The sequence below is a fragment of the Neophocaena asiaeorientalis genome, unplaced genomic scaffold (genome assembly GCF_003031525.2).
Source record: "Neophocaena asiaeorientalis asiaeorientalis breed wild unplaced genomic scaffold, Neophocaena_asiaeorientalis_V1.1 scaffold92, whole genome shotgun sequence".
Classification (NCBI taxonomy): domain Eukaryota; kingdom Metazoa; phylum Chordata; class Mammalia; order Artiodactyla; family Phocoenidae; genus Neophocaena; species Neophocaena asiaeorientalis.
Genome location: NW_020174057.1, coordinates 2220529 through 2292617, shown reverse-complemented (window position 1 = coordinate 2292617; position 72089 = coordinate 2220529). Strand labels below are relative to the sequence as shown.

Here is a 72089-nt window from a genome sequence, read left to right as displayed (position 1 = left end):
CAAGATAAGCCACCGCAATGAGAAGCCCGCACACCGCAACGAAGAGTAGCCCCCGCTCGCCACAACTAGAGAAAGCCCGCGCACAGAAACGAGGACCCAACACAGCCAAAAATAAATAAATAAATAATAAATTTTAAAAGATAAACAAATAAAAATTTTAAAAGTGAAAAGACCTAAGAATCCATACCTGCCACAAAAATGAGGAAGCAAGTTTAGATTGCAACTCAGAATGTCCCCAGACCTACCAAAGGCGCCAACTTGAATTTCCTGGGCTAAGTACTTTAGGCCAACTTTCCAATGTCATATGAGGATGACACCTTGGAACCAGCCAGGAACTAGGTCCTACAGCCCAAAGACAATAACAGCAAGTGCTTTCTGCAACCCTGCACAAGCCCTGTGTTTGTAATTTTGCTGCCCTGGATATTTCCCCAAAGTGCACAGCAACAAATTCCTGAGGTCTGAACATCCCAAGTGCTTGCCTCCTATAAAAGGAAAGAAGAAGGAAACTGGGGGATTGTGTCCTATTTCTTTGTCACTCCTGGAAACAGAAAATCTCCCAGGGCTGGAGAAGGGGTTGTGGCAGCTTTGAAAAGAAAGGGAGTTTGAGATATTTGGGATGCATGGAAAAGAGGAAAGGTGCAGAAAGGCAGTGATGAGAAGCAGATTGTGGGTTCAATGGGCAGAAAACCCAGGGGTTACAGAAGAAGAAGAATTTGTAAATAAGAAGAAGACCATCAATGGAAAGAAAGCTATAAGTTTGCTGCAGTTTCTTTACAAATGGCATCAGTTATGGTAGGTATCTTTCAGGTATAAGCATTAGAAAACCTTCCCCAAACTGGCTTAGAAAGAAAAATAACTTATTAGTTCATGTATTTGAAAGGGACAAATGTAGAAGGGATTTTGGGCAAGATTTGATCCAGCAACTCAAAGGATTCTGTTTCTTCCTGTCTCTACTCTCTTCATCCTAAGGCTGGCTCTTCTCATTGTTGCCAGATGTCTACCAGTAGCTCCTGGGGGAAAGGGGACATGCTTCCTCATTAACATCAAACAGAAGAGAAAGGACTCTGTGCCCCAGAATCCCTATCAAAGGACCACTGATTGGACTTGCTTAAGTCCTGTGACTGTCTTTGAACCAATCGCTTTGTCTAGGAAGAGAGAAATCAGGTTGTAATCAGAGGTGGCTGTAGGGCCCCTCACATCAGTTCTGCATGGCTGAGAATGGTGCAAGAGACCGTTTCCTAAAGTAAACAGGTTACTGTCATCATGAAGGAAGGGGAATAGAGGCTGGACAGCCAACAGCCAGTCTCCTCTTACCACACTTACAGAGAAAGGAGGAATGTATTTAGAATAAAATCAAAGATAAAGGCAAATAGCAAAAATTTCAACCCCTGCGCCCCCAGGGAAGGCCCCTAGAATTGCTTTTTTTTTTAAAAAAAAAAAAAAAAAAGCTGATGACTGGAAGAGAAGGTATGATTGTGGCCATGCTCAGCGGGCTAGCAGCTGCTCCATCAAATGAAATGGGACACAGAATAACAACTCACATGAATAATCTCCGAAGATGGATCTTGATATATATATACTTAACCCCCCGTTCTTAGAAGGACTCAGGGGGCACACCCCAAAGAGGGAGTTAGTGCTCTGTTAAATTCTTGCTTTATTTAGTTACAAAGATGGTTTCTCCCTGAAACCTAGCACTGTATTGACATTCTGCATGTTCATTCTGGTGAAGGAAGATGGATCACTATTCAGTCACTGACGTACTTCCCAAGCTAAAAAGGACATATAATTAATAATGGTAGAGCAGCCCAGTTAGAAACTCTAACAAGATACATAACATGGAAGCTAGAGAATGAGAACAGTCATTCCTTTGTGCCTAGAGGACAAAAGTGAAATAGATTCGGTAGCATGATGACTGTTCAATAGACCTTTTTTTCCTCTTTGGTTCATGCCAAGGGTCCACGAGCCTGAGAGAGACAACTTATTTATCTGAAACAGAATTCTCCAACCACTACGTCAGAATACAGCAACAGTTTTCAAAGTCTTGATTGGTAACGAGGTGACTGTTTAAATTAATTATGTTCACAACACTTAAAATGATGCTGTAGGTAGAAATGTATTAACGTTTTTGGGTTTTTTTTTTTTGCGGTACGTGGGCCTTCTCACTGTTGTAGCTTCTCCGTTGCGGAGCACAGGCTCCGGACGCGCAGGCTCAGCGGCCATGGCTTACCGGCGCAGCCGCTCCGCGGTATGTGGGATCTTCCCGGACCGGGGCACGAACCCGTGTCCCCTGCATCGGCAGGCGGACTCTCAACCACTGCGCCACCAGGGAAGCCCAGAAATGTATTAACTTTAAATGAGGTTCAAAATATATGATTTGGTAAAAAAAGCAGGTTAGAAAACAACATGGAGGTTATAACCATACCTTTTATTTTCAAAAATATTAAAACATTATATTTTGGCACAGAAAGAATGAGAAGATATACTTTAAGGTGTTTCCAGTGGTTTTCTCTAGGTGTTGGATCATGAATATTCTTTTTAAATCTTTTTTTTCTTGTTTATATTCTCTAAATTTTCTATAATGTTTATTTATGGCTTTTGCAATAAAAATACAGCAGAGATATTTTGAACTAAAAAATTATACCCACTACATCTGTAACTCTTTCATTGTACTTATATTTTACTCTTTAAAAGTGTGATATTCTTCTCATAAGCAGCCAGAAGTCCTCTGTGGCATGAGGTAGGGGAAGAAATGCATGCACGCATATATAAATGAGTGAATGAATAAATACAGCACCAATTAGAGCAGTAAAGGAAACTCTGGGGAATCCCAAGGCCGACCCTCTGTTCCCTCACTTCGATTTCATTAACATCTAAACGAGATCCAATTTCAGGCAAATAGTCCCAGTCCCAGCCACATGGGACATTTTAGTGCTTCTGGGTCTGGAGATGGAGTTTTCTTGCTCCCAGAGAGGCACCTCAAGAGTATAGATTCTCAAACTCTAGTAGGGGGTCCGTCACCTCCCACTCTGGGCCCCAAGTGGACTTTCTCTTCCCATAATCTCTAGATCCCGCCAGCCTCCCGAGGTGGGGCCACATTTGGTCTTGCCATCACTCTGAATCTTAGGGGCTCCTGGACCTTCACACTCACGCCAAGGTTTCTGGCACTGTCCACTGCTTCAGACTCGTTCTCTAGTACTGCCACCCTACACAGCCAGCATTGCTGCAGCCACCATGCTCCAGATTGAAATCCTTCCCCTTCTCTTTAGTCCTGAGCAAAGATGCAAACTCCCTCTAAACAACCTCCAGCGTCTAGAAACACAAAGGTCCCATCACAGAGCTATTCCCAGGTAGGAAGAAGGTGGACACGTCAAGGCCCATCTCAGTCTCACGGTACCCCTCCCTCTTTCGGCTCACTGGCCTGCTAGACTTGGGGAACACGAAGTGACAAAAATGGAGGTGAAAGAAACTCAAAAGCCTGCAAGTAACATAAACATGTTATCTACAAGTTGCTGAGATGCAGTGGATTGTTGCCAAGGGTAATACAGGCCCAGTGTTGAGAGGTTTGTTTTTCAAGAGAAAGCAGAAATCTAGATTATTATGTGTAATCTCCCAATTTTTAAACATGGGCCACACGTTCTATATTTTTAGCCCCAAAATAAGCCTGTCCTGGTTAGGAATTCTGTTCAGCTGCTAGTAACACAGACGAGAGATAATACGGCTGATGGTAAAGCCTTAGTTCTGTCTCACCTGAAAGAAGTTCAGAGGTCAGCAGTCCAGGGCTGTGGGAAACTCCATAAGGTCATCGTGTTTGAATCACTTGGCTTGGGTTTCTTTCTAACAGTTGCTAGAATACACTGGAACTTGAATTCGAGGTTAACTAGCTGAAGATCCCTGGGCACAGCCGTTTATCTTTCTATGCCTGTTTCCTCATTTATAAGATGGACAAGAACAGTACCTACCTCACAAGGTGGTTGTGAGAATCAAAAGAGATAATACATGAAAAGAGCCTGGAGCACAGTGAGCCCCATAAATGTGTAAGACACAATGAGCCCCATCCCCACTCTTTGACAACCTGGGCTCTTCTACACTGTAATGACAAAGCAGTCCTTAGATATGCAAAGAGAGCGGGGCATAGGATAGAAAAGAGCTGAATTGTTCTGTATTTTAAAATAAGAAGAACTCAGTTTCCTATTTTTTTCCCCATCTTAGAGCAGGAAATGACAGGAAAGAGAAGGAAGAGGGGAGAAGCAAGCAACATAGCAGAGTGCAGAAGGACATTTACGAATAGCTGATATTAATTTTGACATTGATAATCTTTTTGAAACGTAAGACCATCTGTCACCCCAAATCTTTAAAGTCTGTTAGGCACTAAAATATCTATCATGAGTAACTTTTAAAGGAAATATAAGAAGGGGGTGAGTTCTACGGTGTGTTGATGTAGGATACAAATGGACAGCATGTATAGGACTGTATATTCGTTTTTTTTGGTTTTTTTTTTTTGTGGTACATGGGCCTCTCCCTGCTGTGGCCTCTCCCCTTGCAGAGCACAGGCTCCAGATGCGCAGGCCCAGTGGCCATGGCTCACGGGCCCAGCCGCTCCCGGCATGTGGGATCCTCCCGGACCGGGGCACGAACCCGTGTCCCCTGCATCGGCAGGCAGACTCCCAAACACTGCGCCACCAGGGAGGCCCAGGACTGTATATTCTAATGAATGAACTAATTCAACAGAAATGGGAAGGACTGGAAGTTTGGGGTTAGCAGATGCAAACTATTATATATAGGATGGATAAACAATAAGGTCCTAATGTATAGCACAGGGAGCTATATTCAATATCCTATGATAAACCATAATGGAAAAATATATGAAAAAGAATATATATATATATATATATATATATGTATAACTGAATCACTTTGCTGTACAGCAGAAATTAACACAACACTGTAAATCAACTATACTTCAATTAAAATTTAAAAAAAGAAAGAAATGGGAATCTGAGGCCAGAGGTTAACCTGCAAGAACATAAACTCCGCCCTTCCCCAAATCCTTGGATAGACTATCGGACTTTCTTCAAATGTAAGAGGAGGGGTGAGAGTTTTAAGTCCATTTCATCTAGATCTAAAGGAGCAGGAATACCCTAACAGCCATTTGACTTGCACAGCTATTACCTACCCTCTCCCGGTCAACCACACTCCTGATGACCCTAACAAAATTGAACGGGAATCTTCTGACATTGCCTCTACATTCGCCATAATCTTCTTCAAGTCAGGAAGAGCTTGAGTTGACTGTAATTCTAAAGGATGAATGGATGCTGATGGTGTTTCCTAGCAACAGCTGAAAAGAGATCAATATTATGTGATATCAGCGCCATGAGTAGAAGCAAAAGATCCACTGGAACACAGTCGGAAGTAACATGGATCAGGTACTGACTGTCAGACCAGAACTGGCACTTGTACGCTGATCTGATGTTAGGATGCTGCACAGATGAAGCAGGAGCAGGAGCTGAGTTAGGCTAAAGGAGGCCTCATAAACGTGACCCCCAACTCACAATGCCCCGTCAAAGCGCAGGTCTGGCGTGACAGCCTTCGCCAGAGAAAACCAGTTCATCTGTCGAAAACTGAAGGTCAGAGAAGGCTATCAAATAAATCTCTTTGATCTAGTTACAATGACATTTATTCCTATAAAGCCACATAGTATTAAGTCAGACACTAATAATCATATCTCAGAAGAATAAAAACGACTCTCAAATGCTACTCTGTTCGTAAATGTGGAAAGCACTGATTGTTAACCAAGTACCAGCTGAAGAATACTAATGCTCTATTGCATCTGTCGGGGGTACTTCTTACTGTCAACACAAGAAATTCAGCTTGAACTTCACAAGCAAAAAGGGGATTGGGGGGAAGGAGTAAGTGATGGAATCAAAGAAGGTATCTAGGAATTACAGCAGCTCTGAGGAGCTAGAAACCAGGGATTAACACGCCTGGGACTCTTTCTCTTTCTGCTTTTATGGGTTCTTTATTTCCTTGGGCTTTTCTCTGAGGCTAAATCATGTTTGGTAACAACCCTGGAGCTCTGTATAGTTTTGTGGCCCCAGGAGGAAAGAGAACTTACTAGCTTCACTTAGAAAAAAATCCCAGGGGAGGATCTGTTACCCTAGGCTGGGCTGCATGCCTTCTCGTAGGCTACTAGCTGGGGCCAGGACGATGGTGCTAGCACTGGTCAGGCCTGGGCCACATGCTTACCCCTGGTGTAAGGACAGGAGGTAGGGTACTCTGGTTAGCAGGGCTGGGGTGGGAAGAAGTCCCTCAAAGAAAGGGGATGCTATATTCTCCAAAAGAGAAAAAACTGGCACCGAGCAGACAATCACACAGGTCCACCACGTTTATTGAACTGGCGATGAGAGTGATTTTCATAACCCGCTAGTATCCTTAGCTTGTCTAAGTTGTCTTGGCACAGGCAAAACATTACAGGATCCACAGCTGTCTGGGATGTACTATGGATTCGGTTTAACCTTCCTAAATCATTTATAATTAGCCACCACAGGAAGTGGGACTTCAGCTGTACATCTCTGAAAATATCAAGTCCCATTTTTCCCATAAATAAAAGGAAGGTATGATAAAGATAAAATCTAATATAATAGCTACATTTTGAACTTTGTTTCCAAATAGAATATTTACATTTATTAGGGATTTTTTTTTAATCAGTAAAATAATTCAAAATTGAGTTATTAAAATTTAAAGGAATGTTACATAACTTTAAAAAGTATCTCTCATTCTTGTACAGTGATCAGTATTGATGTTTAGTATTAGTTGAACTAGTTAATATTTATGATTCTATTTATTTAAAATGAGTAATAGTAAAAAGGCCTAAAATTGATCATGCTTTCGAGAGTTGTAAATCAGTAAACTAAATTATTACTATGTAAAAATTTTTGTTAGGTTTTTGGATCTTTTGCCTATGGTTCTGAACACCAAGATAATTAAGGTAGGTTGATAATAATACTAATGGCTACTATGTGTCAGTTGCTTTACCTGACAACTCTGTTAGGAGGGTTTGATTATCCCTGTTACAGATGAGGAAACTGAGGTCCTAGAAGCTGTTAGTTGCCCAAAGCTAAAGTTAGTTGGCTAAAGGTCAACACTAGAGTCAATTCTCTCTCCAGTCTTACCAGGCTGCTTCCCTGATTCAGCAGTGCTGGAAAGAACAAAACTGTGTGGGATATTTGTTAATAAAATAGGAGTCTAACAATTGAGTGTCTGAAACAATTCTTGAATCATAAATTGTATAAATGTGTCTTATAGTTGGGCAAAAAAGTTAATTTCTAAGATTTCAAAGTGTTCTCCAAAAACCAGAGTAGACACATTTGTGGTGTGCAAAATGAGACAGTTGCTAATTCTAGGACCCTAAGAGAAATCTCAACATCAAACTTGATACGAGAAAACACTGATCAACAAGAAAAGAAGGCAAGGAAGCCGTTACTCAGTCAAAAGTCAGGGAACGACTGTGCCCCAAAAGACCACGAAAGAAAATGTGAGAATAAGATCTTAGCTCTTCTTCACTGATGGGAAACTAGTTAAGGGGGGTTTTAATTTAGGGTGTGGGGACTGTAAGGGAGCTTGGGCGAGCACAGCTATATGACAAATATTAATGTCCATCGCAATTCTCAAACTGAAAAATTCAGGTCAGCCTGGAGGTGAAGCTACCTCCAAAGGCAGCAGCCTTGTTTGGGACTTGCTGGTAAAGCCCTGCCTCAGCAAGGGAAGTCATCTGAGGTTACAGAGACATCCACAGTCCAAAACAAAGAGACGTTTGTCAATAGAGAACAGACTTGTGGTTGCCAACGGGGAGGGTGGGGGAGGGAAGGATTGGGAGTTGGGGATTAATAGATGCAAACTAGTATATATAGGATAAATAAACAACAAGGTCCTATGGAAGAGCACAGGAAGCTATATTCAAGATCTTGTGATAAACCATAATAGAAAAGAATATGAAAAAGAATATATATATGTATAACTGAGTCACTTTGCCATACAGCAGAAATTAACACAACATTGTAAATCAACTGTGATTCAGTAAAATTAAGGGAAAAAAAAGAGGTGTTTGTCAAAGTTTCTCTATATTTTAGGACAAAGCCCCAGTAGATTTTTCTGAGATTCTACCAAGCCAGAGATTCTTCCAGCCTCTTCTATTTGCTAACCAACTTTTGTGTGGCCTCATAATGCTCAAAAACGTGGCATCTCTATCCTCTTTTTCCTCCCCCGCTCTTCCTTTCCACCCCCCAACTGCCCACCAGACCTTTACTCCAAACCTCATCCACCCTCAAGCCACACTGCACTTACCTTCAGGTAATGGAATTTGTAGAAAGAGACTCAGCTTGATCTCCATTAAGCACAATTGCAAAAAGGTGGAATAATCATATAGTGCTTGCCCAGGGACAAGGTAGTTTTTAGGAGGATCTACAGTGGGGTGAATGTCACTTTCTTTTATGCTGAGGACACAGGATTACTGTCAATAACCTATTAGAATTGAGTTTTTAAAAAATTGAGATAACAGTCAAATAGCATAAAATTCACCCTATAAACCATTTTAAAGTGTATAATTCAGTAGTTTTCAGTATATTTACAATGTTGTGCAAACACCATCACTATCTCATCCTAGAACACTATCTCATTCCATCATTCTCCCTCCCTTCCCGAAAAAAATCCCAGGCCTGTTAGTAGTCGATCCCAATTCTCAATCCTTTTTTAATTCACATGTCCTAACAGATTTTTACTGAGTTTTGTTTCTTGTAGTTTATATTATGAAAATAATAGGGTGAATTGTTTTATTCATTTTTCCAGCGCAAAATTATGTTTTATTATTGTTTGTGCTTTTTCAAACTATAGGTGCCTCCCAGATTCTGTTGAGCAAATCTGTCTCCTGTGGGCATCCTCTCTTAGCAATCGGATTTGGCTCTATTAGATTCAGTGATATTTGTGAGAGGTATATATTTTGTGTGGATGGCTTTTGTATGGTCAACTGCTTCTTCCATGAGTAAGTTTTTGTTTTTCCACCTAGCTCAAGTTAATGTTTCTAGTGATTTAGACGAAACTCTTAACATTAAAAATGTATGGATCCTACTTGCAAAAAGCTGCTTTTCATAAGTGAAATATTTTTTCATGATAACAATATGTAAATTTCAAATTAGGACACAGATTTTTCTGTCACATATCTTTTTCATCCTCTTTCTATTGCTTTGAAAGGAGTATCGTAAATCCCTTAAAATCTTGGGGTTGATGCTTAGCCTCATTTATTGAGGTAAAAATGACTGTCCACTTTTTAGCAATTTTATTGTGGCTTAACATTCCAAGTCCAGGCTACGTGAAGTCAGATCTGCAGACCTTTCTAACCGGAATCATCCAGTAGAACCATAACATACACGAATTTTAAAGACCTGGATATATCCTCAAATGCACATGCAGACACTTCATGGAAAGTGGGCATTCACTTCAACACAAACTTTAAGTTTTTAAAATAAAGTTTTTTATTAGTTTATAGTACTAAATCCCAACAAACACTACTGGCCTATAAAATACCCATATTTATGAATCAAAAATTCCTAATCAGGGTCAAATCTAATAAGAAAGACGAAGCACACCAATAACAAATTTCATTACTACAGAGAAGGAGTCATAAAGTCCTAAGGATGTTATAACCATGAGGACATTCAGCTGCAAGGGAAAGAAGCCTAAATCAATCTAGGTTCAGGGAAAAACCAAAACCAAAACCGAAACTCCCCCCAAAACACCAGGGAAATTTAGTGGTTCACGTAACTGAAAAGTCTAAGTGAATTCCAGCTTCAGGCACGTCTGGAGCCAGGCGTTAAACACTGTAGTAAATCTGTCTTGTGCCTTATCTTGGCTCCACTTTCCTTTTCATTGACTTCACTTTCAGGCTCCCTTCCTTGGTGCAGGGCTCCCCAGCCACATCTGGCGTCTATCCTCCAAGCTTCAAGTGTTACAGAATGAGGAGTTCTATTTTCCAGTGTTTCCAACTAAAGTCCTGTAGTTGAGCTTCACTGGTCTGTCTTCAGGCACTTATTCATTCCTGAACCAGTCACTAAAGCCAGTGGGATACAATACTCTGAGAATTATTAGAGAGTGGGTACATATCCACTGACCCATATGGACTGAAAGCAGGGGAAGGATGGTCCTCAAGATAAGTCAGGATTCTATGCCAGAAGAAAGGAAAAGGGACACGGGGCAAGCACAAACAGATGCCCAGACATATGCTTTCCAGGAACTGGATTAACTCCCCCATACATCCTGGTGGGTAAACCAGAACTGACGTGTGGCACAACTCCAGGGGACACCATTCATGCTGTACTCACGTAGGTGAAATGCGCGACACAGTAGCGGTTGTGTGTCCCCTTGGCCCTGGGACAGGAGGGCTAGATCAACACCAGACATCAACCTGGGAAACTTTTCTAAGGCCAGTACTGTCCCAAAGAATTCGTTAGACAATCTACCACTACATGTCCACTTCTGTAATTCCATTATTTCCCTAAGTCTTAGACAGACATTACTTTCCTGGAGCCAGTGCTAACAAATGTGGCTAGATTACGGTGTGCTAATGATGCAACCGCATTTCATATTTGTGGACCTTGGTACCAGTGGCTAAATTAACTCATATTTGAGAAGAATGTCATAAACAGGTTTTTTCTGTGGAAGCATGATTTAAAACAGGGATGCAGGCCTAGAGGTCTTTGCAAACCGATCACACAAGTGATTACAAACCCTTGATATAATCACCAGCCTTTTTGGAAACACAGCACGACATCATGGCAATTACTGTACTTTTTTCTTTCTCCTATAAAAATCGCTCAATGGGGCTTCCCTGGTGGCGCAGTGGTTGAGAGTCCGCCTGCTGATGCAGGGGACACGGGTTCGTGCCCCGGTCTGGGAAGATCCCGCTGGGCCCGTAAGCCATGGCCGCTGGGCCTGCGCGTCCAGAGCCTGTGCTCCGCAATGGGAGGGGCCGCAACAGTGAGAGGCCCGCGTACCGCAAAAAAAAAAAAAAAATCGCTCAGTGAAACATTTTCAGTTCTCTATTTATAATTACTTGCATGCTTTAATGTTATTCCCAAGTACTTTTACTTCCTAAAATTTTAGAATTTGCTATTCAGGGCTGCTGCTGTTTCACTTCAGTCATCTCACCTCTAGCAACAATATTAAATCTGATCAATACTGTTTTACTTCAGGTGATAGTAGGCGTTCAGTAAATGCCAAATACATAGATTATTTCCTGGAATAAGTTTGTTTATGTCATTTCTCAAAAAGGAACGATAAATACTATGAAGAAAATAAAATAAGCAAATTTATATAAATAGAATTTTTAAATAATAGGAAGTTTCAAGGGAGCTACTTTAGATTAGATGGACACAGAACATCTTGCTGTGGAGGTGATATTGGTAAAGTGAGACATCAGTGATACAAAAGAGGAAGTAACACAAAGGTGTTACTATTCCAGGCAGAAGGAAGAGTAAGTGCAAAGGCCCCAGCACAAGAATGAATCTGGTTCTTTAAAGAAAAGAAAGAAGGCTGGTGTGACTGACATGTGGTGTGTGATAGAGGGAGCAAACAAGAAAGATGATGTCTGAGAAATAGGGGCACGTCAGGAACACAAGCAGGGGCTCCCACAGACATTGGTTCATTGCTTCTTTTCTGTGAAGTTTTCTGCGTTTCTTGACCAGGGGGACTCTTCTGTGTATGACAAAGCAGAAGGCATTCTAAGCCCATAAATGTTAAGTGTTGGCCAAGGTATGATAGGATCCACACTGAGAATAACTGCCTATTTCCATGGAAACAGATCATAGCTCTCTCCAAAATGGAAGAAGTCCAATGAAATGAACTTGTCACCAAGAGGCTGCTGGACTTACACGTGTTTTACGTTGGGTTCCCCCAGAGGCTGACACTAAGACAAGGATTTGTGCTCAGGAGGTGATCCCTGGAAGTACTTGGATGTTTTGTTCTAAATATTCTTAAATTCTAGGTTCCATCCTCAAGGTTCATTGGCAAAGCCCTTCCCAAAACTTTCACACCAATTTTCAATGTTGTTTTTTTTAAGCCTCTGACCATATAGCCAGTGATTGTTTTAGAGCCTGACTCAGGTCATGCTTTCTTCAAGCCGAAGTACATGATAAAAGGCATTGCTTGAAATCCTGCCTGATGAGATTTGCTCTGTGCTGTCCTTCAAGGTAACCGCGAACAGGGGCTGCGGTATACAATAGTACACTTCCAGCTGGTAGTTCATACTGTTCAACAACATCTATAAGCCAGGCTTGACTTTCTCCATTCTCAATTAATTGGCCAACAACTCTCCACAAGGGCAAAGGGACAGACTGGTAGGGGCAAAGAGTGGGAATAGGGTAGTTAAAGGCACAGAGTGGGGAGAAATCTGCTTACACAAAGTTAAAACGCCTTCATGACCTGCTCTGGTCCCATCTAATGGAGTGCTACTGGAAATGGCAACTTTATGAGTAGGTGGACTAGATAGCACCTTATGTCTCAGGGTCTCCAACGTACCAGTAGCAAATGGGAGCTGTTTTGCAAAAGGAAAATGGTAATCTTCCTGATGGGGGTATGGCCTTGTTCCAAAATCCTGCGGGCTTCCATTGTGATTCTCCTGGAGAGACTTGTTTCTGACTTCAGTATAGTATTCCAATCTTCCAGACACTTTGAGAGGGCTGAGGAGCAGAGCTTCTTGGACTACAGCCTGGGCCACCTAGAGACTGGTTTTGCACTGCCAACTTTTTAGGTCACCTGGTAAAAAAATACGTGCAGAACACCTGTATGCTATATGCTGTCTCTAAAATCCAGGGCACCTCGGGTACCATGCCTTTCTTCATTGTAGAACAGGCAAGGTATAGCAATTTGTCCTTAACACTGAAGGGGCTATCTCAACATGTGCTAGACCACTGAATCCCTGAGAAATTCACTAGGGAGTCAAGTCCCTATATTTCTATGAGATTCAGATTCTATACTTGGCATATTTGTGTCTTACCAAGGCATTTGGGTATCTGATATTTCCTGCTCTGCATCAACGTAGTGGACTAATGTGACATCCTATGGTTTGGTGAGGCATTAAATGTCCTTGTGTAGCAAATGGCTAGAATTGACATCCATTGGACAGATGTCAAGCTATTTCTGTCCCTGCCAGGTAAAAGCAAACAACTGCTGATGGACTCTACAAACCAAGATGGGTAGAAATGCAGCGGTTAGACCAATAGTTAACATATCAAATGCCAGATACTGTATCAAGTTGCTCTAAGAAAGAGAACATTGAACAGCATCTACAATTCAGATCATCTCAAGATTAAGTTTTATCTTATAGGCTGCTGTCATCCTCCAAGACCTATCAATCTTTCTCACTGGTCAAATGGAAGAACACTGTATACTTGGGGATGACAGGAATGACCACATTTGTATCTTTCTACCCTTTGATGGTTGTATTTAGCTCTGTAATTACCCCCAAAGATACATTGCTTTTTCACTTATTATTTTGGTAAGGAAGGAATGCTCCAGTGGCTTCCCCTTGGCCTCCTACCAGAAGAACACTTACTCTCCTCAGGGCAAGGAGCCAATGTTGAGATTCTGCAAAGAGTGTCCAACCATCTACACTTAGGAACCGAAGAAATAAAACAAGGGGTGGGGGAAAGGGAAGTTCAGTTGTTCCCATGGGCTTATGGTGAAATGGGGTCCAATCTGCTGTCCATAGCCTGTATTTTGATCAGTGGGCCATGGTGTTCTCGATCCCCCCAAAGTTGGTGCTAATTTGGAACAAGTATCCGCTGAAACTTTGGATATTTCTTTTTCTAAGTACACATATCTATTAATATCACACAGCCCTTAAGTCAAGAGTTCTAGCCCTGAGAATTAACTCAGGTGTGAGAATTAAGAGAGAAGCTGTGATCTAGCTCGATTCAAGTGACTATAACCTAGACCTGCAAAGTTGGCTTTAAAAAAAAAAACTGGATTAAGAACTAAGGTAGCTGACTGTTGCTTTCATTCCTAGAGGCCCTACAATAACTTTACCATAGCCAGAGATTGTTGCAGATCAGACCATTTCCTAATTACCACCTCTGTCCACCTTCTCCCTCCCCATGAGAACCACACCCATTTTTTTTTCTCTAATAGGTGAACCTCCAGCATACCCGACCCAGAAAGAACTGCAGCCAGGACAGAACTTCTAAGTGCTCACAAGTTTCCCTTGCCAATCTATTCCTAACAGCATTAGAAAGCAATGTTTTAGGCCCTGACTTAAAAGTCAGTGAAGTGGTAGACAGAGCATACGAAACCTCAGCCTATCTAGCACAGGCCAGCTTTTAGCGTGTGGTGCTGCTATATGGCCAATCAGCAAACTGCAGACAGCTCCCCAGAATGACACACTGAACACAGTTATCTCCTGAGGGCACCAAATTCCACCTGAATTCAACCCTAAGTAAGGGATGCTCAGCAGTGAGGCTGTGGGAAAACTTTAATTTCTCATGATTAAGTTTCAGAACTCTTTTTCTTCAGAACTAGTTTGGTGTGTTTTTCTCTTTAGCTCAGTGGTTTCAGAACCTTGGCTGCAATGGAATTATTGAGGGGTGGGGAGGGTAGAAGGGGAGACTTTAACAAATATCGATGCCTGGATCCCACCCTCAGAGATGCTGGTTTAATATCTTGGGCCACTAGAGCTTAAAAAACGCCCCCAAGTGACTGATGTGCAGCCAAAAGACATTCTAATTCCTTCCAGATATCCCTGTACCAACAGTTAGCTCCCCATTCTATCCCTTAATTTTCACATAAGAAACCTGAGTAGTTAGCCAGGTCATATACACTGCCCTGGGTTTCACAATGCTTTGAGTCGAGATTTGGGGATTAAGGTTCACTCTCTCCCTTAAGTTATCCAGCACCCTTGAAAGCAACCATCTGACTCCAAAATCCTTGCATTCTTTTTCCATCTCTGCTAAATTGTTCTATGGTGGCTGCTAACCAGTATCCAAGGACCTTATCCTCAGGGGCCTCGTGGATCCTGGCGACTAAGGACAAGAGCTTGATAAGCTGATTACTGCAGCTGCTAGCTTTCCATCCAGAATACAGAGAGGGGTGGCACTGCCTTTTCATCCTACCCAACATAACCAGTTCAAAGATTCCTTATTTCCCTGAAGGTCTTGTGCCTACAACCCATTCTTTGGAACCGATCTGGACATTAGTTAAAGCTCTTTTGTTTGCAAGCAAAAATAATAATAATAAAGTCAGTGATCTTACTTAGCTTAAAGAAATAAAAATATATTAGAATAGATGGATCCTGGGATAGTTCACAGATGCAAATAAACTATGAAAGAACCAAAACTCAGGAAATGGGACACCTCTGATAAACTTCTCCTTGCACTGCTACCATAAAAGTCATCCAACTCTGATGTCTCAGCCCCTCTGTCTCTCCATTCAAGTTTCAAATTCCCACGGAAAAATCGGTTTGGCTCAGCTCAGCGTTAGGTCTTCCCCCATCAATCAGCTGTGGCAGCGCAGCAGGGCTGACGCACAGACGCAACCAGGCAAGCAAGAGGGAAATGTAAATGACGTGGCCGCCCCAACGGAAGTCTACTTCAATTTCCCACGTTTGTGAGCTTCAATTTTGCAGCTGACAAATGACAAAGTTAAGGGCAAAAAAGCACAACAGACATTGCTTAATCAAATAACTTTAATCAAGTTAACAGTAAGCAGCAGAAGTACAATTACAGGAAAAGCCCCGTATTTCACATGTAAATTGTTTTTCCTTGTCTTTACTTGTAAGGTGTTGAAGGTGGGACCCACTCCTGAATTTTCTTTCTAGTGGTGGAATAAGGTACGTATTGCTGTGGAGTGCCACTCACGTTGAATTTATGGTTTGTCCAAATGAATTTACGAGCAGTAGGTGGTTTCGTTGTTGGAGGATCATCAGTCATAGAGTGAAGCCAACGATGCCTTAAAGAGGGAAGAAAAGACAGTTATGAAGAGGCAGCATAGTGTAGTGGGAGGAGGGTTAAGAGAGCAGTTCTCGAGCTACTGTGTTGCTTGAGCTCAAATCTCAGCTCCATCACTGAACTTTTCTACACCTGGGTTTTTTCATCTGAACATTCTTACTAAGAATGGTGTAAGGATTAAATGAGACAACACACATAAAGCACCTAGAAAAATTCTTGCGCATAGTAGGTGCTCAACAAATGTCAGCTATTGCTGTTATAATTACTGTATTTCATCAAATCTAGGACATCATCCATTTTAAGATACACCATTATTTTATGTATCTCTAAGGAAGAAAAAATCCTGCTAACTAAACTATGACACTATTGATTATAACACATATCCTAATTTTACGCATAAAAATGTATTTTAGGGCTTCCCCGGTGGCGCAGTGGCTGAGAGTCCACCTGCCAATGCAGGGGACACGGGTTCATGCCCCGATCCGGGAAGATCCCACATGCCGCGGAGTGGCTGGGCCCGTGAGCCATGGCCGCTGAGCCTGCGCGTCCAGAGCCTGTGCTCCGCAACGGGAGAGGCCACAACAGTGAGAGGCCCGCGTAGAGCAAAAAACAAAAACAAAAAAAACAAATGTATTTTAGAACTGATGACGTACAGGATTACTGTTAGATGCTAGAGGCTGATTCCGGAGTTTCAGTATGCTCAGGGTACTCTGGTTCATGAAGCTCTAGCTTGAAACCTATGAGGCTCCTGCTGAAGAAGAGGGTCTCTGCATGCATCTTAAATCCAAGCTTAAGTCCGAGCACTGGAGGACATACAGTTTGTTATAATAAAATTATTAAATCACAGCCCAAAGTTTACGAGTGTTTCAGCTTCAAGTGTTCATCAAAAGATGTTTGCTTGGAGGTGCCAGAAATCTGGCCTAAAGAAGAAAGCAAGGCGTTTCCTTGGAGTATAGAGAACTTTCTCTCTAATAACAGAGAAAAGAAAGAATCAAAGTCCAAGGGACAAAGAGTAGAACTGAGCAGAAAGCCAAGCTGAATTTATATGGGAAAGGAAGGGGAGAGAGAATTCATAACAAGACTCAGAGCTCACAAGACAAAGATGACCCTATGGGAAAAGGGAATGAGGTGACAGGCACAGAATTGCAGTTCCAAGAAAAAAAAAGGGGGGGTGGAGGATCACCCAGCTACAGAGGAAGGGGCAAGTGGAGGAAGTTTCAGTAAAATAACTATGACTAAAGCTAATGAGCAAAATTTATGATACTATGTAAGTTTAAGAATATTTGCTAACAGGGCTTCCCTGGTGGCGTAGTGGTTGAGAGTCCGCCTGCCAATGCAGGCGACACGGGTTCGTGCCCTGGTCCGGGAAGATCCCACATGCCGTGCAGCGGCTGGGCCCATAAGCCATGGCCGCTGAGCCTGTGCGTCCGGAGCCTGTGCTCCGCAGCGGGAGAGGCCACAGCAGTGAGAAGCCCACGTACTGGAAAAAAAATAAAAAATAAAAAAATAAAGAATATTTGCTAACAGTAATTGATAGATATAGCTAGGTAATTGGCTAAGACCTATGAGAGTAGAGATAAAATATTATTACTGTTGCTATATTTGTGTCTAAAGATAATTATATCATGATCAGCTAACACAATAAAGAATGAAGAAGTCTGTACACACTGGGCTGGTTTCTCTCTTACATCCTCCAAAGGAAACTGGATTAGTGAAAAGTAACCTGGACCAATAAATAACTACTAACATGAGCTCTGAAACCTAGTGAGGCAGTGGTGGCGAGACAGGCTCCACGAGCTACTCGAAGGCGGGATTAGCTGTCAAAACCAAGGCTCTTATTTATCAAGGGGCTTTGTGTAAGTTCAGGCATAGAAGAAATATTTAACTTTTGCCATTTGAGTCAGCTTAAGTAACTAAAGAAGATTTGTATTCAAATAATTGCCATCAAGATTCCTGAAAGTTAAAATATTTAAGGAACCACAGTCCAAAGCTTTTATAAGCCTATTTAGTTACTTAACTGAGAGCTCATGGAGAAATAGAAAATGTTCAAGAAAACTAAAAGAGGGGAAATTCTCTGGTGGTCCAGTAGTTAGGACTCAGTGCTTTCATTGCCTGGGTTCAATACCTGGTTGGGGAACTAAGATCCTGCAAGCTGCATGGCATGGCAAGAAAGAAAGGAAAGAAAGGAAATAAAGGAAACAAAGGAAAGAAAGGAAAGAAAGAAAGAAAGAAAACTAAAAGAAATTTTTTACCACCAACACATAAAATCTGAAAATATTCATCCAGTAAGGCTAGTGGCTAGAGTTAGGGAATGACTAAACAGCAATTTATTCTCATTATGTTAGAATAAGAAACTATAAAATAAGAAAATGTTTATAGTATGCTAGGCTAATATAACCCTTCTGTTATATTATTAAATAAAGCCTAAAGAAATAATACCTTTTAGATTTCCACACCAGAGTTTTTGTAAAACAGGTTTTCATCTGGGTCATTTTTCTTCCAGTTAATTAAAGATGCTAATGGACTAAGAGTATTGTCTAGAAAACTGTGTTGAGCTGGCATCAGACCCACTTCAATTTTATATCACTGTTATTATCTTACAGGACAAAATATAAAATTATTTAAACTTGATGATAAAGTCAGCGTGACTACAAATAAGGAGACTGGCGGAAAGGCAAAAAGTTATAAATACTAAAGAGATAAATATAATGAAAATAGATTACACTTTGGAAAAAACTCAGTACTCAAATATATTCAAGTGTGTCAAAATATCTTTTTTTTAAATTAATTTATTTATTTTTGGCTGTGTTGGGTATTTGTTGCAGTATGAGGGCTTCTCATTGCAGTGGCTTCTCTTGTTGAGGAGCACGGGCTCTAGGCACATGGGCTTCAGTAGATGCGGCATGCAGGCTTCAGTAGTTGTGGCTCATGGGCTCTAGAACGCAGGCTCAGTAGTTGTGGCACATGGGCCTACTTGTTCTGTGACATGTGGGATCTTCCCGGACCGGGGCTCAAACCCGTGTCCCCTGCATTGGCAGGAGGATTCTTAACCACTGCACCACCAGGGAAGTCCTCAAAATAATATCTTTTTTTTTTTTTTTTTAGAGAGAAGGCTTGAATTTTTTTTTTAAAGAAGATGTTGGGGATAGGAGTTTATTAATTAATTAATTTATTTTTGCTGTGTTGGGTCTTCGTTTCTGTGCAAGGGCTTTCTCTAGTGGTGGCAAGCGGGGGCCACTCTTCATTGCGGTGCGCAGGCCTCTCGCTGTCGAGGGCTCTCTTGTTGCAGAGCACAAGCTCCAGACGTGCAGTCTCAGTAGTTGTGGCTCACAGGCCTAGTTGCTCCGCGGCATGTGGGATCCTCCCAGACCAGGGCTCCAACCCGTGTCCCCTGCATCAGCAGGCAGATTCTCAACCACTGCGCCACCAGGAAAGCCCTCAAAATATCTTTAATAACAAAAATATTAAATCACAATTACAACACAACTCAAATGGAAATAAATCCCGTAAGTGGCTGATCTAATTCTCAGTTATATATGAGGAAAAATTGTGGAAAGGAAGAGGAAAAGAACACTTTCCCCTTCTTTGAAAATATACTACTTCACTTAAGTTTGAGGTTGTTAGCCATTCAAAGTACAAAATGGAGCGATTTATTTGTGAAGAAAGAATTAAACAGCCTAATAGGAAATTTAAGAAATAAAAATATATACCATATAAAATATATTCTAAAAAATCACTGTAGGGACTTCCCTGGTGGCAGTGGTTAAGAATCCGCCTGCCAATGCAGGGGACATGGGTTGGATCCCTGGTCCAGGAAGATCCCACATGCCGTGGAGCAACTAAGCCCATACGCCACAACTACTGAGCCTGTGCTCTAGAGCCCACGAGCCACAACTACTGAGCCTGCGTGCCACAACTACTGAAGCCCACGCACCTAGAGCCCATGCTCTGCAACAAGAGAAGCCACGACAATGAGAAGCTCACACACTACGATGAAGAGCAGCCCCCCACTCACCACAACTAGAGAAAGCCTGCTCGCAGCAACAAAGACCTAACACAGCCAAAAATAAATAAATAAAAATTTAAGAATAAAAAATCACCACAAATGAAAACAGTCTTTAAGATGGATATTAATAACAAAGATAAAAGTTTAATTTTCCCTTTCAGAAAATTTCCAGAAATAAAATATTAACAAATAACAACCAACAACAACAAAAATATAGGCAGTTTTGAATCTTTTCCTTGGATAGTATACAGTATTAATTTTGGGAATCAAGGCTGGCGCCTATGTTCATGTTTCAGGTGGTTTCACTTAACATTACTGAGCCAAGAAATACTAAAGATTTTTCAATTTTTCAAAAAATATAATAGACTAAAAAAAAAAACCCCGCTCCAGATTTTTTGAGGTAAAAATATTCATTATACTAAAACTATTATTACTCCATCCCACTTTAGTTTACGAAACATTCTCATGCATATCACTCAGTCACTTATTTAATACTAAGTATTTCATATTTTAAAATTGTGGAAACAGAATTGAAATGACTTTCCCAAGGTCCCACAGCATGTATGTTACACACTGAGGCTTGAACACAGTTTCCCAAGGGCTGAAGAGAACATTTTGATCAGGACCTTAATTACAATTAATAGATGAAAACTGGTTGGGATTACGATAGCACTTAAATATCTGTCAAAATCCTGAGATCCATCTAACCACAGGATAAGACTGATACACCTAATGCAATAAAAACCAAAGACAGTTCATTACAAGATAGCCAACTCAAACTTTGTTAGCTCAGTAATTATTCTTTTTAATTAAATGCAATCTGAATCAAAATCTCAATAGGGTTTGACAATTATAATTCTAAGGATCAGCTGCACGTCTATCTTAAGAACATTCTGAAAACTCACAACAATCAGGAAGGCCAGTATTACCAGACATTAAAGTCACAAACATTAGAACGGTATAAAAATTGGCACAAAAATTTTGTACCAAGATTTTGGTACAAAAGTACAATAATAAAACAGAAAAAAATCCCCCAGACTAAAGGATATATAAGGTAAGTTTGGCATTTCAAATCATTGGGGAAAGTAAACATTTCTCAACAAATTATGCTAGGATAATTAATTTTGTTGAAAAAAATTATTAGGTTTCCCCAGCCATGTATCAGGATAGCTTGCAGACAGATTAATAGTGCACTGATACAAATGTGTGAATATTTATATTCATAAGATATATTGATATTTATAGAATATGAAGGACCATTTCTAAGCTTAATATCAAAGGCCAAAGCCATAAAGAAAAAAATGGTAATTTTACTACATAAAAATTGAAGTGTTTATGTACTAAAACTCTGAAAACACGATTAAAAAATAAAAGAAACAGGGAAATATTTGTAACATACAGAAAAGTAGTTCATCTATCATTACAAATCAGAAAGAAAAAGTCAAACATCCAATAGAAAAATAGATAAAAGATGTTAAAAGATAAGTCATAAAAAGAAAAAGTAAAAATGGCAAACAACAAAAAAGAAGTTTAATCAAGAAAATACAACTGAAAACAAGATATAACTTTTTACTTGCTAAACTGGCAAAGATTTTAACAAATAATAATAATACCCAGTATTTGTGAAGTTACAGAGAAATCAAACTCATATACAGGTGAATGTATTTACCCTGAGAATGTAAATTGAATGTATTTATACTGAGAATGTAAATTGAAGGTAATTTGGCAGTAGGTACCAAACACTTATACAACACGTACACTTCTGGATGCAGCAATTTTACTTGTAGGAATCTGCCATACGGAAATAAGGATGTGTGGGAACAGGCTTACATACAAGGATGCTGACCAAAGCTTTATATATAACAGTGAAAACATGGAAAGAACAAAACCAAGAATAATATAGGGAATACTTAAATAACTCAGGGCACATCCACATGACAGAATATTAAAGCCTCATTAAATATTATGTTACAGAGAATATTTTATGACTTGAGAAAATGCTCACCATATGTTAAGCTTAAAAAGCAGGTTATTTAGTTAATTTACTTAATGATACTAAATAGCATTTATAAGCCATGGGCACTGTTCTAAACACTTTACAAATACTAGCTCATTTAATTCTTAACTCTATGAGACAGATGTTATTATCCCAATTTAATAAATGAGGAAACTAGAGCACCGAGAGTCTAAATAACTTGCCCATGATAGTGATGCTAGGATTCAAAACTGGGCTACTTCTTCAAAAAGTAACCCACTTACATGAAAAACAAAAACAAGGGATACATATGCATAGGAAAAGAGGAGATGGAAAGAATATGTATCAAAATATTAACAGTATTTTATCTTGGTGTGGTAGGATAATAGGTTACTTTTATTTGCTTTGTTATTTTCTGAATTTTCTGTAATAAACATGTACTACTTTGTAAGATAAAACAAAGCTATTAGAAAGAAAAGTCCTTCTAATTCAAAACAACTAGAGATGGTTTTAAAATCCTGCTCAATTCATCTGTCATTTATTTGAGACTCTAAGTAGGTTCTTCTACTTCTAACCTCATTTCATCCCACTTTAAGCCATCACTTAAAAAAAAAAAAAAATCACTCTCTTTAAAGTACTAAATGTTTTAGTAGCAGGTAGACTGTTTCTCTCAGTCTACCTTAATGGAAATTTTTCCTACGTCAATTCCACCGCACAAACGTCATTCACTACAGTTACATAGAAAAGGTTCAAACTGTTTTTTTTAAATCTAGAAACCTCAAATTTTTCTATATGACTATCTCTAGCATATATTATATATATAACATCTTATGGAAAAACCCAAACGAACTTTTTGGCCAATCCACTGGATGGCAAAAAATAAATTGCTAACCTGTGAACACAATACAGATTTATTCTGGAAATTGGAATCAAGAGTAGTTCATTGTTCACCAAAAGTAATACATAGTCTATTTCCACACTCCAGGTATAAAATTTTCCAACAACTCATCTTTGTAAAATGTTAGAATCAGAAGCACTGAATAGTAAGGTGTTAAACAAAAGCTCAAAACAATCTTGTCTTCTGCTTATAATTAGCACATTTTAAAATTAGCACATTTTAAAAGAGAAAGGTTATAAAGTAACATTCTGTAACACAGGAATATCTACTTAAACATGCAGTTTATAGTTTCTTAGAACATAGCCTCTTATATTCTGATTTTCCGGAGCAGAAAATAAATATTAGGAAGGATCTATTTTGAAAAGAAGCTTGCAACACATTGTACTGAATAACACTCATTTTAATTCAGCTCAGAGTATTTTACACAACACCTACTACCTGAAAAAGGATAGATTAAGCAGATACATCAAGGGGAAGAAGACAATATTCTCTGGCATTGAGAGATGGCCATTTATTTAGGAAAATAATATTTTAAAAGACTATGAGATACAATTCAGTGGGACAAGGTATTAAAAAGGACGGATTGAAGTTAGAGTGGAATTTAAAGGTAAATATGAGCTTCAAATTCATACAAAAGCTACAAAAGAAGTGACAAGACATACCATTTTTGGATCAGCTACCAGAAGCAAATAAAATGACTGTATCCCAAAAGCAAAATAACAGTTGTTTCAAGTAGAACAGTATGTCCCCTTTTATTCAACAAATATTTACTGAGCAACTACCATGTGCTAGACACTGGTTTAGGCATTAGCAACACAACAGTGAACAAAGCTCTTACCATCAAGAAGTATGGTAGTTGGAGAAACAATAAGTTAAATACTATGCAATAAAATGCCAGGCAGAGATAAGTGCTACCAAGGAAAAAACGAGAGCAGGGGACGGGGACACAGTGTGAGAGAAGGACAGGGCTCTTTTAGCTAGGCAGTCTGAGCGTGAGCCATGCCACACCTGGGGAAATAGCTAGTGCAAAGTGACTGAGGTGGGAGTGTGCTCACCGCTCGAGGAAAAGCCAGCAGACCAATGTGGCTAATAAGTCAAAAGTTAGCAGGGCAGTGAACAGGGCAGTGTACGCAGACCTGGAAGGGCCAGGATCACATTCCAACTCCTTGCAGACCATGTAAGGAGTTGGAATTTTAACTCTCACCATGATGGAAAGCCAGTGGAGAGTTCTGAGCAGAGGTTTGATGTGATGTGAGTTACATTTTAAAATAATCACCCTAATCACTTAGTATGTTGGGAATACTGGTGTATTTTAAGAATGTAAGCAAACCAGTTGGGCAGTTGTAGAAGTCCAGGCAAGAGATTACTGTGGTTTGGACTGGGGTAACGGCCACAGGTATATCAGGCATGGGATATATTCAGAAAGTAAAGCAGAAAGAACATGCTGATAGGCTGGTTATTAGAGAAAGAGTTGAGGAGGACCCTTAAATTTTTGGCTTGCATAAACAAGAGTCACTTAAGGGCTTAGGGACATTTTGCTTGATAGGTTCATTAATCTACCTACACTGGGCATTTGAAGATATTTAAAAAATCAAATATATTACATTTATAAATGTGCCCTAAAATGTTTAAAAAGATGTAATTAACTAAACTTGCAAATGGAGATAACTCTTTAGGAGAATTTAATCCTTTCCATTAAAGTTTATCAAACATTCACCAAAGAACAAGAGACTATGATTGCTCTTTATCTTTCTGCAAAAATATTCAATTTACTAATCTTGTTATCCTATTTATAAATAGAACCTCAAAGCTTAAGAACAACTGTGTTTTAAAATTTGCAGCTACAGTAAATAGAATATTCATTTTAAATCCAAACTGCCATTAATCCTGTCTATATACAAAGCCCCTATGATACTAAAACACTCAAACTGACAAGTAGAATATTAAGTGAAATGGGGAAAACATCTGTGATATATTAAGTGAGGGGAGGGGGAAGAGAAACAAAATATTGTGTATAATAAAGAAATACGTATGTATACACATATATATCTATATATAGTTATTTCTAATCACAAACCTTCTTCTAAAGAAGGTGTGACCAATAAACTATAACCTGTTCTCCACACTGTGAACCTTTAAAAACATTCCTTCTCTACTCAAAAGCAGACACTCAGGTATTTGTTGAATCAGTGAACAAATGTTAACAGTGCTTATTTCTTGGCCAAGAAATTAGAGTTTATTTTTGTTTGTACCTTGTATTTCTCTGGATTTTCCAAGTTTTCTATAACAACTGTACATTTTTATAATCAGAAAACATATTTTAATGATGATTATAAGGACTGTTTTAATAGCACGGAAGATCGTTTATATTATCTACAGAAAAAGCAGAAAATAAAACTGATTATGAACACAACAACTACACAAAAATTTATTTAAAAGGACTAAAGGAAATATGCCGAATGTTGACAGTGGTTGCCTCTTAGGGATGTATATGGATTATCCCTGCCCCCTGACAGATTCTTTGAAACTTTTCTGATCTCTCCACATTTTTTTCAAGAACAGATTCCATTTAGATTTGATGAAGTTCATATTGCCAAATCCATGTGGACACTTCTCTGTCCTTATCTTACTTAACCTCTCAGCAAACATCAATAGTTAGACTTCCCATGTTTGTTGAAACGCTAACCTCTCCTGCCTTCCTTCTTACTTTGCTAGTAGCTACTATTCTTCTTTGCTGGCTTGACCTCTGTCCTGAGCTCCAGATTAATCTATCCTGCTGTTTACTTAACACAACCATTCATTTGGATTTCCGACAGGTATCTCAAACTTAGTACACCAAAAAAAGAAGCTTCTGATTCCTACCCTCCACCCTCACAACCTACCCTTCTCCCAGTCTTCCCATCTGAATGAATGGTACCACCATCTACCCAACCTCTCAAGCCCCAAACCTAAGAATCATCCTTGATTCTTCTCTGTCACCTCCAAGTAATCCTCCTCATCTGCCACCTTACTCCTCTACAAGGCTTCTAGAACATATTGTCAACTAAAAAAAAGCTGACCACAACGATGTTAAGTATCCTAAACAAATTAACCCTACAAGAGAAAAACCATTATCAATGTCACCATGGCACTGGAAAAATCTTCAAGGGCAAAATTAAGTTCTGTTAAAAAAAAAGCAAAAACTTTTTAACATATGCTGTAATTTTTTACAACAAGTACTTATGTATTACTTGAGTAATTTAAACATTAGTTTTAATAAGAAAAATTAATATATGAGGAGAGACTAGTGCACTACACGGAGGAAGGAAAGACATATTACTTAAAATGAACAGAAGGTGCCACCAAGTGGGGAAAGTACATACACAGTAAAGGAAAATCCAGGCGAGCCATGGTTTTTTTTAACTTGGTTCAAAGGATTTCAGAGTTCCAATACTCCAAACCACACACACAAAAAACTTTGTTTCGGGCTTCCCTGGTGGCGCAGTGGTTGAGAGTCCGCCTGCCGATGCAGGGGGCACGGGTTCGTGCCCCGGTCCGAGAAGATCCCACATGCCGCGGAGCGGCTGGGCCCGTGAGCCATGGCCGCTGAGCCTGCGCGTCCGGAGCCTGTGCTCCGCAACGGGAGAGGCCACAACAGTGAGAGGCCCGTACCGCAAAAAAAAAAAAAAAAAAAAAAAAAAAAAAAGTGGTATAAAATAGTACTTGTAATCTACTGAAATACTTTGAGTATTCTGTTCAATCAAGTTAAATAAGAAGAAATTAAAATCTCATTGCTGACCCCATAAATGAAGAAATTGAAGGGACTATAACAAAGAAAAATAACAGACACTAAGTTATAGCATAGTATTAGTCTACCAGTTAGTATTCATTAAAGTGACTATGAACTCCAAGAGAGGATCATATATTTTGTTCACTACTATGAATATATAAACCCATCAATGCCTGACACATAGTGGGGTGCTCAATAAATATTCATTTAATGGAATGAACTATATGTAAGCTGGGTGCTGTGCTACGTTCTAGGCAATAATTTTAAAAAATTTTTTATTTTCAAGGTTTGTGTAGCTCCCCTGCCCATCCCAGACATTTGCACCATGAATACTTTTTGTTTATCTATTGGTAGACCTAACAGCCTTACCGACTGCTGACACATTCAAAGAAAATGAAAGCCTTGAGACAAAACAGACAAACCCACAAGATTTCTAATGTTCCCACAAGATCAGGGAATGTTACGTGAGCCACAGAAGTTCATTAAAGATATTCCCTTGTTCTACCAAAAACACTGATGGCTCTGAAGAGAAAGCCTTCCCCAGGTGAGACTATGTAGCTACTGAACAGACTCAAAGACCATCATAGGCCACACTGGGCACCAGAAAACTCAGAAGGACAGAGGACAGGAACCACAGCTTGCCAGCTGGGAAGCATCAGGTGTTCCTCTCACTGGGAGACTCTGCAGTAGTTCATGCAGGTGACAGCCCACCTAGCCATCCAGGAGCTATTTTCTTTGACTCCCTAGATGACACAGCACAGGCTCAAGGGAGATGAGAGCCACATCAGGCAGGTGCAGGAGCTGCCCTGACTTAAAAGCTTCATGTCCACAAAAGCTAACATCTCTACTAACAACAACTCTATGGGCATGGCTTCAGGATTGCTATTGCCACAAGGGCCAAGCTAGTTCTAAGAGCAGCAAGACAGGGAAGCCCAAACATAGCTAACTCATCAGGCATTTATAAATCCTCTCAATCTAGATGCAGTTTACCAGTCAGGAATCAGTTTTATCCAGCAATGATTGATACAATCTCATCTGGTTTCCAGGGTAACACTTAACTGAAGATCAGATTCTCTCAAACCTTTTACAGATGATTTACGAACACTGCACACTACACTAGGTGAAATCTCATTTCAAGTCCCATCTCTAGCACCAACCTCTATTCTGACCTCTGGACTAGTGTTTTCAACTGTCTACCCACCACGTTCACTTGGTTGTCTAACAGGCATCTTGGAGAGAACTCTTGATTACCCCTTCCATTCTGCTTCCCCCATACTGCCTGCTCTTCCTCTTCTCAGTAAATGTGCCACAAATAGTTCAGGCCAAAAACATTGAAGTTACCCTCTTCTCTCAAAATCCAAACCATCAGCAAATCCTGTTGAGTCCATCTTACTTCAAAATATGTCTCTGCGGTAGGCAGCCTCTAAGATAGCCTCCAATGACGACATCCTCCTGGTGTTCACACCCTTGTGTAATCCCCTCTCGAGTATGGGCTAGACTTACTGACTCATTTCTAACAAACAGAATACAGCAGCAGCGTGGGATGTCGCTTCTGAGATTAGGTTTAAAAAGACTGTGGCTTCCATCCAGGGTGCTCTCTGTCATTTACTTTCAGATTGTAACTCTGGGAAAGCCAGCTGTCATGTCATGAGGTGGCCTTGTGGAGAGGCCCACATGAGTGTTCTCGGAAGCAAGTTTCCTGAGGTCTGTCTGCAGACATGTGAATGAGTTTGGCAGTGGATCCTTCCAAATTCAAACCTCGAGATGACTGCAGCCCCAGATGATATCTTCTTTGTAGGCTTGTGAGATTCTAATCCAGAGGCATCCAGCTAAGCTGTACTCAAATTCCTTACCCACAGAAATGGTGAGATAATGTTTATTGTTTTAAACTAAATTTTAAAAATCTATTACACAGTAGTGGACAACTGATACAATTTCAAATCTCACAACCTACATTACTGACACCTTATCCAACTTCCATCATCTCTGGATGCAGCTGGCCCAGACAACTACATAAATAGTTCCCTAAGTAATCAGCCTACTTCCACAAGGCTCCCTTCCTCTATTCACAGCAATCACAGAGATGCTTTAAACATTTAAATCAGAGTCCAAGAGCCATTAGGTGGGGCCAATCAAGGTAGGCATCTGTCTTTGCTTGGCATGGGGGGTGCCATGAGGTGTGTGGCAACAGCCCAGTAAGGTGACAGAGCCTGAATGGGGAGAGAAGGGCAGCCACATGGGGGAAGGGGTGTGGCAAGCTGACTTGGGGTGCTGGAGGCAAAGTGAGGTGAGAAGGGAGGCCAGTGGTGGGGAGGTGGGAAGGCAGCAATGGGAACTCTGTTACCTACAGTGGAATTCATCAAATAAGTAACTCCATTAAATAAAAGAGAAACAGATACATATACAGAAAAGGAGAAAACAAGAACATAACCTGCAGTGTTGGACTGGATTCAGTGGCATTGCTGTCAACTTATGGTTTTCAATATATAAGGTGAAAAAGAGAGATACAGAAATAGAAATGTACACACACAATCATTACAGCCATCTGAGCTTGTCCACTGAGATGTCCCAACAGAAATGAACATACCTTGCACTCAGATATTAGTTTCTAAATACTATTCTCTACTGAAAAATAGCAAGTAAGAAAATAAAACAAACACAGGGCTCCTCAGAGAAATGGCTGTTTTTATGGGTGGGGCAGGGAAAATATAAGATGAACCTGGAATACCTTTTGTCAGAAAGCAAGAAAGTGCTCCAAGAATGAGGGGGATATTTCAAAAGGACCCCAAATGCAGACTGAAAGAGTTCCCACTGGTCAAACTGAGTTCAATTTGAGCAATAAAATAACAAATTATAGTAATGGATTACAACACATTGATTAAAATGACAGTTCATATTGATATAAATAAAGTTTGACGAGTAACTGGATAGTTGCATAACCTCAAAGTATCTCCCCACAAAATGCCAATTAACTGTAAAGGGAAAATGAATAACTTTAGAATGGAGAAATCTGGCACACACACCCTAATCAAGTGATAGAAATTTTCAGTAACGAGACAAATCAAAACTAGATGCCATTTAATAGAACGCAACAAGAAGAATCTGACATTGCTTCTGTGACATTCCTGCCAAAGATGCATAGCCTCCATCTAGTCATGAGGAAACACTGCAAATCTATACCGAGGGACATGCTACAACACAACTGGCCTGTAATTTTCCAAAGTGTTACGATCATAAAAATCAAGGAAAAGCTGAGGAACCAAACCACGGTGAAAGAAGCTAGAGAGAAATGAGGTCCACATAAAATGCATGACCAGATTCCCTTGCTATAAAGACACTGCTGGGACAACTGATGAAACTTGAAGAGGGTCTGATGATTAGACAGCAGTGGTATATCACTGTTAATTTCCTAACTTCGATGGTTATATTGTGGCTATGTAGAAGAATGTCCTTGGCTGTAGGAATTACACTCTAAAGTATTCAGCCATGATATGACATCATTTTCGCAACTCTGAAATGATTCAAATACTTGTAACTTTTCAAAAAGTTTGAGATTTTCCCCAATTTAAAAAAAATTGTAAAACAGATCACATCCTACCCCTAACCTTCCAGTGACTTCCAGAGAACTTTAGAAAAAAAGCCAATGGATCAAGCCACGGTTTACAAGATCTACATGTAGATGTAGCTATTGAAAGCCCTAGCTATTTCTCCTACCTTATTTCCTGACATCTTCCCCTCACTCATTCCATTCCAGCCAAACTGGCCATATTGCTGTTCTATGAATACAAGCAATACATCTCAAACACACAGGACTTTTGCACTGGTGGTTTCTGCTGCTTGGAGCTCTTCATCCCCCACCCCCCATTCCTCCCCTCTTCAAATGTCAGTCCCTCAAACAAACCTTCCCTAACGCCTATATAAAACAGCCACCTCCCCTACAAGAGAGGGCCACTGCTCTTTATCCCTTTATGAATTCCTTGCATTTACTGTTGCCTAAAATATATAACACATTTGTTTTTCTGCTTCCCTTCATGAGAGCAAGGACTTTGTTTTACTCACTGTTGTATCTCCAGTGCCCAAAATAGTTCTTGGCACCTGGTAGGTACACAATAATTATGTAAATAAATAAAGATGACAAATTGTATTTGTAATTCATTACTCTATATGTAAGATAATACCTGGCTCTCTATAAAAGATAAATCAACCCAACTTCAAATGTATTCATGGATCAAATCAAAGTAAGGTTAGAATTCTACAATGTATTGCACTCACTCAGCAAAGGGGGTTCTGAGACACAAACAGCTGAGCTTATCCAAACCACTTCTCCCTACAGAGACTCATCACAAGCCTTTAAGCTTCCCTTACAAGCAAGGGTCATCAAAGGTACTCAGACCTTAGGAGGCTCCACTCCACAAAGAAACTCAGCTTTGTATCCTCAACTGCCCTCAGGCATCACCCCAGCAGGTGATGTTACCTTCTACAGCTTTCAGCTTCTTATTTTATGTGATCTCAGATCTTATATATAAAAGGACTTGCTTGGCTGCATAGCACTTTTATCATTTCAGATTTTTAACTATTTAATAATTTAAAATGTGTTTCAGCCCACATAATTTTCCCTCCCCCAGCCCCCAATCTAGATGGGTGCTTTGAAGGAGATGGCCATCAGTCTGAACATGACAGCCCACAGGCCTTCCACACACTCTTAGGACCAACTCCTCCCCCAAAACAACCAAACAAATGAAAACTAGCAGGATACCTCGCCTCCTAAAGCCAACACTCCACTTTGAGATCTTGGTCTCAAACAGTGCCAACGTATATACAGAATGCCCCTTCGAGAAAGCAGACAGCTCCAAACCTAAAATCACAGCTCCTCAGATTTTAACAGACCATAGGTTATTATTTCCCATTAAAAAGAGCACAAAAATCCAGCCTCAAATGTAACATCAGTGCTGCTTTCTCATGTTAAGAGCCAATGAGTTTTATTAAAGACAGAATCCAATACTGTGGTCTTCAAACTACATCACCGGGCTTCCCTGGTGGTGCAGTGGTTGAGAATCTGCCTGCTAATGCAGGGGACACGGGTTCGAGCCCGGGTCTGGGGGAGGATCCTACATGCCGCGGAGCAACTAGGCCCGTGAGCCACAACTACTGAGCCTGCGCATCTGGAGGCTGTGCTCCGCAACAAGAGAGGCTGCAATAGTGAGAGGCCCGCGCACCACGATGAAGAGTGGCCCCCGCTTGCCACAACTAGAGAAAGCCCTCGCACAGAAACGAAGACGCAACACAGCAAAAATACATAAATTAATTAATAAACTCCTACTCCCAACATCTTAAAAAAAAAAACATACGCCCTTTAAAAAAAAACTACATCACCGACATGAGTATGAGTAAATGCTTCTAATTAGTCCAAGTAGTGGACCAGAGGTAGGCGAAATCTTACAAACATATTTTGCTTAGCTCACATACTATTTTAAAAAATTATTCTGTCCAATCAAGTAGCCTATTCAATTTATCCTTTTAATTTAATTTTTATAGATTTAATTAATTAATCATTATTTATTTTGGCTGTGTTGCGTCTTCGTTGCTGCGCGCAGGCTTCCTCCAGCTGCAGCGAGTGGGGGCTACTCTTTGTTGCGGTGCACGTTCTTCTCATTGCGGTGGCTTCTCTTACTGCAGAGCACAGGCTCTAGGCGCGTGGGCTTCAGTAGTTGTGGCACGCAGGCTAAGTAGTTGTGGCTTGGGGGCTCTAGATCGCAGGCTCAGTAGCTGTGGCACACAGGCTTAGCTGCTCCGTAGCATGTGGTATCTGCCTGGACCAGGGCTTGAACCCATGTCCCCTGCATTGGCAGGTGGATTCTTAAGCCCAGCCTATTCAATTTAAATAAAATAAATTCACTTCCTTAGTTGCATTACCCACATTTCAAAGTGTTCTGGGCCACGTGGGGTTGGTGGCTACCCTATTGGACAGCACAGATATAGAACATTTCCATCATCACGGTAAGTGCTATTGGACAGTGCTGTATTTAAACTGACAAATTCTTTAAAATAAACATTTAAAAACAAGTCTCACAAAGAAATACAGATTTCTACTTTCTCTTGAAAAATCATATCTAGGAACCCTTGGCTGAATTCTCACCTGATGGAACTGGAGAGAGTGAACAGGGCTGCTGCCCTCTTTGATGGCGTATGTGCTTTTCAGTTCAATACGGTCCCCAATAGCCCCAACTGTCTCACATCCGTACTTCCCTCACTTATGTTACATGCCTGGATTTCTACTTGAGCCTTCAGAATGAAAGTGAATACTCTGAGATTATCCTAGTTTCTACTCAATAGAACACAAAACTATTTCTGACGATCAAGTTCAACTAAAATAAAATATCACAGCTAACCTGATACTTATTTTTAGTTTTTTTGTGTGAGATTTTCTAGACCAACTAGAAAGGCTCTCTAGAGTTTAAATGTGTATCAATCAACAACCTGTGAAATAGATATAAATACTTGCTTTGAAATAGTTTATTAAAAATTTGGTAATTCAAGTAAGAGCATTTAAAATTTCATTTCAAAATAGGCATATTAAAAATCACAGTTTTTACAGACCTAAGGAATCTGGGGGCTCTCAATTTACAGATGAGAAATCCAAGCTCCAGAGAGGTTAAGGAATTAATGCTTTAAGTCAAACTGCCAAATAAGATCAGAGCCAGAGTTCTTTGAGCCTTTCTCTTCACTATGGCCAGGTGATACTACAGCACACTGTTTTCCCTCAAAGACAGACACACTATTAATACATCCCAACATATAATATGATTGGTGACACCCCTCCATCAAGAGATAGTCTGTAACCTCTCTGGCTGAACATGGGCAGAGTTTTCTAATTGCCTTGACCAAGGGAATGCGGACTCAATACTGGATGATTTCCAAGACTAAGTCCGATAAGGCCACATGGCTTCTGCCTGGTCTCAGAGCATTTGCCTGAGCAGGCTCAGGCTACCGGAGGGTGTTCCAGTCCAACACCCCAGCCGTGCCCCCAGCTAAACAGCCAGCACCAACTGCCAGACACCGAGTGAACACACCTTCAGACCGTTGCCAGAGCTGCTCCAGGTCTTTGCTCAAACCCTCCAACCCCCACCTCTGGCAGGAGTGTCCTTGCTCAAAACCTGCCACCCCCCTCCACCTCACCCCTGCCTCTAGCAGGAGAGAATACGAACCCTTCAGTTAAAGGGTCCAGAGATAAGAAAGGAAGCTACAACCAAAAACCCAGATGGAACCAGATGGCACCAGCCAATGAATCTGACCTCCAACAGACCCAGAGTCTGATTATACATTGATTTTTTTCTACATTAGCATATTATATGACACACCTACTGGCAGCCATGACCAGACATTAAAGACCAAAAAAGGATCAAAAGGGAGTGGCACCCCACACCCTGAGGTTGCGGGGAGCCCTGCCCTTCCCAGTAGACTAATGCATATGCCTCCCTATCACTAGCCTCACTCCTCCTCCCTTTGTCTTTACTCTATAAAATTAAATCCCTCTTGCCACCTGGGCAAGAAGTTGATCTGTGAACATAGTTTCCACTTCTCCATTCTTTGGCCACTGAGTAAAGCTTGCGCTGTGTCCATCTAAATCAGGGTCCATAGGACATGATTCAGTAACAATATGATTCTACTATCCAGCCTTTGAGTCTTCCTCTTGAAGGCTCAGACATCCTGGAGCAGAGATAAGCCATCCCTGATGTGGCTTGTCTGAATTCCTGACCCACAAAAACTATGAAATAAATACTTATTGTTGTTTTAAGGTACTAAGTTTTAGGGTAACTAGTCATGCAGCCATCGCAAATTGGGACAGATGTTTTCAGAACAACATTAACTTAAGAATAAGTTAACTTAAGAATTAACTTAAGAATAACTTAAGAATAGATATACAACAAATATTTGTGTAATGAAACAAATACTGCCAAGTGAAATAAAATAAAATGTTGATATAGCTCACCATTCAGGGGGCACCATGCTTCCATCCACATCCCAGAATGTGTTTTTGCCATTCATTTCAGTAGTATATATAACCCATCGGTGACGGCCTGGATGGAAAGATCAAAATGTAGTTTAGAGAGATGTGAGGAAATAAAAACAACCTTTTTAAAAAATTATAATTGTGTAACATCAAAGAAGACAACCTTTTTTATTAAGAAAAGACTTTTATATGCTCTTACATAAGAGAAATGTTAGAGAACTAGAGCCCTGGGTGTATTACTGAAGGGAAACTCCAGCAAGTGTATGGCAAGCTTTTATCAACAACCTAGTGGCCGCCTCAGCAAAACCCCTGCATGGGGACTGAGACTCACTCTGTGGGTAGGGCTCAGCCCTTCCATGGTGGAGAACCCTTACTTCTCCCCCAGCTCCCCCTCCAAGGGGGTATCGGAGAGGGAAGGGGAGGGAATATGTTTCCAGCTGTTCTGGGTATTCAGGAGAAAAAGTACTCCTCCCAAGACTGGGGCAGGAGAAATGTAGTCACAGCAATCACACTTGAATTATATGTTTCCATATAAATATTTTTAAACATACCACGAGATCCTTTCGGAAATTGGTGATTATTACATAATAAGCAAACACTATATATGGTGGTTAGATCAGCACATCTCATGTTATCAAAACAGTATACTGCACTCTTTAAAAAATTTCTGTGAAATAGTTGAGAGCATAACCACAATTTACAAAACTGTTAGGCAAAGACCTGGATTTTAATGAAGACTGTCACTTTTTCTTTTTTTTAATTTTTATTGTGGTATAGTTGATTTAATGTTGTGTTAGTTTCAGGTGTACAACAAAGTGAATCACTTATACGTATATCCACTCTTTTTTAGGTTCTTTTCCCATATAGGCCATTACAGAGTACTGAGTAGAGTTCCCTGCACTATACAAGACTGTCACTTATTATCAGTGTATGTTAGGCAAGTTTTATGAGGCTCAGTCTCTTTACCTATTAAAAGTGTATGATTAGGGCTTCCCTGGTGGCGCAGTGGTTGAGAATCTGCCTGCCAATGTGTGGGACATGGGTTCGAGCCCCGGTCAGGGAAGATCCCACATGTTGCGGAGCACCGAGGCTCATGCGTCACAACTACTGAGCCTGCGCTCTACAGCCTGCATGCCACAACTACTGAGCCCACGTGCTACAACTACTGAAGCCCACGCGCCTAGAGCCTGTGCTCCGCAACAAAAGAAGCCACCACAATGAGAAGCCTGTGCATTGCAACGAAGAGTAGCCCCCATTCGCCGCAACTAGAGAAAGCCTGTACACAGCAACGAAGACCCAATGCAGCCAAAAATAAATAAATAAAATAAATAATTTTTTTTTAAAAAGTGGATGATTATACCTACATCTTAAGGTTGCTATGAAAATTAAATATCACACACATGCAACTAGTTCAGTACTGGGCACGTAAGTACATAATACACATTAATTCGTTCCATCTCTTCTTCACTGCCTTCATCCCCACAGAGGGAATACAGAATTCATCCCTGTAATGAATTTTAAGCCAATAAGCAAAACGTAATCTGCATTTACAGAGTTTTCCTAGGTAAACATATAATCAAAAAATATCGACTAATACTATTTAAACATGAACTTATCTATTAAAGAGATTGAAAAGATTTCAGCCAGGATTTTTTTCTTTTTTTTTTTTTTTTTAATTATTATTATTACTTTTTGATGTGGACCACATTTTTTAGTCTTTTTTGAATTTGTTACAATATTGCTTCTGTTTTACATTTGGGTTTTTTAGCAGTGAGGCATGTGGGATCTTAGCTCCCCGACCAGGGATTTTTTTAGCACTGAGGTATGTGGGATCTTAGCTCCCCGACCAGGGATCGAACTCACACCCCCTGCATTGGAAGGTGAGGTCTTAACCACTGGACCACCAGGGAAGTCCCTGGGATTTGTTTCTTTTATGGGAGAAACCCATCTTGAGAATAAGAAACTAAAAGTAAACTATAATCTTATGAGGCAGGGGAATATGAAGGCAGATGGAGGAAACCTTGGGAAAGGTTTCATAGAGTTAGGCCATAATGACAGAGCTGGGCTTCAACAATCTCATTTTATATATATATATGTATATCTATATAAATTTTAAATGTGTGTACTCAGACTCAGCAATACCACTTATAGGAATTTATTTTTAGAATATTTAAACAAGTGAATGCAGACACAGTTACAAGCAAGTTCACTGCAGCACTGTCTCTAATAATAAAAAGTTGAAGGCAATGTAAATGTCTACCAATAGTAAACTGTTTGATAAAATAATGGTTCTTCCATACAGTGGAATAGTGTTGCTATTGAAAAGAATGGTGTGGGGGACTTCCCTGGTGGCACAGCAGTTAAGAATCCACCTGCCAATGCAGGGGACACAGCTTCCAGCCCTGGTCCGGGAAGATCCCACATGCCGCGGAGCCACTAAGCCTGTGCACCACAACTACTGAGCCTGCACTCTAGAGCCCGCGAGTCACAACTACTGAGTCCACGGGCCACAATTACTGAAGCCCGCGTGCCTAGAGTCCATGCTCCACAAGAGAAGCCACCGCAATGAGAAGCCTGTGCACCGCAATGAAGAGTAACCCCCGCTCGCCACAACTAGAGAAAGCCCATGTGCAGCAACGAAGACCCAAAGCAGCCAAAAATAAATAAATAAATTTATTTTTTAAAAAAAGCATATATTTTCTCCCTGTGAGGATATCAAACATTGTTCTGCAACTAGAGTTTTTCATGTTACACATATCTTTGATATATTTCTATACAACAAAGTATTCTAAAAAATGTACAATTCATCAGTATCCAATTGATGCACAACGAATGTGGCTTTTAGAATTTACTACTAAAACAATGCTGGAATGGGTGTCTTTGTTTTGCAGGAATATTTGAGGTGAATTCCTAGAAGTGTTGGGACAAAAGATATGTGCAATGTAAATTTTAACAAAATTTACCAACTGTCCTCCAAAAGGACTATGTTAATCTATATATTCTTATGGCATTTCCCCAGTTGGAATTTAGCAGATTGGCAAATACTTCAAAATTTGATAGGTGAGAAAAGATAACGCTGTTTTTTGAGCTGCATTTCTGTAATTACAAGTGAGGATGAGAGGCATAATCAGTAGTCTGTAATTACAATATACACATTACTATATATAAAACAGATAACCAAAAAGGACCTACTGTATAGCATAGATATCTATACTCAATATGTTGTAATAACCTATAATGGAAGAGAATATAAAAAAAGGAATTAAAAAAGTGAAACACTTTGCTGTACACCTGAAACTAACACAACATTGTAAATCAACTATATTTCAATAAAAAAAAAAAAAAATTTTTTAAATAACGTATTCTTCTTTAAAAAAAAGTGAAGATGAGCACGTTTTCATGCCCTTGTTGGTCATTTAGTTTTCTTTTCCTGTGAATTATCTTTTTCTTTTTTCTATTGAGTTCTTCATCCTTTTACAAGTACTTTGTAAAAGTTCCTTGTACATTAAAGAAAACAAAGTCAAATCAAATCCCAATCTCATTCCCATTATTTATACCAAAAAATACTGAACTCACCAAAAAACTGCTTGTTGTCTTCGTAGTATTTGCTTCCATATTTGTCTTCCCCCACTAATGTGCCAACCCTCACATCATTTGCCCTGGGAATGTCCAAAAGAAAACAGACATTTTAGGAAGACTGTTCATAACAAACACATAAAGTGAGAATACCAACTTTCACAAACATAGGCAGCTGTGCCAGCTAGAAAAATGAGGAGGTGCTGGGTATGGTCACTGGTTGTATACTTCTAGCGTTCATCCCCAGATTCACGGCCACTCATTGTCAGAGAATCAGCTTTCAGGTAAGAGCTCTAGAATCCCTGCTCTTGTCCTAGTACCATTACAGCACAAGAAAAGAGAAACTGACCTAACTGATGTGCCTAAAGTACACTAAATAGATAGATGCAATATCGTCAAATTACAAGACTACTTTTATCTACTATCCCTAGGCCATGAGGCAATGGAGTTAGCAAAAAACTTCAGGAAATCTGGAAGTTCAAGTATTTCACTGTGCTCACCTCGCTCAACTCCTTACAGTACAGGGAAGGCAAGTGAAGGCCAGCGAAGGAGGAAAAAAAAAACTTTCCCAAGGTCACGCAGTGAGTGTTTGGCAATGCTCACTGCTCTCCAGGAAGCAGAGCTGGGGTGCAGCCCATATGCTCTCGCCTCCACGTCATGGCTCTGTCTCTAGAGCCGGCTTTGGTCCTGTCTCCGGGAGACGCCTAGACAGAGACTTCGGCCCGGGGGAAGCGGGCAAAGGCTGTCCTTGAGAAAAGCTGCGTATTCTCCAAGGTGACCCAAGCCCAGGCCACTTTCCAAGAAACCAGCCAGCGCAAGTCCAGCCCCAGAGGCCATGAGCATGGCTCTGGCCGCTTACCTGAAGAAAACCCGTAGATAGCCGCGGAGGCCGCCGTGTCCGCTGACCTGCTCCAGCCCGCGCTTCAGGACCTGCAGCAACTCCATCTCGTCCCGCAGGCCCCGCCTCTCTGGCGCGCTGCGGAAAACCCACCGGGGGGAAGCGGCCACTCAGCAGCAGGGAGCCGACCACAGAAGGTTCCCTCGCACGCGCAGCACGCGGAAGTGGTTTTGCGCATGCGCAGGTCTGGAGCGCGCGGGTCTGGAGCTCCCCCGTCAGGCCTCTTCCCGCTTTCCAGAAAAGGTGCGGTTTGTTGATTTCCCTCCGAAGCAAAATTTTCAGAGATTGCATTTAGAAGGCAGGACATGCAGTGGAAAGCTCACCTAAATTAGGCTTTCCCAGGTGAAGGTTCCTCCTTTGGGGACCTCAGTTTCCTTATCTAAAGTGATTGCCTGACTACTCCAAAAATCCTTTCTAGAGCCAAGATTCTTTGGAAACAAGATACCATTAAGGAATTCAATATTAAGCACGAAATGATACTGCACATTCAGAAGTAAGCACATTCGACACCAGCGTTGTGGTAGGCGACTGAGGAGGAGGAATAGAAAAGTACGAGATTAAATATCTACTCTCAAGTATTTAATGATTTAGTTGCAAGTTTAAAATTAAAAATTTAGATATTTAAATTGTATTCGAAAAATAATCCATGCATATTTAAATTTTTTTAACAATAAAGGGAATGAAATGAACGCTATTATTTATAATTCTCTAGCAGCTAACTTTACAACTTTAAATATGCTTTAAAACCTATATTTCTTGATCCATCAGTTTGGAAGTCTCTGATTGCCAACTATTTGAGATGAGAAACTTAGCACATGGTCACTTCCTTCACCTCATCCCATCCTTTGCTCTTCCAGACTCGTCTACCATATCATTTCTTTAAAAAGGTCAAGATTTATATTCTAATCCATCTGAAAGTTTTCATAATTGTCTAAAGAGTTTTATAAATTGAAACACAACATTATTTCTTGAGAGGACCAAGAAATAAGACTGGACCTAGAGAAGAGATGTAATTTTATGGTACTAAATCTTCAACCCCAAAAGAAAAACCTCCAAATATTAGGATCAAATTTTCTTTTCTTAGATTCTATCAGTTGCTCAAAATCCAATGTCACATTGGAATTTATTTTATGTTGAACTGTGGCTTGTTTTCCTGTTCAAAAAAACCTCTATCTGAATTATTCCAATATATATCTAAGAACTGTTTTAAAAACATAACCATATTACCATTATCTCACCTCAAAAAGTTAATAATTTCTTAATATAAAATATCCTCTGAGGAGGGTCAAATTTCCCCAATCGTTTCATAATTTTTTTAGTTTGTCCAAGTAAGGTCCGTATGTTGATTTTCTTTTAAATTTCTCTTTTTTTTCAAAAATTTCTCTTAATGTATGGGATTCCCTTATTGTCCACCCCCTTTTTTTGTCTTTCCAATTTATTTGACAAAGAAACTGGTAATTTCTCCTGTAGAGTTTCCACTTTTTGGATTTTGTTGATTGTGTCCCTGTGTTCCTCTATCCCCTGTATTCCATATGTTAGTAATTAAACCTAGGTGCTTGACAAAATTTGAATTCTTTTTTTTAATATATACATTTATTTATTTATTTTGGCTGCATTGGGTCTTCGTTGCTGCGTGGGGGCTTTCTCTAGTTGCGGCGAGCAGGGGCTACTCTTCTTTGCATGGGCTTTTCGTTGCAGGCTTCTCGTTGCGGAACACGGGCTCTAGGCATGCGGGCTTCAGTAGTTGTGGCTCACAGGCTTCCGTAGTTGTGGCTCACAGGCTTCAGTACTTGTGGCTCGCGGGCTGTAGAGCGCAGGTTCAGTAGTTGTGGCTCATGGCCTTAGTTGCTCCGTGGCATGTGGGATCTTCCTGGACCAGGGCTCGAACCCGTGTGCCCTGCATTGGCAGGTGGATTCTTAACCACTGCGCCACCAGGGAAGCCCTGGGTTCTTTTTTTAGTTGTTAAGTACATTTTCATAGGTGATGATATCCTTCTATTAAGAAGTACACAGGGTGTCTGCTTGTTTCATTTCCTGTGATTGTAGCAGCCACTGCTGAGCATTGCCTAAATAATTTCATTCCTTCTTTATTAGATACAAATCTATGAAGAGAAAACCCCTCAACTGTTTGGTTCCTGAAATACAGTTCATACAGGAAAGGCAGGAAAGATGCATGATTCTCTCCCTTATTTAACAGTTTTCAAAATTACAATTTGGTTTCCTAGCATCTTTGAGGGGTGTGTGTGTGAGTGTGGCAAAAAACACAGAACATAAAATTTACCACCTTGATTGTCTTTAAGTATACAATACAGTAGTGTTAACTATGTACACACTGTTGTGCAACAGATCTCTATTTTTCGTCTTGCAAAACTGAAACTCTGTGCCCATAGAACAATACTCCCCTTCCCCTCTACCCCCAACCCCCAGCAACCACCGTTCTACTTTCTAAGTGTTTGATACCTGCTATAAATGGAATCATGTAGGGCTTGTCTTTTTGCAACTGGCTTAAGTTTCATCCACGTTGTATCATGTGACAGGATTTCCTTTTTAAGGCTGAATAATATTCCACTGTGTGTACATATCACATTTTCTTTATCCATTCATCTTTTGATGGGTGTTTTTAGTTGCTTCTACCTCTTGGCTATGGCAAATAATGCTGCAATGAACATGGGAGTGCAAATATCTCTTCTAGATCCTGTTTTCAATTCCCTGGGATATATACCCAGAAGTGTGTGTGTGTGTGTGTGTGTGTACCCATATATACACACACATCACATATGCTGGATCATGTAGTAATTCTTTTATTTTTTTAAGAAGCTCCACAGTTTTCCATAATGGCTGCACCATGTTACATTTCTATCAACCATGCAGAAGAGTTCCAATTTTTCCACGTCTTCACCAACACTTGTTATTTTCTGTTTTTTTATTGATAGTGGCCATCCTAATGGGTATAAGGTGATATCTTACTGTGGCTTTGATTTGCATTTCCCTGATGATGAACGATGTTGAGTACCTTCTTATATGCTTGAGGCCATTTGTATTTCTTCTTTGGAGCAATGTTTATTCAAATTCTTTGCTCCCTAAAAAAATTTTTGTTGTTGTTCTTGGTGGTGGTGGTGACTTGTAGGATTTCTTATATATTATGGATATTAACCCCTTATCAGATACATGGTTTGCAAATATTTTCTCTCATTCTGTAGGTTGCCTTCTCACTGTTGTACTTTGCTGTGCAGAAGTTTCTAAGTTTGATATAGTCCCATATTTGTCTATTTTTGCTTTTGTTGCCTCTGCTTTTGGTGTCATACCCATGAAATTATTGCCAAATCCAATGTCATGAAGATTTTCCCATAAGTTTTCTTCTAGGAGTTTTATAGTTTTCTGTCTTATGTATAGTCTTTCATTGACTTCGATTTTTTTTTTTTGTGGTACGCAGGCCTCTCACTGTTGTGGCCTCTCCCGTTGCAGAGCACAGGCTCCAGACGCGCAGGCTCAGTGGCCATGGCTCACGGGCCCAGCCGCTCCGCGGCATGTGGGATCTTCCCAGCCTGGGCACAAACCCGTGTCCCCTGCATCGTCAGGAGGACTCTCAACCACTGCGCCACCAGGGAAGCCCCCAGAGTGATTTTTATATTTGGTGTAAGGTAAGGGTTCAACTTCATTCCTTTGCTTGTGGATATCCAGTTTTCCCAACACCATTTGCTGAAGAACTATCCTTTACCTATAGGGTATCCTTGGCATCCTTGTTTAAGATCGTTTGACCATATACTTGAGAGTTTATTTTGGAGTTCTCTATTCTGTTGCATTGATCACCATACTGTTTTGATTACTGTAGCCCTGTAATAAAATTTGAAATCAGGAAATGTGAGGCCTCTAGCTTTGTTTGAAGCCATCTGGGCTTTTCTTTATTGGGAGATTTTTATTACTTATCAAATGTCCTTGATAGTTACAGGTCCATTCATATTTTTTATTTCTTCAAGATTCAGTTTTGGTAGGTTGTGTTTCTAGGAATTTATCCATCTAGTTTGTTGGCATGTAATTGTTGGCATTATAATGACTCTTAAAATCCTTTATATTTCTGTGGCATCAGTTGTAATGTCTCCCTTTCATTGCTGATTTTTGTTGTCTTTTATTTTTTTCTTAGTCTAGCTAAGGGTTTGCTAAACTTGTTGATCTTTTAAAAAAAACAAGTCTTGGGACTTCCCTGGTGGTCCAGTGGGTAAGACTCCACACTCCCAATGCAGGGGCCCTGGTCAGGGAACTAGATCCTATGTGCATGCTGCAATTAAGAAGTCCACATGCCACAACTAAGAGTCCACATGCCACAACTAAGAAGACCGCATACCACAACAAAGATCCCATGTGCTGCAACTAAGATCCAGTACAGCCAAAATGAATAAATATTTTAAAAATGTTTAAAAAAACCCTCTTAGTTTCACTGACTTTTTTCCTATTCTTTATTTCATTTATTTCTGCTCTCATCTACTACTTCCTTCCCTCTGCTAACTTTGGGTTTGGTTTGTTCTTCTTTTTCTATTTTCTTGAGGTGTAAATACTGATAGGGAAGGACTTACTATTGCCATTTTGTTAATTGTTTTCTGCGTGTCTTGTTATTTTGTTCCTTTTTTCCTCTCTTGCTGCCTTACTTTGTGTTTTATTTTTTGTAGTGACTTAGATTACTTTCTCATTTTTTTGTGTGTATCTTCTATAGGTATTTTCTTTGTGTTTACCATGTCCTTAGCACTTTCAAAGTATCATTATGAACTCATGGATTTTAAATATGTTATGTTGCAATCTATTACAGCTACTATTCTAATTAATTACCAAGTTATCTTATCTCTGGCAATTAGAAAGCTCTTCAGATTGATGCTTGAGTCCTTGAGACACAACCCAGTGATTTTTGTTAGCTTTCTTCCTTCTGGTGTGAGATGTCTCTATACTTACCTTGAAAGTATGTCTCCTGCCCTAGATCTACAATCAGCCATTTCTCTAGGGAGACCTTCCCTAGGGTTTTTAACTTGTTCAAACCTTAGCTCTATCACTTCCTAGCTAGCTATATTGGGTACGTTGCTTAGCATCTATAAACCTCAGTTTACTCATTTGTAACACAGGGCTAATAATACTACCTACCTCAAGGAACTTTGTGAGGATTAAAAAGGAGAAGGCGCAAAAAATACTTAACCCAGTTCTAGTTCTCAATAAATGTTAGTTTGATAAATTACTTCTTAATAACAGAAGAGGCATATGCCTTCTTGAATAAAGTTTTCACAGATTATTTTGATTTCCTATCCTGTGCTTCTAGGTGAATGAATCTTACTACATCTTTGATCCTACATACTTTTCTTTCTTAGAATGCCATCATTTGTTTGCTTGTTTTTGTTTTGTATTTGTTTTGGTGGAGTACATTATTGAGGCATTCTTTTTCCCAAAAATGCATTTTGGAAATAAAATTTACCTCTTTATTACCCAGACATAGAGTTCTAAGTTCAAAATGATTTTTCCATATAACTTAGGAAGCATTGGTACATTGAACTCTAATATCTAATATAGTTGATAAGAATCTTGCTGCCAATCTGATACTTATTCCATTTCAAGAAATGTGTTTTTCAGATATTTCTCTCTCTTTAAAGTTCTGAAATTTCATGAGGATTTATCTTGGGCTTTTTTTGGTTGATCCTTGTTGGAATTCAACACTGTCTTTATGGAGATGGGTCATTCTTAGTTATAGAAATTGTTCTTTCAATAATTTTCCCACTCCATCTTCTGTTTCTTCTTTTCAGAATCTGGATATAAGGTAAACACTGGCCCTTCTGGATTGATCTGTCATATCTCTTAACTTTACTTGCATATTTTCCATTTCCGCCTTTGTGGTTTACATTCTGAGCCACTTTTTCACCTTTATGTACCAGTTCACTAATTTGTTTCTTATTTAGGTACAGTATATTCAGTCTTGATACAGAATTTTTTCCCCAGTTCAATGCTGATAGTTTTGATTTCAAGGACTCTTTCTTGATGTCTGATTGCTCCTTTTTCATAACATCCTGTTCTGACTTTTGTCATTGACTTAATATTATTACAAAGCCAAAAAAAAAAAAAAGCCAAAGAGATATGCAGAATCCATTCAGATAATATTGCCTTGCTCATGTGAACAAAAATAATGCCAGAAATCTTTATTCTATCTTCCGCAATCTAATCTGCTGTTTAGCTTATCCATTTATTTTTCTTCTTTTAAATTCAGTCCATTGAACATATGTACTTGGTTGAAAGAATCATAAAGGTCTGCCTCTGGACCCAATTTCCAACTCCCTAAAACAGTTGGGAATTGTTTCAACTCTTTAGTTGCTTATCTTTTTTTGTTTTGTTTTGTTTATCTTATATTCACTACCATATCTAAAAATTACATGCTTATATTATTTCTAGATTTTTCTGATTTTAGGCATTATCTGACTTCCCAACATAGAAGACAAGGATTTAGCTGTTTTGCAACACACACACACACACACACACACACACACACACACACACACACACACACACACACACTCTGTCCCATTCTCCAATATAGTTCACTGAATTTTTTGGTACGTATCCATGTAAGGGCCAGTTTGTGCTTACAACGTCTCAAGAACTTACTTCTCTCCCCTGGATACAGGGAACTTTGGAGATGTGAAGGTCTAAAATTACCTAATTTTTTTAAACAAGGCTTATTTATTTTTTATCAAATATTGTGAATAATACATACTAAAGTCTAAGTCTAGGGCTTCCCTGGTGGCTCAGTGGTTAAGAATCCGCCAGCCAATGCAGTGGACACAGGGTCGAGCCCTGGTCCACGAAAATCCCACATGCCATGGAGCAACCAAGCCCGTGCACCACAACTACTGGGCCTGCACTCTAGATCCCGCAAACCATAACTAAGGAGCCTGCAAGCCACAACTACTGAACCCACGTGCCTAGAGCCCGTGCTCCACAACAAGAGAAGCCACCACAATGAGAAGCCCGCATACCGCAATGAGGAGTAACCCCTGCTCACTGCAACCAGAGAAAGCCCGTGCACAGCAATGAAGACCCATCGCAGCCAAAAATAAATAAAATACATTTATTTAAAAAAAGTAATAAATAAAGTCTAAGTCTATTTAATCTTAAGAATGTACACCAAGCTTAAGAAATATAATACTATCTGTAACAGATTTTCTTAAAAAATGGCTGCAAAAAAGTTCTGGTTCCCTATACTCTTCCAGAATTTTGCCATTCCCCATCAAGAGGAACAGTTTATTTCCCCCTGAATTTGGGAGGCCTTTGTGTCTGCCTCAATGAATAAAATTATATGGAAGCAATGCTGCTTGGTTTCTGAGTGCTGTGGTCTGGATGTGTCTCCCCAAAGTTCATGCTGAAATTCTAACCCCCAAAGGTGATGGTATTAGTAGGTGGGGCCTTTGAGAGATACTTAAGTCATAAGGGCGGACCCTCATGAATGGTAGTAGTGCCTTTTAAAAGAGGCTCCTTAGCCCTTTCCACCACGGGAGGACACTGCAGGAAGTCAGCATTCTGCAACATGCAAGCTGGCCTTTACAAGAACCTCACTGACCATGTTGGCTCTCTGATCTTGAACTTCCAGCCTCCAGAACTGTGAGGAAACAAATGTCTGTTGTTTATGAGCCACCCAGTTTATGGTATTTTATTATGAATATGATGAAATCATATGGCTACAAAATGACACAGCTAGAATTTAAACTCAGCTCTACCTCTCTGGTTTCCACTGGCTCTCTATATCAACACTTGCCCCAAAAGCCACATGGAAATTACCCTTCATTTCTCACAAAATGGAGCCCATGTCTGTAGCTGAGTAGTTTTTTCAGCTTTCTTCCTGCCCACAGAAGTTTGAAGGTCCAAAAGCCTTTTATACTTTGCACTGTTCTGTATCTTTTAGCCCAAGATGACACAATTAACTTCTTGCAGTTTCTTATGTATCCATTTATAAAGCAACCCCATTAGACAAAAGGCATACAAACCAGCAAATCTTGTCAAGATAAGCCTTTGTCTATACGGGGCTTCTAGTGAGGCTGCCAAGATACATCCTTTTCTAAAAATGGCTACAACACTTCTGGTTCCACATACTCTTCTAGGAGTTTGCCACTTCTGCACAGAGCTTTGTGACATCTTTGATGCAGAAATCAGAGCCAATATGAAAGCCTTCTGGTTTTAGCCTCACCTGAAGTCCCAGCAGATAGCCACTACGTGTCTTCCAGACACATGTGTGAGTGATTCCAAAGATTCCAACCCCTGCCCACTGAGCTGACGCAGCTGTGGCTGCATGGATCAGATAAGCTGTCCCTGCCAAGCTCTGACCTCGCAGATTAGAGCACAATACATTTTGTTGTTTTAAACCACCACTTTTTGGGGTGGTTTGTTACAAAGCAATAGAGAACTGGAGCACCACGTACACTCTGGTAGCCCCTTGTATGTCCTACCCTGTTTGCATCCTGCTCCTACTCCTCCAGAAGTAGTACAGACTGTTTTCTTGCTCTTACAACGCGAACATGAACATTTTTGTATGCCTCATGATACACACATAAGAGTTTCTCTAGGGCAAATAACAGATACATGCATGTTAAACTTTACTATATAATGTAAAATGACTGCAGATGATTGTTACCAACCGACACTGCCACCATCAATGTACAAGGGTTGCTCCATACACTCTACACTTGGTATTGCCAAACTGGGTGCAAATCAGGTTGCTTCTCAGATTTACCCACTGAAGCTAAGTCTGCTGAGTTGATCACAACTAATATTTTTTCCAGCTTTCAAAATTTTGTGGCTCTCATTTCTCTAACAGTATTTTTGTGTATATGAGATAATGCCTTAAAAGAATCCTTGGCTGTGCTTCAATGTAGTTTTAGGAAGGGGTCTGAATCATGTATGTGTCGAAGGCATAGTCTTTCACCATGGATTGCTTTTTAAGATTTCACCAAGTTTTTTTAAATTTCTAAATGTTGCTTCTGCTTGCTTTAACGTCTGTTTGGTCATCCTTGTTGTTCCTGTTTCTTGCTTACTTTTTGATTCCATTTTTTTCTTCTTAAGACGTATCATGTACAGTTATAATCATGTACAATTTCAATATCTAACATTATCATTCAGGGTCCATATATATTGCTTATTGCTGGCTCACTCAGTGGCTTGTTTCCTTGTGAGTTTGATAATTTTGTGAGCTCATATTTGGTTGAGCTTAATCTGTGACAGTTGGGATTCTAAATTAGAGTTCAGCAAACTACACCCCAAGGGCTAGGTCCAGTTCACTACCTGATTTTGTCAATGTTTTATTGGACCACTGCCATGCTCACTCATTTACGTATAGTCTATATAGCTGCTTTTGCACAACACCAGGGTAGTTGCTTCAGACATGGTAAGGTCCTCAAAGTCAAAATAATGACATTCTGGCCCTTTACAGAAAAGTGTGCAAAACTCTGATCTAAATTATGAATGTTTTCTCCTGAGATTTTTATTTGCTTCTGCCAGGACCAGGGAGGGTTCGTGACCTGCAACAACCTTAGCTTCTTTGAGAACTCATGCCACTTCTTGTGAGCCCAGCAATAGATCAGAGGCCTTCAGGGTATCTATTCCACAATACTGCTAGAAGCAGCAATACATTATCTTCTTTGATTATACTGTTCTGATTTCAAGAATGGTATGGATCTTCTTTCATTTAACGGGTCAATCTTTCAACCTAAGAGGCACAAGTCCTGTGGAACTTTTCTTGTATTATTTAGTAATTTCCTTACTTCAAGTCTTTTCTCTTAGATTCTTACTATTAAAATGTTAGCCATCCTGCTCTGATTCTCTAATTTTGTCTTTTCTCATTTTCTATTTCTTTGTCTTTTGGTTATACAGTCGACCCTTGAACAACACAGGTTTCAACTGTGTGGGTCCACTTACACGCACATTTTTTTCAATAAATACATACTATAGTACTATAGGATTTGCAGTTGGTTGTATGCCTAACACCTGTGTTGTTCAAAGGTCAACTGTACTTTCAGGGTGCGTTCCTCAACAATTTTATCTTCCAACCCTTCTAATGAACTGCTTTGGCTATCATTTTAAATTTCCAGAAAATTTGCTCCACATTTTCCTTTTCCTTTTCAAAGCATACTGTTTTCATTTAATGAATACATCTACTTTCTTTCAAAATATTAATTATATTTGGGGGTACTTTACTGATCACTGCATTGTATCTGCCCCCACCCATCAGATTATATCTGATCTCTTATGTATTAGAAATTTTCCTCAAATATCTGATGATCCTGGTTCTATGTTCATATTTAATAGTAGGCACTAGAAAGCTGAATGGAAACCTCATGACATATATGACTTGGAAATACTGGGATTCACTGAAGAGTGATAAAATGGCAAGTAGTCTTCTTATCAAGGCACAACCAAAAGCGAGTGTCTGGAGATCTTTTCTCTGGGGTCGATTAGTTTCTCCAAAGAGAAGAATCCTGGCAGAGAAGCCTATATCCAGTAGGCAGCATTCTGGGAACACGCTTAGGGCACCCATATTCAATGCAGACTTTCACTTAATCCGTATTTTCAACACTATCTAATCCAAGCCTTCTCTTATCCCTGGTATCCTATAAATCCTATGATCTTCTGGTTTAGTTACTCAAGGTTATTAACCTCTGGCCTCCTGCTTGAAAAGGTTGAAGGATTAAAAGTGGTCACCTGGGGACTTCTCTGGCGGTCCAGTGGTTAAGATTCCGCATTTCCACTGTAGGGGACATGGATGTGATCCCTGGTAGGGAGAACTAAGACCCCGCATGCCGTGGCCAAAAAAAGAAGAAAAAAAAAAAGAAAGAAAGAAACTGGTCACCTGACTTAAGTAAGCATAGAGAAAGATAGTTCAATGATTCTGTCAACAGATTTGCAACCAATCCTTTTTTTATGCCCCAAGTACCATCTCTGAAAATGAGCACTTGGATCCTCCGGGTACTGAACGTTGTTTCTGGACATTGGTATACTGGCTTCTTCTCAATGTACCACCTTTTGCAGGCATTCAGTTTCCTTGGTTCTGGCTCTGTTAAGTCAGTCTTTCTTTACCTGCATTTTGTTTTCCAAAAATTTATTCAACTCTCTTATCCTTTGATTTCTTCTCTCCTGTTTCATTTGTCATTGTGTGGTTACACTTTACTGAGATTTCAGGAGAGAAAGATTTTTAAGGAATAGTCAAACTGCAATATTTGCAAGTCTTCAAACTGAATTGTAAATCATCCTAAAATACTGGGATATGAAAAATGTTCTCCATACTCCTCCCTTCCTGAAAGTACTGTAATAAATCTTACCAGAGATTTCTTAACAATGGAACAAACAAAAGGATGACCAAACACTGAAGAAACAGGACTCTGAAATCAAATATATTGGCAGAAAACAGAAATTTGTAATGCAGATCACATTTTAATATAGTTTTAAAAAACACTTCCAAATATAACTATAATCAGGAAAAATACCTGAAACATGTATCTTAATTAACCATTAGTACATTATTTAAAAGAATTTTTTCTTGAATCCCTGGCTTACTTCACTGGGTTTATAAAGATATAAACCTACTGATTTTTCCATCTAAGTATTTTGTACTAAATGTAGTTTTCCCAGCTGATAATTATAAATAAACCTGTTGACAAAATTCATGTTTTAAATAGGGAAAAATGTTTCCCTTAATAAGTTGATAAAGACTGTAAATTGATACTTTAAAACTTCTTATTTACTATAAAGTAACTATTAGTAAAATCCATACCCTTCCCCCAAATTCTGCTTCTCTTCTATTGCAAAAATCTTTATAAAAAATGTACTCTGAGTGCAATAAAATCTCCATATTTAAAAAAAAGCCAACAAATAGACATACCAAAATAATTAATTATGAAATTACAGCAAAGAAATATTTAACAGTATTAGGTTTTGCTAAGGAAAACATTACTGTGGAAGACATCCAAGGAGCCTAAAATGCTTCTGCTGTGGTAGTAACAAGGCAGCACTTCAGGCTGATGCTCATACTATTGTTAAAACAGCCCTTCCCCACTTTACAGTGAAAAATCAGTGCATATTCCTTTATATGCTAAAAACCTGAAGTCTTAAAAAATTATCAATTGCTTTAAAATAATTGTCTAACTCATCTTGAAAACATAGATTGGCTACAATAAATCCATTATTTCACAAAGTAGGTATTTCTAATGACCTAAAAGAAATTGTTTAAAACCCATAGAAGGGTCAGGAAACTACAAATGCAGGTCAGAAAAGAGGGAGAGATGATAGATGCTTTCTGTGGAATGGAAGAGCAACAATTTTAATATCTATTTTGAAATATTGAAACATTTGGGGCTCAATCAGTCTCTGCTACTTTTGTAACACAGTAAACCAAAAATATTAAAACATGAACCCTCTTATTCTCAAAAACAATTTTCTGCTACATACATAAATAAAAAGTGCTTATAACTAATAATATACAACACTAAAAGGATCACAAATGGCCTATGTCTCATTGCCAGCAATGAGAATGATATATGCTAATGGTGCCATGATATTTACAAAAGACAAAAAAATACCTATATTCACTTATTATTTCCTATAGTTCTAATGTTATCATTATACCACTGAGCATAAAATAATCTTCTTTTGACAGGTAATTAAAACAAACAGATTATAATATAGAAGAGTAAAATGCAAGAAAATCCTCTTTAGGGGTTTCTGACCATTAAGTGTTTGTAGTAGTTCATAATGAAGTTAAACATGAATAGAACACAATTCTGGGAAAAAAAGAGAGACTTATTTATTTGTTTTATAAGATAAAAGGAGATATTAGTCAAGAGGTGACGGCTCTAGGTGTCATCTCAGCCAAGAATAAATTCATAGTATTTTTTACTCACTCAAATAAGACAGGAAGGGAAATTCTAATTCCTGCTACCTGCCTAGTCACTTCAAAAATTCTTCTTAAGGAAGATAAAAATATCTTGGTTTTTGGTTACTCTTTAAAGTGAAAACTTCCAGATGCCCTGGAAGCAATGAGTTCAATTTGGTGTCTTCTTGTGTTCCAGTTAGAAAGAACAATCAGTTTAAACTGAGATCTCAGCTTTCAAATGCTGTGACCAATTATTTGTGAGTTATAATCTGCAGGTTCCATTTTTAAAATATGTGGGATGACACTGTCAATTCGTACGTTGCCAATGAGACCTTTGAAAAACAATTCTTCGGTGATAGTAGCGTTCATCAACCTCAAAGCTGGCAATCTGAGTAGTAGTCTGGACAACCTCAAAAGACAAAAGGAAGGGGGAACAAGGCTGTAAATCAAAGAGTGATTTAGTAGAAAGATATAAGTAATTTCTGCATGAATACTGTCTGTGGCCTAATTTAATAAAGATCTAGTTTTCAGAACTTAAAATAAAACCTTTAGGGCTTCCCTGGTGGCACAGTGGTTGAGAGTCCGCCTGCCGATGCAGGGGACACGGGTTCGTGCCCTGGTCCGGGAAGATCCCACATGCCATGGAGTGGCTAGGCCCATGAGCCATGGCCGCTGAGCCTGTGCGTCTGGAGCCTGTGCTCCTCAGCGGAGAGGCCACAACAGTGAGAGGCCCGCGTATGGCAAAAAAATAAAAAAAATTAAAAAAAAAAATAAAACCTTTAGTATTCTCAAGCCTTAGAGTGTATGACAATCACCTGGATATATATTCAGTCTGTCAGACTTCATTGGAAAGCCTTGCTCTTAACTGCTATGCTGTGCTACCTCCAGTTGGTTTTACGGACCATGGAACTAAGTTATTAAACTGTGGATCAAGTTATAAATTTAACAGCTTAGGAGCTCATTCGAGGTTTTAAGAACAGCAATGTTTTATGTTATCAGGATACATGAGGCTCAATGATTACAGTTTTCTTGGTTTTGCTTTTCAAAAAAGTACTGGGAATAGTAAAATAGGCAATAGTTGTTATTACTGGGAAGAGCATAAATTATGGAATCAAAACCATTAGATCCAAATCCTGATTCAATTACCCCTTAGCTATGTGAATGCATGTAAGCCATCACTCCCTGTCTCTTTCACAGTGTTGTGACAATCAACAAAATGATCCTTGCCAGTTTCTGTGCTAGTGAGGTTCTTAAAGGCAGGACAATGTCTTGTGCAAAAGTATATATAAAGCTTTAGATAGCATTATAAACTGCTATCTAAAGATAATGTATTATTTTAAAATAATTAGGAATGTAAGAAACTAAGAAAGAGTTCCAGAGGTCCAAGAACCTGGAACCTAATCAAACAGAGATCAGCAAGCAGCTGTTATGTCAAAAAGGAGGAACATTTTAAATACTGTATTTATTTGTATAATGAGGTATAAGACAACTTTTGAAACTTTAAAAAATTGAAAAAAAAAATCATAACAAAACCAACACCAAAAGAACCACCTTTCTGAAAAGTTGGTGGCACATTTATCCTTCCTCTTTTCTAAGGCCTTCGACTCTAACACTTGAGAACAAGTGAAACCAGCAGCCCCAGAATTAAGTAACCTTTCTGTAGCCATGCACTCCACTGCTCAAACTACTCATTTCCTGTCTGTTCCCACCAGCTGAGCTATATACACAGAATTGGTAGGAGGAGGCATAGGAAAACTGGTTAGATAAACTACAGCTGATTTTCATGATGGACCTGACTAATAAACATGTTATTTAACATATGTAAAAAATTATATGTAAAATATAATAAGTTATGAAGTTTGAAGTATGTTAAATTAATAATACTAGTAAACACATTTATATAGCCCTCTTTGTAAAAGGCACTACTCTAAGCTCTTTGACTATATATTAACTGATTTAATCCTTATACTAATTATAAAAGGTGGGTACCATTATCTGCATTTTACAGGTAAAGAAACTGAAACAGAAGTTAAATAACTTGCCCAAAGCCATACTGCTAGTAAGTGACAGGGTCGGGCGTCAAACCCACGTACTCTGGCTCTGATGCCAAATGCTTAGTTACTCAAAAATTGAGTTTATTTTATTTAAAAAGTGATTTTTTTCTGAAAGGACAATGGTAAATACCTTGTTAGAAATATCATAAGCCAAATTTCAAAATTAATTATCTAATAGTCTAATGGTGTTTTATTATTCATCCATTTTTCGTCCCTTTTACTAATAAAATCCATTATTTCAACTGAAGAAAGAGTTTGGGTGTGAGAGTCAGACTACCTGGCTCTGCTGTTTATTGTGTGACTCTGAGCAAGTTACTTAACCTCTCTGTGCTAAAGTCTCCTTACATAAAATATTACATGTAAAGTACTTGCAACAATACACTACCACTTTTAATAGCATTAACTATTTCAAAGGTCAAAGTTGACTAAATTTAATTACACTTGGAATGGAAAATAATGAAATAAGATTCACAAAAAATTTTAAGATGAATTTAATTAAACAGTATTTAACTTCTAGATACCTGTAGGTGTCATCTGGATATGTTTTGGTTATATAATCTTGGAATTCCACATAAGCCTTTTCCTGAAATTTCTCAATCTGTTGCATGTTTTCTAGGCCTGGATGATCTGAAACATTAAGGAATATATTGTTACTTTAGTTCTGAATACTCATTTAATAAGGCACCAAGTGGAGATGGAAGGGGGTGGGAAAAATAATTCAGTCAAAAAAAAAGCCCCATCATATGTGTGGCTCTTTCATTCCACAAATAATATATTTAATAACCCAACCACTAAACGCCAGGCATTGTACTTTAAACCCTTAAAACTATTTTATCTCATACATGTATTCTAACATCTAATAAAAACTGAAACCACTGGGTTCAAATAAAATAAACAGGTTTTTCTATTCCAAAAGTGGTGGAAGGGATTTTGATCGGTTTGCTTTCAACAGAAACAAAAAAATGACTTAGCTTAGTTAAAAGTATTTTTTTTTAACATCTTTACTGGAGTATAATTGCTTTACAATGGTGTGTCAGTTTCTGCTTTATATAACAAAGTAAATCAGCTATACATATACATATATCCCCATATCCCCTCCCTCCTGCGTCTCCCTCTCACCCTCCCTATCCCACCCCTCTAGGTGGTCACAAAGCACCGAGCTGATCTCCCTGTGCTACGCGGCTGCTTCCCACTAGCCATCTATTTTACATTTGGTAGTGTATATAAGTCCATGCCACTCTCTCACTTCGTCCCAGCTTACCCTTTGCCCTCCCCATGTCCTCAAGACCATTCTCTATGTCTGTGTCTTTATTCCTGTCCTGCCCGTAGGTTCTTCAGAACCATTTTTTTTTTTTAGATTCCATATATATGTGTTAGCATACAGTATTGAAAGTATTTTTAACCAATGAAATATCTGCAGATTACATTCTTTAAAATTCTTTAAATTAAAATAATATATATTTTAACAAGTATAATTGACATACATTATATCTGTTTAAGGTATACAAGATAATGATTTGACATTTGTATACACTGCAAAATGATCACCACAATAAGTCTAGTTACCACCTGTTACATTCAAAGTTGCAAAACATTTTTTTCTTATGACGAGAACTTTTAAGATTTACTTTCTAGCAACTTTCAAGTTTATAATATAGTGACTATTGTCACCAAGCTGTAAATTACATCACTGTGACTTATTTATTTTATAAACTGGAAGTTTGTACCTCCTGATCCTCCTTCACCCATTTCACCCACCCCTCATGAAGATTATATTCTATATTTTTTTAGTAAGAAAACCTTCTTTTCACCATGGTTAAGTTAAAAAATTACTTATAAAATTATGAAACTCTGAACATCATCTCTATCAAAAGAATATACCAACATGAAATAACCTATATAAATATTTTACTAAAATGTAAATGTTAAAAGAATTTCATGAAACTTATGCCTAAAATATGGAAAGTGCTGCCCTGACTGAAGAGAATAAAAAAAGTAGCAAATAGAAATAGAATACTTAGTAAAACAAAATTACATTATAATTCTATTGTTGAATCTATGTTCTTTCAATTTTAAGGAAAATGAAGGTGGCAAATTGGTTGTGATAAAAATGGTGATACATGTTATTAACTTACCTGAACATTAGGAGAAATAGTACAAAAAAGCTTTAATTATCTTACTGATATCGTTGAAGGTAAGAAGCAGGTTTCCTCAGATAATTTTATCATACACAGTAACAGAAATACATACCAAAATGAAAAAATACAGAGCCTAAGAGAACAGTCAATTTTTCGTATTCTAAAATTGATTGTTAGCTTTACTGTCATTTTACTATACATGGAAACTAGAAACTGGCAGAAAGATAAGAGATCCATTTTTCTATTTGCTGGAAACTCTAATAAGATGTTTGGAAATTTAACCCATTAACAAAGCAATCCTCACCTCTCTTTTTGCCTTTTAATGATGCCTAGCAAAATATATCTAAACATTCAAGTGTTGAACAGGACTGAAAGTCTATGATGTCATTTCACTGATTTCTTCAATTTTCCTTTTCATACGCAGATGTCTAACATCCATAAATTTCACCAATTTAAAGTATACAATTCAATAGTTCTTTTAGTATATTCAGAGCTGTGCAACCATCACCACAATCTAATTTTAGAACATTTCTGTTCACCCCAAAAGAAACTGTACCCATCAGCAGTCACTCTCCACTCTCCCCTCTCCTTAGTCCCTGGTAGCCACTAATCTCTCTACAGATTTGCCTATTCTAGACACTTCAGATAAACGGAATCATATAATATGTGGTCTTTTGTGACTGGTTTCTTTCACTTGCATACTGTTTTCAAGGTTCATCCATGGTGGCATGTATCAGAATTTCATTACTTTTTATGGCTGAATGATATTCCATTGTATCTATATACTATATTTTGTTTATTCATTCGTTTGATGGACACTTGGGTTGTTTCCACTTTGCATCAATGTACAGTCCCAAGCAATGCATGAGGGTTCTAATTTCTACACATCCTCAAACACTGTATTTTAAAGAAAAAGTAAATGTTTATATACCTGGACTGAAGAGTACTATTGCCTTCAGGTAGGCATATTCATATCCATCAATGCAGAGTTTTACCATGCTGTTACAAAACTCCTGTAGTTTGAAGATGTGTTCCATCAATAATTTTCTTCTTTCTGTTGACATTTTATCTTTAATTAAAAACAAGGAAACAAACAAAAGCTTCTAATTTTCAGCAAAAATGCATGACTATTTTTATCCAATATATTTCTTTCTAATTTCCAGCTCTGTATATAACCAATTTTTAAAATGTTTAAAATTCAGTATCTCTGCAAGTTTAAATGAAATAATTAATGATCTTCAGACGTTGTTCAAGAAAAAACAAAAGGCTGTTAATATAAAATACCCTAAATGTAATGTTTCCTTTCAAGACATACCTTTGAAAAGATAAGCTATAAAGACTAAAAAACTGGCCAACCAACCAAAGTACAAACGACTCAAATTTTGGTAACAGGGTTTTATTTAAGCTTATATTGGTTGAAAAAAATAAGCAAAACCATCTAGATTTTTAAGTTACCCATACTACTACAACAAAAACAAATAGCAAAAAATACTGCCAAGATCAAAGAAAATCTGAGTAAAATAAAATTTTATAACTTTTAAAATTTATTGTGTTTATATAGTACTGCCTTCTGGTAGATCTACTGTCGATGAGATTTTAAGGTTATTTCTCTGCCCTTAAATAAGAGGAGGAAGCAGATATTTTAAAAATAATGTAAAACAATGGGAAATGGAATATGCAAAGGAAGTAAATGTAATTCTCAACTTATAAATTATTCCTGAACTCAAAAAAGTAGTTCTTCCCACTTGAGGATGGGGTACCTTCTTGGTTAGTCACAAGCCATTCTGAAGCTAAACATTTATAAATCAGTGCCTGCCTGCCTGTCTCCTCAAATGAATGGGAGTTGTAATCACCTTGGCATCAAGAAAAGGAAAAAGACTTAGGATTATTCTGTGACTCTTTAGTACCGTTTAAGTGAGAGAATACATCCTGATGAATTGACTAAAAAAAAAAGTTTAGCCTATCTTGGGATTCAAAGGGCTACAATGAAGAAAGGCAGTTTAAAAACTGGTGGGGGGACTTCCCTGGTAGTGCAGTGGTTAAGAATCTGCCAGCCAATGCAGGGGACACCGGTTTGATCCCTGGTCCGGGAAGATCCCACATGCCGCGGAGCAACTAAGCCCGTGCACCACAACTACTGAGCCTGTGCTCTAGAGCCCACAAGCCACAACTACTGAGCCTGCCTGCCTAGAGCCCATGCTCCGCAACAAGAGAAGCCACCGCAATGAGAAGAGTGTGCACCCCAACAAAGAGTAGCCCCTGCTCGCCGCAACTAGAGAAAGCCCATGCACGGCAACGAAGACCCAACACAGCACCCCCACCAAAAAAAAAAACAACTGGTGGGAAGTATACATTTATAAATATTTGATCATCTCTATATAACTTACCCTGGATTCTTTGGAATGTATATCCAAGTACAAAAAATTCACAAGGCCTGATCAGAAATAGCACTTAAATACGCTTGTTTCAGTTTTGTTGTGCTCTCATTTAAAACTATTTTGGGGTGATTAATGAATGAATTTATCAAAATGTAAAAATTATCTAAAGTAAAAAGGATGTTGGTATCTTTTAATACCTAACTTTAAACATAATACTATAAAACTGATGCCCCCCCTTATATCCTAGCAAAGGAAATAAGTAAGGTGCTTTTTACCTTGTTGAAGGCTACTGTGAAGACAATTGACAAATGTCGCTAATATAGTTGCTACATTCATCACTTGCCAGCACTGGGCAAGACCAAGAGTAAAAAGTTCATTCCAGTAGGCTTTCACCAATAATATACTGTTTTCTTGCCTATAAAAACAAAATAAACAAATATCAAATATTAAAATACATTTTATAAAACTTTACAACTGACTCATATATTTAAAAATACAATGTTACTGAACTAAAATTATTCTAAATGGCCAACCGGGAATGGACTTGATCAATTCTTTATTTTGTGTACCTGACTTTAGTTGATAAGGTTTAGAAATTTAATTTGCTAGTTCATTAATCAATCAGCCAGTTTATAAGAACAGTTGCAAGTAGTATTTCAAACTAAGTGTTGGGGCTTTAAGCCCACATTTCATGGAAACAGATGGAGTAAAGGTGTTTAAAAAAAAATTAAAAGCAAAAGCATACATTTAAAAACCTTCTTAAAAAGGGCAGTTAGAATTATCTGATGACAGATAACCAACCAATTTCCTGGGAGAATTGGTTTATTCTATGTTTCAGATGAGATATAAGTATCCCATAAATGAGACACCAAAGATTTTGCTAGGAGTAGCAAAGATAAGAAAGGTCAGAAGGCTTTTCCTGAGTTTCTGAATAAAAAAATCTCAGCAGCTTGAGAAAGTAAAACAAGTACTGGAATAGGAGTCAAGCCACCAGGGTTATGAAGCCTAGATCCACTGACTGAAATTAGGCAAATAAGAGTCCTGGGTCTCAGCTGCTTAACTATATAAAATACAGAGACACTATATGCCCTATATCTTGCTCAAAGAGTTGTTATGAGACACAAATATAAGAATTATGTGAATAGGCCATAACAATAAAGTATATGCCAGGTACTGTTCTAGGCATTGGAGAAAAAGCAATAAACAAGATGAATAAAGTCTGCCTTCATGAAACAGAAGGGAAACATAATAAAAAAAAAATCACTTCAAATATTTTATATAAATATTATACACACACATATATATACGGTTATACAAACATTAGTTTCTGGTAATGAAAATTCTACATTACTATAAAGTAGGATGATGCATTGGAAAATGGGGTGGGAGTAGAGAGAAGGCCTTTCTGAGGGGCTGATATCTAAGTAGAGAAAGATGGGAAAGAACTTAAACACAAACAAAAAAACCCTAGAGAACTAGTATTCCAGGAAGAGGGAAGAACAATAGTAAACCTGTTGAGGTGATAACCAGCATGTAGTAGGTGTTCAATAAAAACTGATGACTGAATTACTAAATGCTGCCCTCCCTTCTTGGAATGCGCTTTCCCCAATTTGTTTTACTGGCTAATTCCTATTTATCCCTCAAAATATAACTCAGAGCTCACTTATATTTTGCTGTGCTGCACAGCATGTGGGATGTGAATTCTCCAATCAGGGATCGAAACTGTGCCCCCTGCAATGGAAGCGCAGAGCCTTAACCACTGGTCCGCCAGGGAAGTCCCAGAGCTCACTTTTTAACTGAAACATTCTCTTACCACATTCTTCTCCCCAAGATAGTTAATTACACCCCTTCAGTGCCATAAATATACTTATATTTTATACTTATTTCATGGTATTCTAATTTATTGGTTTAGGAATCTGTCTCCTATACTAGATTAAAACCTCATTGAATGCACAGACTCCTTTATTCATTTCTGTATCTCAGTGAACTGCACAGAAGACAGCATATAAAATGAATCTGCAAATGATTTCTGATTGTGGCGGATACAGAATAGGCAGAAGTGAGAACTCACAACCATTTTCCATTTAAGTAATCTTTAAACCAAGAACTATATACTTTATTATAAACAAGGTAACAAAAGAATGAGATTTCTTTTCCCTTTCTCTAAAGAGATTTAAGGTGCTAAGAACATCCTATAGGAAATATGTACATCCTGATAAAAGGCACTTAAACCTTTTTCTTAATAAATCTTTAAAATTAGGATAATCGATAGGATAATCAGCATGTTTAACATAAATCATTCATCAAGTTAAGAACCATAGCCACCTTTACAACATTACATTTTATTTAAGAATTGAATATATTCAAACAAATGCTAATATTGTCAACTTCAGAGTACAGAAAGTAATTTTTTTCAGTGGGAATTATTCAGGTGAAATTTTATCTCCAAGCTGATCTCTCATTTCCATTCAGTATCTGAGAAGAATTACTTGCCATAAGAAATTGGCTATCAAAATCTATTTGAAAGTAAAGTTTAAATGAAGAGAAAATCAGTATTTTTAAATCTCCATATAGGGCTTCCCTGGTGGCACAGTGGTTAAGAATCCACCTGCCAATGCAGGGGACATGGGTTCGAGCCCTGGTCAGGGAAGATCCCATACGCCACGGAGCAACTAAGCCCGTGTGCCACAACTACTGAGCCTGTGCTCTAGAGCCCGCAAGCCACAACTACTGAAGCCTGCATGTCACAACTACTGAAGCCCACGCTCCACAACAAAGAGTAGCCCCTGCCCCCCACAACTAGAGAAAGCCTGTGTGCAGCAATAAAGATCTAACACAGCCAAAAATAAATTAAAAAAAAATCTCCATATAAAAATGATTAAAATTTCAATCTTGGAAATTCCCTGGTGGTCCAGTGGTTAGGACTCCATGCTCTCACTGCCAAGGACCCGGGTTCAATCCCTGGTTGGGGAACTAAGATCCTGCAAGCTGCATGACCAAAAAAAAAAAAGAAAAAAAGAAAAAGATTCATTTTCAAACTAAATCAAATGAAATAAAAGATAACAAGATACTACTTTCATTTATCAGAAAAGATGGATAAAATCCAGTATTGAGGAGGGTGTGAGGAAATAAGCATTCATTCTCATTCATTGCTTGTATAAGCATAAACTGACTGAATAGTTTTCTGGAGGACAATTTGGTAGTACCTGCCAAAAAACTATAATGTATATACCCTCTTAGACTCAACAATTCCAGCTGTAAGAAGCTATTTTGTAGAAATACTAACACAAGTAGGAAAATATATATATACAATGCTACAACGCTTACTGTAGCTTTGGATATAACATGACCACCAGAAAACACTAGCCAACAACCCAAATGTTTACTAATAAGGGATAAGTAAACTATAATAAATCCATAAAATGGAATACTTAGGTAGCCATTAAGAACAATAGGAGAATACACATGCTGATATAAGACGTCCATTATATAAGTGTAAAAAGAAAGGCAAAGAATAGGATGTGTAAGTGTTTGTGTATTTGATTGAATGTGGCATGGAAAAGATCTGGTAGGAAACCAAACTTTAACAGTGGGGTTAGTTACCTCTGGAGAGTAAAGTTTTACTTTATATTGCTATACGTAAGTATTACTTTAACATTTTACAAACATGAGGAAAAGGTTAAAAGCAAACATGATGGAAAAGTCTGAAGTAATTCGGTTTTCACCTTAACCGCTGATTCTGAAGTTTAAAAGAGGAAACAGCTAACCAAGGTAATCAACCAGTGAACAAAGAACAGGGAAAAGAACAGAGCCAACTGATTAAAAAAGTCAAAGTTTTTAATGGCCTGTGCTACAGCTCTTAGTAAGAAAATATGTCGGCATTGTTGAGGAAGACTCAGAGAAAACATTAAGGAGTATCAGTGCAAAGGATGAGTACCCCTAAGGAAAAAAGATGAAAAGTGGCAATTGAGGAATTAACCACCAGATTATTTTGTTTCCAAAGGAAAAGTGAAAGAGCGAAACGCAGAGATCAATTATAGAAAGATATCTATTTACATTTTTTTAAGATTTTTTTTTGATGTGGACCATTTTTAAAGTCTTTATTGAATTTGTTACAGTATTGCTTCTGTTTTATGTTGTAGTTTTTTGGCCACAAGGCATGTGCGATCTTAGTTCCCAGCCCAGGGATCAAACCCGCACCCCCTGCATTGGAAGACAAAGTCTTAACCACTGGACCTCCAGGGAAGTCCCTCTATTTACACTTTTTATCCAAAACATAAAATCCTTGTAGTACAGTTAGCTATATTGTTCAAGTATGTTTCTTCAAAGTTCATTCAGAAAGAAAAACAGCAAGTCTCCTTTAGAAAGAAGGTTCCTAAGAGTATGAAGGAAAGTGAGCATTTACTATCTACTTTGTCAGCAGCACTGCGTTGAAGAAGTTTACACCGATCAGCTCCCTTAAGTAGCATGACCTGCAAAGAAGCATTTCTGCTAATTTACAGATGTAGAAGTGGAGCCTCAGTTAAATAACAGAGCTAGCAAACGAATAAATCCAGAATTTGAACCAAGGTGGTCAAAGTCTACGCTTTTTTAAAATAAATCATTACAAATTTTAGGAAGTAAAATGCTACAGTTACATTTCTCAGCAGAGACCTCCTCCATTCAAGGCTAATATCTGTGGTGTAAGGGCATGTGTGCTGCCAGTTTTTTCTTGTTAGGGAAAACAAACAAATGACTATTGTAGTCACATTATACCACCTATTTGCAAAACATCTTTCCTTTGAGAAGCAAAAAGAGCTGGGTAGAGGAGGCAGTCAGGTGCAACGCAAGTGTTAATAAATACAATAAGTTGCATAACAGTAAACATAACTTCTTTCACAAATAGATATAGGTTCACAAATAGATATAGGTATTTTCCTCTAACAATTGTACTACATTGTTAATGTTCATTAAAATATGTATGTAGTACTCATAATCAGAGATCAGATCATCGTTTATGCTATTTATTTTGATAAAGGAATATGACTTTTGAACTCACCTATACCTGGGGATAACCTAACCATTGGGCTTTATATAAGCAAGGCATTATACTTTACCTGGTAGCATCTGTTTTTTCCTTAGGGAAAAGTAGTGATATGGCAAGAGAACTGGTTTCAAACCCACAGTTATAGTAAACATTACTCTGTTTCAGTAGGATTTTAAAGCGTCAACTTTCAGGGTTAGCATTTAATGGAAGGTTTTTAAATTATTCAGTAAAGTCTCCTGTAGCAAATGGTGATAGCTTGGAACTTTCGGTTACAAGAATCTAGTTAAAGAGGACTGCTGCCTTTACTCCAGACAAATCATGTCCAGTGCCCCTCCCGCCAAATGAATCTATTACTGTAGTCACTTACCTAAATTATGCAGATAGAACTGAAAAACAACTGAATTCCTGTAAGTATTGAAACTACAAATCTTAAACAGAAAAGTAACATCCTTGTAAAACAGAGGAAGATTGTAAAATACAAATAGTATTAACTACCCACTGTATAAGAGTCTTTAAACTACTGTTCCCTTCCATTAAATTGACCAAAACAAACTTGACTTTTAGAAAATGAGTAACGTTGCTTTGTTTCTCTCTGTAAAATTAGGGCTTTGTTTCCAAGTTTTGTATCTAGAGATAAAAATGCAAGCAATGCCAGTTTCTAGGAGACTCAGAATAGCTTTTATTACAGCATAAAAGAATTTCCCATCATTAGTACTTAGTTGTCATCATCTGATTAATTCAAACTATAAATTATCTAGATAGTGATAATAAATAAGAGTTTACGTAGCAATTAATGACTTCAAATGCTACACAATAGTTAATTCTAATTGCAAAGAGTTCCGTGGCAGTTATATTGAAACTGATTTTTCAATACAGATCACAGGGAATTGTGGCTGCCACTATAAAATTATATTATAACTGGAAACTCCAGGCTTCATTTCTGGTTTCTCCAACATTCGGACTATTTCTATAGGATAATCACACTCAATTTAACAGACATACTTAAGATCAATGGTGTTATAACCAACTCAAGGAATTCAAATCACTCCCTGCTACATCTTTCCTTTTGATTTTTACTATAATAATTGATAGCCTATTATGAAAAATATCACCAGGTTACTTTTCAAGGCATATGTATGCCAGTTACAAGCTTAAGGAATCACACTTAATGCTTTAAAATAAATAAACTGTTAACATGTAAATTTACATTGTATTTTAATTTTTTCTTAAGCAGACTGGAGAAATCCTAAAAGTTAAATGTTATTTTGAGAGAGAGGGCTATCAATCATTTTAAATGGAAGGTTAACCATTCTAAATCAGGCTTTTAGTCTATGCAACTATATTATTTAAGTACATGATTTAATGCATGGTACATCCAACACTGATTAATAAGTCAAATTATAGTGGGGTTCTATATATGCCTTTTACAGTCATGATTCAGATATGTTTTTTAGTTATATTCAAAATATTCTCTAAGGATAAAGAATGAGCAGTTATTATTCCTATTTGGCGAATGGGAAAACAGATGTACAGGATATGAAACTGAACTGTTTATGAAATCATATTGTAGAGTAAGGTCCTACAACTCAAACAATACTTTTCTAACTATGGGCTTAACTTTTTCCATGGTCTCTTTGCTTCTTCATCCCAGTTACTTTAAAGCAATATAAGTAAATCTGGCAAACTTTAGATAAAGCTCGGGTTTCTTACAGTAGACCATTTTCCATTACCATCTAATTCAAACAGAGTACAGATGTGCCCTTTAGTGGCAAACCAAATTTCCAAATCATCACAGTGGTGGTATGGGGTAATTTACATTTTCTTACCCTTTTTGTTGGGCAACCACATGATTCTATTTTCAAACATATTCAGTGTATACAAGTTTCAGCACCTTATTAACAAGCCTGAGGTGACACTGAAACAGTGGTGGTAGAGGGAAACAACAACCCCAAGACATCCCTAGAGCCTCCCTAATTTAAGCCAATCAAAGATGGCCTATTACAAATGCTGGCCATGATTTATCAGATCCACTGCATTTACTTCATTCAAATTATTAACTTAGTCAAATTATGAAGTTCAGATAATCTTTCATATAAAAATAATATACAGTAAATACCACCTGTCATGATTCATCATATAAATGACAAAATTTCAAGTTATAATGTTATATAATTTCCCCCCCCTTTAATCAAATCCTCCCAAAATAAAACTTCTTGCCTAATGTACGTCTGTGCTAGAAAATCACACTTATATTCAAGGACTTCAAGACACTTACCCTAGAGCCTGGAAGGAAGGAATCGAAAGTGCCCAGTGCATTGATAAGAACAGCAGTCTGGAGGCAGACTCCCCAATGTAGTGCACATTCAGGTACTCAGGCATAGGAGATGGCATGGTGAGCTAGTGCGAACAGGGACTGAGGTAAGATATCTTACGTCGGACAATTCTAAATCATCATTTCTTTGAAAAAGTTAAATGTAAACATATCAAATAACTAATATATTAACCCAAAGGCAAATCTTGAAATAATCCAAGTCACTAGATTTTACAGCTAAAAATAGGATTTAGAATAAATGAGAAGACCACAGTTTCTAACAAAGCAAATTCAGATAAAGCAGAATTCCACTTAACAAATACCAACCATGACATCTGGTTGTTTTTTAAAAATTATTTTTTGTCTTGGTCTAACAACATGTCTTTTCCTTCCCTCCCTTCATTAACAGTGATATACAACAAATTCAGTTTAAGGAGCAATCCTTTATGTTAAATGTCCCTTTCATTTAGGCTACGGGGATAGCAAATTCAAATGCTTACAGGGTCAGGAGAATAATGAGTGAAGTGAGCCTGCTGATGCCATTTGGAAAGTGCATATTCCCAGATAAAGGGCACGACTGTGACTTGAATTCAACACACTGAAAACTTATGGGAATCTGGGCTCAGTACTACCAGCTCTTTCAAGTTTTCAAAGAGCAGCTTTTTTGTAAAATCTCCCCATTTAATCTACAGGTAAAACAAAATGTGTCTGTGGCCATAATGCTCACAGGCTATCTATCAGTCTGTACTGCAGACCGTAGGTAATTATTTTAAATGTGTTGGAAATAAATATCCTACATCAAAATACTTCTAAAAGCATTTTTGAAAATCTTGTTAAAGAGAACTTTTATTGCTATAAATGAAATGTAATTTCATCCATAAGAAACTTTTTTTCTATTTTAAAATTATTAAAATGATCAATAATATCAAGCATAGGTGATGATACAGGGAAACACATACTTCTGAGTATTGGTAAAGTGACGGGCAATTTGGCTGTATCTATCAAAATTTTTAAATTGAGTTTATCCTATGACCTAACCGTGCCACTTCTAAATCTCTATTCCAAAAAGATACTTGCATATGTGCACAAAAAAGCACATATAAGGATGTCCATTTCAGCACCACTCTTAACAGAGAAATTAAATGCTGGCAATAACCCAATCTTCTATCTCTAAGAAAAAGAATAATCCATGCTATAAGGTACCCTGTAGGCATTAAAATTAGTAAGATAAACTGAGATAGCATAGGAAAAACATTTCACAGACATCTACGTAGAAAAAAACAGCAAAATAATATGTAGATGACCCAATTTATGTTAAGAAGAGAGTATGTATATACACATATACATTTTATATGTATTATATTATATATGTGACAGGAGGAGATACACCACACAGTTAACAGTGGCTACCTCTATGGTGGGATGGGTGGATACGTCCATATGTATTTTTCTGGGGAAGGCATATATAGCTTTTATCAGATTCTCAAAGGTGTCTACGATGCCAAACAGATCAAAGGTTTTCATCAAAATGATATCAAAGTTCTCTGGAAATGTTATATAAAAATGCAAAAAATATTAACTTCCTTTGTTCAATATTAGCCATAAATGGTTTATCTACTTATAAATGGTGTCAAGTAATAAAACAACAGGGCAACTGACAGTTGAAATTCCATGTGTGAAAAGATAATTTTTTAAATGTTTAAGAAATGTTTACTGGAACAGTAAATTAAAATAACATTACTTAAGACAATTCTTAAAAGAACTGTAGGTAAGCAGATATTGAGCATGATAAATATAATTATTAGGATGCAACGGTTTCTGCATATAAGTATATAAAAAAAAATTGGGAACTATCATACATTTTCAGGACTGTCTAAGGTGAGTAGGGGAAAAAAAGCCTGAAAAGTCGGGGATTACCAAAGATTACTAGTTTTAAGGGGGGAGGAATAAGATGCAAAAACAAGATTACCCTTTGCTAAGTAGTTTAAAATCACTTTTAAACAAATGAAATACTTATAATATGTAAAAACTGGATATAAGGGCTAAAAGTACAGATGCACCCTGATTTACACAACAGTGGTGACAACGTTGCAAAGTCTCTGTTGCTCTAATCATAAAACTGAAACCACTTGCAATATATACTAGAAGAATTCATTATTCAAAAGACTGCCATGTTGTATTATTTTATAGAGAGAGGAAATGGCTTGCAATTTATCTATTTTACATACTTAATTTTCTTAAAGCAAGATATACCTCTAGCAATATCAATCAGAAAGCCAATGCTAGCTGAAGAAACAATTCATTCAACAGGTCTTTTAGATTGAAAAGACGAAGATTTCTTCCTCTATACAGAGAAGGTAAATTTCTACTACAAAGGTGTTAAAGTTTCCCAAAAATGCCTGTGGATTTTCTGGTTTATAAATTGAATTAAACACATTTTTCAAATTATGCACATTTATTAAGATGATTTTTAAAAAGAGTGTTGACATGAACTAAACTTGGCTACCTATTTTAGAAGTCATTACTTGTCTGCAATTACCTTTCTAGCAGTTCTGAAAACAGGCTGAATGATACAGCTTCTAAAAAGCTGTCTGGGGACTTCCCTGGTGGCTCAGTGGTTAAGAATCTGCCTGCCAATGCATGGGACACGGGTTTGAGCCCTGGTCTGGAAGATCCCACATGCTGTGGAGCAACTAAGCCCGTGTGCCACAACTACTGAGGCTGTGCTCTAGAGCCTGCAAGCCACAACTACTGAGCTCACATGCCACAACTACTGAAGCCCACGCGCCTAGAGCCTGTGCTCCGCAACAAGAGAAACCACTGCAATGAGAAGCCCGTGCACTGCATCGAAGAGTAGCCCCCACTCGCCACAACTAGAGAAAGCCCCCGTGTAGCAACAAAGACCCAAAGCAGCCAAAAATAAATAAATAAATAAATAAAATAAAAAATCATTTGACTTGAATTAGCAGACCTGCATTCTATAATACTTCCAACTTGTCAATAATTAGCTGTGTGACCCTGGATTACATAGTAATTCAGCAACCATATTACTGCATCTTTCACTGTGAGCCACTAAGCTAGGTGTTGTAGTCTCAACAGAGGAATAAAATGGAAACTGAATGAGCTATAGAGAGGGCCAAGAAAGGGGCAGGCATGTCTGAGAAACGATGGGCAATGGAAAACTACTGAAGAATTTTAGGCAGCGCAGAAGCATAACTGGATTGTTTTTTTTAACAAATATCACTCTGCTACCAGTGCACAGGACAAGATGAGGAGACTGGAAGCAAAGGTTAATTACTATTAACAGTTTAAGTAAAAAAATTGTAAAGGAATGAAATATGGCAGTAAAAATGAAGAGGAAGCGAGAAATTCAAACAATAGAATGGTTAGGATTCTGTCATGGAATGGAAGGTAGTGAGGTTTGGGGAGAATGACAATGTCTCCCAAACATCAAACATGGTGACTAGAAGGACTGTGATTCTAATATTGAGATAATGAACATCAGAGAAGAACAGTTTTAGAAATACCTACCTCTGTCTCATATGCTTATTTTTAAATGGTAATTCTATCCACCGTGATTATTTGTATAGGAAATTTAAAAAAATCAAGTGGAATAAAGTATATGAAATCACACCAGAAACTAAAGTTTAATAAAAATGTTAAATATTACTATTGTTCTAGATTCTTCAGAATCAAAATGCAAGTTACATATTAGACTATTTCTTCTTAATGTCTGGAATGCTTTCAATAAGACAACGAAGGCCTCCAAACCTCTTCTCATTTACAAAACGACAATAAAAATACAAAGCTTCTCAACAGACCGTGGTGAGGCTCAAATGAAAGAATGTGCATGAAAGCAAGTGCAAACTGCACTGCACACAAAAATGCCAGAGAGAAACAAAATGCTAGTTAGTTCAGCAACTGAGAGGACTGAATTTTTGATTATAGATATCAGGGCTTGAAACTCATGACAATAAAATCTCAATGAGAGAACTAATCATGACAGTACCAGGCTGGGAACTCACTGAAAAGTAAAACTCAAGAGGCTGTAAATAAGAATCAGAGAAGGAAGGAGCTGTCCTTTCCAGGAGAGCAAGAAACTTCATAGTGCTGATTCTGAGGATACCCAGAGTATGGCGGGTCAAAGACAGAATGAAAAAAAACCAATTCTAGAAGGGAAAAAAAAGTTCTAATTTCCCCAATTCACCTGTCCAAAACAAATTTTTAAAGAATGACACTGATTATTCCCACTGCCTGTTCTTACAGCCCCCATAAATTTTTTTCTTGTAAAGTGCAAGTAAAACATTTCTAATTTTTTCCATGTAAATTATCTTTGGTGAAATGTTCCATAAAGATTGGTTTCACTGATATGTTTTATTGCCTATATCAAATTACAGAATTATTTAAGTCACTGTGAGTTTTCTCTGGGCCATTTCTACAAGTCAAATTTTACAAGAATAAATTTTATCATATGCAGTTCTGGCCAATGTTAGATTTATTTTGTGTTCATTATTTCTGCCAGTAGCACACATATCTATTTGATAACTGTGCATATTTTTGTAAGAAATCCATGGAAATTTATAATCTACAGTAAAGTTAAGAGCAACTACCCTCAGGTATTCCAGGACTGCTATGCATTGCTAATTGAAATCTCCTAAGTACTTGGAATCACTTGCATATGATTTGCTGACAGTACTCAGAGCTGGCAGAGCAAAGATAAAGAACGGTTAAAATGGAGGGGTCAAAACAGCAGGGTCTTAATGTAGGGCCTCAATGGTCAGCCTCTCTATAGCTGTGGTCCAAATATTATTTGAATGACAAATCAAATGCCAGAAAGTTATTTTCTAATATTCTACATGCATTGTTTCTAGTATTCCACATGTATTGTTTCCATCATAAATTAACATATTTAAGGAAGCAAAAAAGAAATTACAAATGTACCTTCTCCAAGTGGTTAAAGTATAAAAAGTTAAAAAACAGAAGTTAGAATTAAATAATTTTAACCTTCTTAAAATAAAGCTGAGAGCTTCCCTGGTGGCGCAGTGGTTGAGAGTCTGCCTGCCGATGCAGGGGACAGGGGTTCGTGCCCCGGTTCAGGAAGATCCCACATGCCACAGAGCAGCTGGGCCCATGGGCCATGGCCGCTGAGCCTGCGCGTCCGGAGCCTGTGCTCCGCAGCGGGAGAGGCCACAACAGCGAGAGGCCCGCGTACCGCAAAAAAATAAAATAAAATTTAAAAAAATTAAAAAAATAATGCTGAGAGCTAGCTAATTGGGGCAATATATAATTAATTGTGTTCTTTGTAGTTACTTGGTAAAAGCAGAATATCTGGGTCTTAGATAACTGGTTTACACTAAAGTAGTAGTAGCTAGGCGCTGGATAAACCAGTGGATTCAACACATCACAAATGCCAATATTTAAGTTAAAAATACCACCATCAATAAAACTATATTTAATAGAGTCTAAATGAAAAAAATGTCTAAATTTTCTAAAAGCTAACTTTTATACTCTTAAACACATTATTTGATATAATGACTATGATTTATAAACAGGATGTTTTATTGAGCCATTATTTTATATGTTTTAGCTGCTGTCTCAAATTCTATCAGGGGTATTTCTGACTTTAAAAGCACAACAAATATACTTTGATTTTTGAAAGTACAATTAAAATCAAAATGGTAACCAACATAAGAATTATGAAATATATATATATACATATATATAGAAATACCCTGAAAGCTACATGTGAATCGCTGAGAAGTGGCCCCTCTTTTTCGATGTAATTTATGCTTGAGTCTCCAGCAATTAGATGTACGTTTCCTTCCATGCCCTCTACTGAGCTCTGACAGGCTGTGCTCTCTCCAGGATTCAATGCTTTTGCAAGAGTGTCAAATGCCCTATAAGGAGACATCAGAAGCTGTGAGCTTGGCCAATCTCCACAAAATGAAAATTCTACATAAAATTCTGAAGTTAAGATTTAGGCCTTAAAAATTGTTTAGAAAATAGAACTTTGGTGTATCACTGAGCATTCTATTTCAGTGATGTCTTTGACTCACTCTCTCCAAAAGCAACAAATTAAACTTCAAATATATCGTATGAAAAACTATATTATTATATTAATGTATTTTACCAGAGGATTAAAGTCTTTTAAAAAAACTTATGTAATTTAAGGGGAGAAAAATT

General features: G+C 38.3%; 2 protein-coding genes across 5 annotated transcripts in view; both read right to left on the bottom strand.

The window, feature by feature from the left end:
* Positions 1-15710: 15710 nt before the first annotated feature.
* Positions 15711-39258, bottom strand: NDUFA12 (NADH:ubiquinone oxidoreductase subunit A12). The gene is made up of 4 exons (XM_024754354.1): positions 39081-39258; positions 38222-38304; positions 34625-34712; positions 15711-15987 (listed from the first exon to the last, which is right to left on the bottom strand). The coding sequence occupies exons 1-4, from the start codon at positions 39164-39166 to the stop codon at positions 15807-15809; spliced, it is 438 nt and encodes a 145-aa protein (XP_024610122.1). The 5' UTR covers positions 39167-39258; the 3' UTR covers positions 15711-15806.
* Positions 39259-50555: 11297 nt separating this feature from the next.
* NR2C1 (nuclear receptor subfamily 2 group C member 1) overlaps positions 50556-72089 on the bottom strand; it is a 42458-nt gene continuing 20924 nt past the window's right edge. The window contains exons 9-14 of one of the 4 annotated variants that reach the window (XM_024754388.1): positions 71638-71803; positions 65871-65992; positions 58845-58984; positions 57123-57245; positions 54575-54680; positions 50556-52408 (exon numbers count right to left, since the gene is read on the bottom strand). In XM_024754388.1, coding sequence (XP_024610156.1) covers positions 52234-52408; positions 54575-54680; positions 57123-57245; positions 58845-58984; positions 65871-65992; positions 71638-71803 — 832 coding nt within the window. In that variant the 3' untranslated portion in view covers positions 50556-52233. Of the gene's footprint in view, positions 52409-54574; positions 54681-57122; positions 57261-58844; positions 58985-65870; positions 65993-71637; positions 71804-72089 lie in introns of all 4 variants that reach the window. The other 3 variants (XM_024754387.1, XM_024754386.1, XM_024754389.1) reach the window with 3 other exon arrangements.

Bases quoted from the DNA above. Each gene is read 5' to 3' on its own strand.
- NDUFA12 (XM_024754354.1), bottom strand. From the start codon at position 39,166: ATGGAGTTGCTGCAGGTCCTGAAGCGCGGGCTGGAGCAGGTCAGCGGA. The intron at 38,305-39,080 runs GTAAGCGGCCAG...GGACATTCCCAG, and splicing joins TATCTACGGGTTTTCTTCAG to GGCAAATGATGTGAGGGTTG. The intron at 15,988-34,624 runs GTGAGCTATATC...TCCCTCTTTAAG, and splicing joins AGCATGGTGCCCCCTGAATG to GCATCGTTGGCTTCACTCTA.